General features: G+C 35.7%; 1 protein-coding gene across 1 annotated transcript; it reads left to right on the top strand.

The window, feature by feature from the left end:
* The first annotated feature begins 756 nt into the window (after positions 1-756).
* Positions 757-47990, top strand: LOC141431776 (uncharacterized). Its single transcript, XM_074092958.1, has 2 exons — positions 757-1963; positions 45930-47990. The coding sequence occupies exons 1-2, from the start codon at positions 1201-1203 to the stop codon at positions 47351-47353; spliced, it is 2187 nt and encodes a 728-aa protein (XP_073949059.1). The 5' UTR covers positions 757-1200; the 3' UTR covers positions 47354-47990.
* The last annotated feature ends 4262 nt before the right edge of the window (positions 47991-52252 follow it).

Genomic DNA, 52252 nt, shown 5'->3' with positions numbered 1-52252 from the left:
ACTTAATTTCTTTGCAGGTGTACGAAGGTTTCCTCTCGATGCTTTACTTCACCGTAAAGCTGATGGTAAATTTCATATGTTATTTCGCGAGTAAGTCCTCGGGGGTCCTAAATCAGAGGTGCGAGCCCGAGGTTGAAATCACGACCCTCTGCTTAAGATGTCATGGTTAAACCACTAACTACACTACCACGGCTTCACCACTAGCCTGCCACGTCTACAACCACAGGCGCAAATGTTATTTTCACGAAATTAATGTTCGCCTGAAAAATGAAGTTCTAGCATTATTTTTATTATAAGTACCTACCCTAACATCGAGTATAGTTATCATCAAATCCAATTTGACTGTCAGTTGAATCGCATTGTAGGTACCTATGCTTGATCCTGTTTTGTTTGCAAATGGCTGAACTTAACGTAGTATTAGTACCGTAACGTTAATTAATATTTTTGTACAAAAAACTACAAATAATACAATTTAATTAGTTAGACAGAACTTTAAGGAAAATACTGACGAAATTATTTGTATATTATATTGTACTTAGGCACTATTCCTGCTACTTCAGTAGGTACCATTATTGCTATATAAATTATCATAAAAGCACGGTATCAGTTCCATTTTAATCTTATTTATTTTGATTTGCTGCAGGTCGCTGCCGCTGACACCGTACAGCAGTAACAAAGTTGAATAAAATAAAATCGAAGCTAGAGCTGTGAGGCGAAACGCTGCGCCCGCGCCGCCTCCCGCGCCGCCGCCGCCGCGGTCGCACCGCATCGCATTCCGCCGCTGTCAGCCGCGCGAGACCCACGCGCCGGGTGTACGACTGCGCTTAGCGGACAAACAAACTCATAGTGACTTCTCAACAGTGCTGCAATCGTAATCACCTGTTCGCAATCTAATTTCGTAATAGAATAAATTATTGGCTTTTAAAGTTAAGACTTGTAGTTTTCTTCAGCGAGCAAGCAAGTGCATTGAGTAAGTGTGGAAAGGGCTGCATTCCAAACCGGTGTCGTTCTTTAACAGCCGAGGTTGGTATTACTCTGCATGTGTTATGTTACGGAGTTATTGAAGGACACGAAGCTTCGCTGACGATACTTGAATCAAACCTTTCCTGTGAACTGAAATCGTGTGAAATTTTAGCAAATGAGGTCTCCATTCAGAATGTAATACAATATTGCAAAAGTGAAGTCTACTCAAGAAGAAAAATGGCTGGTGGCGCACTTAGTGAAAACGAGCGCCATTGCCTAGAAACTGAAGCAAAAAGCGAACCTGAGCGCTTTCAAGATGTTGAAAAACAAGGAGAGTGTAAGCCTAATGGATTACGAGTCCGTTTCCTGGACGAAGAGGGTAAGACGGAGAGGACTGTCAGCGCGGACGAAACAGATGCTGTCGTCTCAAGAGTTAAAAAGATACACATTCTTAAAAACAGAAGTTCGAGTGAGACCAGTATCCTTCTAAGGAACCCTTCTCTTATGAAACGTCGCTCAAGTGCTGAACGACGGCTTAGCGATGGACAACCTGGGATTTTAAATAATAATTCGCTATCTGAAAATTTCAACGGCCGGACAAAGGCTACCAACAAAGAGAATGAAAAAATGTATAAGACTGAGCAGAGTGCAATTCAAACCAAAGATAGAAATGGCCAGACCTTTAAGAAAAACAGCAACGTCTACAGTGTAAACCAGGCGAAAACCTTGACTCCGGAGAGGAAAAAATCTTTGCCTCAGTTGATGCCCAAGTTGAAGGGTCATAAGTCACAGGATAGTTCGCAGGAGAAATCTACCCTACCTGCTGAGGTATCCCTCGCTGAAAGCAATTTGACGAAAGATTTTACGTCCCGCACGATCGATCGCATATCCAAAGGCATCGGGCGGCTGTTGCGCCGCACCAACAGCGTCCGCATCAGCGAGCCCGACCCGACCTACAAGGTGGCCTACCTCGGCAACGTCCTCACCGGCTGGGCTAGAGGTGAGCCTCGTTCTTGTTTCCTTTTTAGAACTACATATTACAATATTGATTACGATATCTTCGCTCAGCCACTTAATTTTATGTGGGAGGTAGAGCTTATAGTTTTTAGGAGGTCGGTTTGTTATATATAAAATAACGGCCTTGGTTTTAAAATGCTGAAGCGTTATTAACCTTTCCTTTGGCTTTGACAATGACTTTACCTCACCCTCTGGATCATTGTGGTCCGTATGTAAAACAGGTAAGAACATTTTAATTAAAATGCTTTACACTTCCAATGCTAGTTTATGGGAGATTTTAGATAAGCATGTTAGTTTTAGGTAGGTATCTACGGTTTTAAGTAAGATACTGTTTACCGTATCTATTATCATAAAAAGGATTTGAAAATCTTTAAGCAAATGATGGGGTGGGGTAAGTTAAGTATGATTAAGTCCCCTCCTTATTATTGATGAATGGATTTATCGACGAATTTCAAGGTGTCGATGTTCAATAAATTGGGATAAATATACCTACTTAAGTTTATGTCCGTATGTTTTTGGAATATTCTTGACTTACATGTTAACTAAGTACATTACCTAGGTATAAAGCAAAAACAGAGCGGCATTTATTGAGATTACTTACTTGAGCTCCAATTAACTACTTACACTTAAGAGTTGATTTAATTGCTCTTGATTATATTAGAAAAAACTCAGAAATATAATATAGGTACACTATTAGAAACTCAGATTTTTATGGTGTTGTAGGTATAAACTGAATTGCCTAACCTAACGTACCTTTCGTGATAATTGCACCTATCATTTGTCAATTTGTAATTTTTTGAAGATTAAATTACTTTTCATTCTATAACTATATAATAACTATATATAAAGGTAACTATGTTTGTTTACATTTGCCTAGAAGGTACCTACTGTAGGACTAATTACTCAATCATAGCTTCTGTGACAGACTGTACCTAGTAGGAGCTGGTATTGTGAGGTCCATTTGGCAACTCTGATATTTATTAGGCATTTTAATTTATTAGTTATAAATAAATACCTTTTGCCCACAACTCCGTCCGCGAAAAATTAGTTTATCGCTATCCCGTGGAAACAATGCAATTTTCCGGGTTTAAAACAATCCTTTGTCCTTCCCAGGGTCTCAAACTATCTCCTCCTTACCAAATTTCATTTTAATTGGTCCAGCAGTTTCAACTTGAAGAGGTAACAGACAGACAGACATATTTTCAAATTTATAATACCTACAAGTAAGGATTACTCCGTCTGCGTGGAATTCGTTTATAGCTATCCCGCGGGAACTGCAATTTTTCTGGATAAAAACTATCCTATATATTATGTTCTCGTATACCGAATTTCATCTCAATCGGTTCAGCAGTTTAGAGCTGAAGAAGTAACAAACAAACAGACTTATTAACTTTCGCATTTATAATATTAGTGCGATGGAGTTATGTAAAAAGACAATGATTTATAATTATAATTTATAGCTAAGAAACACACTGACGGCGGAGGCGGTGCTGCGCGGCGCGGCGCGGAGGCGGTACCGGTTGTAATATTTGAACGAACATCATATCCCGTGCGGTATTCTGTGTGGCCTCTTTTATGTTCGTTCGAATATTACAACCGGTACCGCCTCCGCGCCGCGCCGCACCTCTCCGCCTCCGTTGTCAGTGTGTTTCTAGCTTATAATACTTATGTATTGTACAGGTGGAATTTTGCGCACAATTGGCACAATTTATACCTGATTGAGCCTATCGCAAGCAAGACTGTAAAATCGAATGGACCTAACGATACTAATATCATCTAACGATATTCCGCCACCTGTGACCCTCATTGGTGTCAATTGTTCTGTGATACTTTTTTAGTTGTACCAATTTCATCTTCTCGCTTACTATATATACTTTTAATATTTAACTAAATGTGCCAGGATATAATCAAAAAATCCTTTAAAAAATCCGGCTATATAGTTTTAAAATTTGAAAAGTAAGTAAAGTTATTCCCGTATTTCGAAAACTAAGCATATATGCATATGTACAATTAGCTATTACCTGCGACTCCGTCCACGTAGAACTTATTTATCGCTATCCAGCGGGAACCATGCAATTTTCCTATCTTATGTCCTTCCCCGGCCGGGAGTCAAACTATCTGTATACCGAATTTCATCTACTTCAATCCGTTCAGCGATTTAGACGTGAAAAGGTAACAAACAAACAGAGTTACAAACTTTCGCATTTATAATATGTATTAGTGGGATTAGTGGGATAAACCAGAAATTGCGTCACAATTTCTTTATACGTGGCCAGTGTGCCCAGAATCAAAGTAAAATACGCGAGCGTGATATCCTCCTCTTTGGTCTACCTACTTATGATGTCGAGACATCGATTTAGAATTGTCATTGTTAAAAATTGCAAAAAGGCTGAAATATGAAAAAAAAAGGACATTATGTCCTAAATATTTTGTATTGGGGATTAATTTATCTACCGAAAAAATTATTCTCAGAACATACCTATATTGTTCACTCTCTTTGAGCTTTTTACACGGTTTCTGGTTTGTGTCTTGCCTATGTCATCGAGCAGCTATAGCGTTTAGTTTAAGGTTTGAATTAACGGTCAAATTGTAACACGTTTTATCGGTATTTCAAACACAAATGGACTAAAAATATCTACCTACATACGGTATTTATTATGTTCTTATTATAGAAGTTGTTACCACCATTTTAAATAGTTTCGTTGTTTCATTTCAAAACGTGTGCAAATGTTACCGTTAAGTTTCAAATGTTAAATTTGTTAAATTCTCGTAATAGCTTTTAACATCCACAGTTGTCTGTATAAAAATCCAGAAAAAAGGTGAATTATAAATATAAAACAAAACGCGCAATTTATAAAAATAAAAACCTATTTGACAGTTCGAAGATCAGTCAGGTCACCTATTAAGATTAGTATTTCGGTAGGTATTATCTACACACATTAGTAATTCAACATTTCACTCGAGATATTTTAGCAGCTCGGTATTAATATAATAAGGTCTGTTCTCAATTGATGTCGAGACTTAAGGTCAAGCGTGCGTCGTCTTTGCGAAGGTGAAAGTCTGTTCTCCTACCGTGAAGGAATCCTGATGAACTTTTATTTGTATTCTAGCAATATTCAGTTGGTATTATGTGCACAAGAAATAATAAGACAATATTATGTGCACAAGAAATAATAAGACAATTAAATATTTGTTCTACTCCACGACAACCGTCTATAGGTTATACAAATGAACTAAGTAGTAGGTACGTAGCGTAGGTAACTTATCAATTTATCATGTACGTACCTAGACGTACGATATCTGGATCAAGTGCCTACCAACAGGATAAGATCAACAAATATGTGGGAACTTTGATTTGCAATAAAATTACTTGTTAAACTGGTTGATCACGTTGAAAAGATTATCATTGTGGCAGATTAGTACCAATCATCAACTAGGCATAATATGACACTCTTATCTAGATTAAAATATGACATGGATTAAGTTCTTTCAGATAAGTAGTGTAAAGTGTGCAGAATTTCAAGATCAAGGATAAATCGGTGATTTAATAAAAGGTTTATGATTCATATATTTCACTATAATCTTCATCTTGATTTTCGAGCTTAATTGACAATATCCCTCTACCGTTCGCCTACTTCAGGATTGTTGATGCATTCCTCGTACACACGTGTTGGAAATCGCGAGTGCCGTGGATCTCGAGGTTATCTGTTGTCGGGTTTGCTCGTATTGGGGACCGCCACAATCGCGGACTCGGCGGACTAACCAGAGGGGATACTACGAAATTCGCAAGTCGAAGTTCGTATTCGTATCGCACCGTCCCTTTCACTCGCGTATTAAATGACATAAGCGTCAGCGGGACGGCAACATACGAAGTTCGAGTTTTGCACTTCGTGGTATAGGGCCAGCAGGGTACCGTCCCTCTCGCTCTCGTATTAAATAGTAAGCGTCAGTCCCTCTGACACTTACACTGATTAATACGAGAGCGAGAGGGACCGCACGACACTAACTTCGAGTTTTGAGTTTCGTAGTAGCCCTGCTGCAGTCCCCGTGATCGCCGGAGCGGAGAGCGGAAGCGCGCCCGCTGTACGAGATTGTTTCCCTCTCTATTTACTCCTTCCTCTCTCTCACTCGTTTTTTGTATCGCATTCCAAGCATCATTGTTCGGTGCGCTCCCACAGACACGCTTGGCGGCAGCTACAAGTGTACTAGGACCGACTGGTTTCCGATTTGCGCAAGATGCACACTTTATTACAAGCGATAAAAGTTCAATTCAAAATTTATTTTCCTCTGAGGAAATATTTCTTTTAAGCCTACTGGTTTCGTTTTCAGCTCTATTTAAAAACTTGTAAAAAATAAACTTCTTATTCGCTTCGGCGTACCTAATTAGGTAGGTAAGTACAGTACAGCACTTATTTCGTGCCAAATTATTTACGAACAAGATTGATTACTGGTTGATTTTAGTTTTGTTGCGATTAATTGAAGATAGTCTCGTAATCACTGATAAGCAATAGATTATAATACTAGTCTCCTAACGGCTAAAACCCAATATTTAGACGTAAAAATCTTTTTGAGCCCAAGATTCATCACACAGACAAAACCCAAACTCATACTCAGGTATATAGGTATTGATAGTTTGCACATCGGTGCAGTTCTAATCAACATAATTTATTAAAGAAAACCGGCCAAGTGCGTATTGGAACACGGTCGGTGTCAGTGCTGTAGATATAAGTTGCAATCAATCATTAACTAGTCAAGTCTGTTTTTTTTTTCAATTATACTATTACGGATTTCTATTAGAAACAACCATTTACATACATAGTTGAAAAGCGGGACACTTTGATGAAAAATTATTCTATTAAGGTTAGTATTTCGCAAAGGAATCCTTGGAGCGAAAAATAGTATTAACAAACTTGAAAATTTATGAAAGACAACGACACCCCACAACATTGGGCAGACGAAAAAAAGGACTTACTTTACCCGTAAAAATTGATGACGTGGTTATTTATTATATGAATTCTACGATAAATTTTGTACTTAGTATCTCGCTAAGTCACCGTCAGACAGACATGCAAAAATGGCGAAACTATGGAAGTTTCCTAATACAAATCACAGGAAGAGAGGGCCATTTAGACTACGGGACCCTAAAGTTGTAATTTTCGACAGTGTCTACTAGCGAGGTCAAGTAGGTAACCATCTTGCATACTTTTTGACCTAGAATTTTTGAATGACAAAACTGCCTGATCTGGCAGTATCGGTTTGATTGGAATTTTATCCCTATCCCGTAGGAATATCGGGCTAAAAAGTAGCCTATAAGTGTATGTTATTTCAGATATCCAGCCGTGTACATACCCTGTTTCGTCCAAATCCGGTCACCTGTATTAGCGTAAAAGACAGAGTAACAAACTCACACCAATACTCATATACTATCTCATTTATAATATTAATAGTAGGACAAGATAAACATGAAATCAGCACTACTTTAAATATCTCGTGACGGCCAACAGATCAAGCTTGATGCTTTTAGGGAAGGGAATACGAATGTGATAAACTAACTATTCAGATGTCTGCAGCAAGCCTGTCTTAGGATCTTAGCTCTAAATGCCAACGTATAATTTTTGTAAATATAAGAATTCACTTAAAATTATATCATAAGGAAGCTAGAAGGAGGTAAATAGAAGGGCCTAACTATCTAATGGAATCCTATAGCTTTTCCTTATAATTGCCGGTCCAATATTATTTGTAGAGATGGTAATTACCTCTCATAGTTATTATTTATTAGGCAAAGCTGGGACTTAAATGCGTCATTCCATATCAATATTATAAATGCGAAAGTGACTCTGTCTGTGTATCTGTCCGTTACCTTTTCATGCTTAAACCGATATCGATGAAGTTTTGATATGGAGATAGTTAGACAGGACACCCTAGGCAAAAGCTTGTTTGTTATTATAATAACGTCGATGTTTTTTATTGAATACGAGGCTGCGCTAGAGCTAGCTCGGATCGGATCGGTTGAACGTTTATGTTGTACTGCTGCGATAACCACGCGGCTAGCGGTTATCTGTACTGGGTACTCGGGTTGTTAACCCACATACATACTTGTCGCAGGCAGTTCTTGTGAACTACTAAATTTATCCATTCCAATTTAACATCCACTTTGAGCAAAATCGATGACGAGTATGACGAGAAGTAGAACGAGTTGGTAACTATTAAGCAGTAGTAAATTTTGCCTTTGATTAAATAGGGTAAACCATACAGTAATTGGCCACGTTACAGTAATTGCCCTCTTGAATTTTTTATATGAAACAACAATAATACATATAGTTTAATGATAAAAGCGACTAGATTATTATAATTAGCACGGTATTTGCTATGATTTATCACCACTTTTCTTTGTACATTTTTGATATAATTCAAGTCGGCAATTACTGTATGGTTTACCCTATATTCGACTAAATATTTTTACAACAACATCAATGGTTTGACTGAAGTAGCTGAGATTGGGTTAGGTAATACAAAGGAATTCAAAATGAAACTTTTGTTTAGGTAATTAAAAAATACTGACAATTAACGTTTTAGAATAATCGCGCAAATTATCAAGTTACTTGATGATTTTATTCATTACAATCATCACATTTTCAATGTAAGAGCCACCTTACATTATATAGAGACTGTTTGCGTTCGTGAATTGATGTGCATTAGGTGGGAATACGATTGCGGTCAGATACGGATTTCGCTTTCTACAATTATTATGATGCTTTTATTTCGACACTACTACGTCGATCTTGCTGTCAAAATAAAACGACATAGAAGTATTATATCTTCAAAATTAAAGAAATAATAGTTCTATTTTTTTAACCAATATTTTCCCCTGAATTATAGGAAATGTAAGAAATTGACCTTAATCAAAATTAATATTTACAAACATGGCCACCGGATGGCCAAGTGGTTAGAGAACCTTACTACGAAACTTGGGGTCCCGGGTTCGATTCCCGGCCGGGGCAGACATTTGTATGAATAATACGAATGTTTGTTCTCGGGTCTTGGATGTTTAATATGTATTTAAGTATGTGTTTATCTATATAAGTATTTTTATCCGTTGCCTAGTATCCATTGTACAAGCTATGTTTAGTGTGGGACAAGGTCAATTGGTATCAAGTGTCCCATGATATTTATTATTTATTATTATTATTGCAAATGTAAGCTTTCCAAATCTATCCAAACTGATATAATAGTGTTTTTTCTTGGTTTAGAGGGTAACCTACCGTACAGATTTCGAAAATCTTTCACCAATAGAAAGCTGCAGTATCCTAGATTTACAGAGTATACCATGTCTAGAGGGTTATAATTTACATAAGTTCAAAGTTCTTGCGTGACATGGATTAGGTTGCGGGAAATCTTTTATAATTTATTAATTACTAGCCCGCGACTTCTTCCGTGCAGGATTCGGTTTTCCCTATCCCGCGGGAAGTATGGAATTTTCCGGGATAAAAACTATCCTATGTCCTTCCCCGGGATGCAAACTATCTGTACTTATACCGAATTTCATCAAAATTGGTTCAGCGGTTTAGGCGTGATGAAGTAACAAACAAACAAACAGACTTACAAATTTTCGCATTTATTATATTAGTGGGATATTCAGAAAACCATATAGGTGTACTTTCATGAAAACACTGAGGCTTTGGAGGCGCGCGGTTTTTGCTCGCAACTCTGTAACACATTGAATCTTATAGATAAGTACGAGTATCCGCACTGGCGATCAAAAATTCGTAAAGTAATTGTATTTCGAGCACGGAATATAATTCGCGAGAATAAAAATCGCGCGGTGAAATATCCCAGTGCGGATTCTCCGTTTTTGCGTCATTTTTTTATTAATATGAGCATATTCCTGTCCCATTTTTTTTTCTCGAATACAAGTTTCTTTGTTACTTTTTAAGTCAAGGAATTGATTATATCTAGGTGAAAATTTAGGTAAATGGCCCGTTGTATATAGTAGAAACGTGTCCGTATGTATTTAGTTGTGGACATTCAATATTCAAAAAAATACTTCAGTTCAGTACCATGTCAATTCTGTGCACTTCATACAATGTCATTTACTTAAGTTTTTCATCTATACATTGCATGCGCCTTGTTTCGGTTAATGATAAAGCTTTCGCGATTGTATTAAAGATTTTTCCTCTCGTGTCCGTTATAGTTGGTTCCATACCTTGCTGACCAAGCTAGGAGATAAACTACGAGGGATTAAAACGGAAAAATCTTGTTTTTTTATTGATCTGTTTTTATTTAGCAAAGCAAACAGCGAATGTCATCCTAATCACGACACTGAATCGCGCTAGTGAAGAATGTGAATGTTTAAACTAAGCTTTTGCGAAATGTTATATATGTAGAGGTGTCAAAATTAAGGCGTTTGCGTGTACTGTCATTGTTATGTTCGGAGCAATAGTTGGTGATATATGTATTGTATAACATTCGAAAATGTATAACAAACACAACGACAAGTGTGATAACATGTTTTTAAATTGCATATCTTCATTAGAAACCATTACTCAAAAATAAAATCTTGCAACTAAAGACTTTAAAACAATACCCTGCGTGTTATAACTAAGTAATTTCTAAATCGTTATATAGAAAAAAACTTCTTCATGCGGGTAGATTTTTGCCATACAAACTACACAATAGTTGAGCATAAAAATAAAGGATCGTTTTGTGTGAAACTTTCCATTCAAGGTTGCCCATTTTTTTGCTTGTCTATATAGGAAAGTAAACTTTTATATGTTTAGGAAAAAAAATCGAGTTACCCTGCTGTACTTTTATTCAGACCGATTTTGTAAAGTCCCGATAACATAACGTGATGATATTGGCTGACGATGCAAGTAAATTATATTAATAATTACATATGATGTTTATAGCCGCTTATCTACACAAATCCGCACATAATTTCCGCACCTCTTTCAATATGCCTGCTATAAAGGGCTGCACCGGAATAGATGACAATGAAGTATAAATACTCTGGAAACTTAAAACCCCTACATCGTTATAAACTAAACTACATAGACACATGTAAAAGTTTTTTGGTGTTGACTAGCCGGACATTATAAAGTAAGACAATTGTTTTACATAAACAAACAGGAATAACAAACATGATGAAACATCCGGACGGGGATATTACCTACACGTATCTATTTGCTCGTACTCCTAACTGTAAATAAATAATTATATTAGTATTTGAACCACCCAGGAGCACTCGTTGTCAGTCAGTTCGTGCGTCTGTCACTGCGTAGTCTTTCGTCAATCAATAAGTAAACACTTGACATTTTCACAGAGTTGTGACCAAGTAAACAAAAATTTTAAAATAAAATTACTAATAGTGAATAAGATACTTAAAGGGTTACCATAAAACAATCATTTTTTTCAACGTTCTTATTAATATATACTCGTAATTATATTGGCATTTACCTTTACTGGACAAACTTAACGCGTACTACGATGGAACCTTTTCGCTGGAAATGTTATGTTCATATTCCATATCTGCCACAGACAATTGTGTTGATTGTGAAGATATTTTCATCCTGGTACTCGAGTCAGGTGCTTTGATTGTACGTGGGCATTTTTATCTAACTTTGTATCTTGAGTTTATCTCTCCGATTTTAACAAAATTTGGGAGGTATACTAAAAATCATAATCCGTGAGGACTAACTTGGCAAGTGAATGACAGTTAAAGGGCTATCAGGGTTAGACGAAATTAAATAGTAATGTGGTTTAATATCGATAATTGATGTCGATTTGACTAGGTATGTTTTATGGTTTGCTAAGTCGAAGCTTTTGTACAAATTCGAGAATATAATGATATTTTCAACAATGGTTGCACTGTCACTCAGTAAAAACCGCGATTTTTAAAATAAAATTTATGTAAGCTTATGGCCGGCCGCCGTATTGTATGTGTGATGCAATTTTTTATTTGGAATGATAACGTAACTTGCACGGTAAAATAAGCCATTTCTAGAGACAAATGGTTCCTTCAGTACATACTTATGATGTGTTTTAAAAACTGCGTCAACTTGGTAGTTATATGTAATTACTTGGTAGTACTTACCAGGTAGTTACTTGGTAGTTGCATTTTAAAATTTCATGTGGAATTTTGATTGGCAGAATTATCTAAACATTTCCTTGTCATGTCGGCCATAAATATCATTAGCATAATGTAGATATAGAGGGGATTGAATAAAAGCCAATCAAAACAAAATAGGTACTTAATAATTGTCGTTCGTTAGTATTAGCAATTTTGCACCCTTAAATTCATTCAAGACTATATTTTTTGTTTTTTTTTAATGTAGATTTTTTTGGACTCTAAGGTACCGACGAGATCTTATGATCTTATGATCAATTCTGACAACTTAAGGGTTAATTTATTATGATACCGATTATGCTACCGTTTGTAATGGGTAAATACCACTGGTGGCCAAAGCTGTAATATTTTTTAATATCGCTACAAACAGCACTACCCTGACTGTGGCAACACTTGTGCAAAATGATTTGTCAAAGTAGTCTCACGCATTATTGTTTCTAGTAAGTATAAGTCTATGACTCCCGAGTTCTAAAAACAGGGTCTCCAGATGTGTCCCCAAAATCTAGTATGGATGTGTCCATTATGTTACGATTTTTTTGAATAATTTTCGTAAAAAAATGGGCGCATCCATACAATATTTTGCGGACACATCTGGAGACCCTGTTTTTCCAGTTCGGAATCATGGACTGAGTCTACTTCTCAATTTTTTTTGAAATCGGAGAGATAAACTCAGGGTACAAAGGTAGATAGAAATGCCCACGTGCGATACAAACAATGTACAAAAAAAACAACAGCCATTATTATAAATTTAACATTTATTTTGATACATGCCCATTTACGTTTTATGTAAAGTTTCATATTCCAGTTTCTTTGGGTCTAGGTAGTTATGGATTCTCATTTCACAAGAGTTTTAACTTTAAGAAACTTGTCACCAAAATGTTATAGAGAAATCTGTGGCAGTAAATTTTAAATCGCATGTCACAATGCAGATTTCTCTTAGCGTAACCTAAGAAAACAATTATATTATTAAATTCTAACTAGGTACGTTGCTGTTTATAGTTAAGCAGGAAAACGCGACTCACTTGAGAGTGTAATCATATTTGTTATTCCTGTTTGTTTGTGCAAAACAATTGTATAATTAGGTTTATAAGTTATCGGCTAGTCAATGCCAAAAATTTTAACATGTCTAGTTATTAAAGATTTGGGAAAAGGAATTCTAGAATTAAGTTTGTAACTTGATTTTCACAAGTCGCAGGGAAAACTAGGTGATATATAAACCTCCTTACTAGTGCTGGCCTAAATTATTGTCGATGCCTCTTTTATGTCTACTGTCAAGTTGTCACATGTATCTTTCTCAATATCGTATGTCGGCTTCAAGCTAATTAAAACCAAATATCTATTGATTTGTATTTTTTTACTATGCTACACTAGGTACCTACATTTTACAAGTATAATATGACTTAAGTATTATGAGTTCATAATGTAAGATTTACTCTTTATAATGTACAAAGATCAAGCTGAGAAAATTATGCACCAAGATAAGAATAAATTACTATGTAATCTGTTTAGTTACATAAATAAACCCCTTAACCACTGACGGTACGTGGCAGCCGACAATTTATGGTAAGAAACTCTATAAACAATAATAGGTTTTAATCAATAGTTAGTTTCTCATCTAACTACCTAATAGGTACTTAACGATATACTTGACAGAAATAGAAATATATATGGACTAAACTACTTCTTAAATATACCTATAACAATACCTACTCCATTTGAGATTTGCATTTGGTACTTATACTAAAAACTGGAATTCAAGACCAAAAAATCTACGACAGATATGTCACTGTTAAATCTCTCAATGTCATTTCTGTCACTAACAAATAAACTTTTCAGGTTTCGCCAATCTTTTTTAACAGTGATCACAAAATTCTATATTGCTCTCGTGTCTGACATTTTTTAATGCGCTAGTTGTCTCCGCGTGGTTTCTGGAATAAGGTATTTGACCACTCCTGATTTAGATATGATTTAGAGATTTATTATGAAAATATAGATATACAGATAGTGTTTAGCGAAGAGAAAATTTAAATCGGTTGAAAATTGGATTTATAGTGATTTTTTGAAAAATCTATATACCTGTCTCTTTCTCAAACGCTTTTCTCTATGCAGCAATTATGGCGGTACTGGCGTGTGACGTCACATGCCAGTATGTCTTTCTCTGTCTAATCTTGAATTTCAAACCTTTATAAATTTGTTATTTGTAAAGGTAGCTTAAAAATTGTTTTTCTATTCGATAACAGGCATTATGTAGTTTTAATTTATAAAACATATACAAAATAGTCAAATACCGTATTTTGCTATCAAGTTGCAAAAACTGCAATCACCGTACAACGTGAAGAAGAATGTATTTATCTTTAATTTAACTGACATTGGCCTAAGCCTTAAGGCCGCCATTGAGGGGAATAATAATAACCTTTCTTATATGATTCCTTGTATACGAATTTGTTGCGCTGGCTTTAGAGACTTTGGGCCCGTGGTCATATCAAACAAAAAAGCTATGCAAGGAGTTGTCCACAAGGTTGGTCCATGCCACTGGTGATCTCAGGGCTGGCTCCTACTTTGCCCAACGGCTAAGTCTCGCGATCCAGCGTGGCAATGCTGCCAGTATCCTGGGATCCTTGCCGCGGGTCAACTGCGATAGTTTGTATTTTTAAATTAGTTTTTTTCTCGTACTTTTTTTATTAATATTTGTAACTTAATGTGTTAAATTTTTAGTTGCTATTTTTTAGTTTAGTTATGATGTATAAACTGTGCTAGTTTAGGTTAGGATAGTTTTTACTTCAATTGTACCTTTCAATGCTTAATTATATATCTGTAAAGTTTCCAATCCGTACTGGGCCGCAGCGTAACTTTTTTCACTGGCAGTTAACTTGTTAATTATTATAACTGATAGAAACCACATAGAAGTCCTTGCTTGTATTGTTATTAAATACCTAAGGATTTTTTGAAAAAATATATTTACTAACTTATTTCCAACTCTCAACTAACATTGAGACAATTTTATTCTAAGGAACATAAACAGGATAAGGTTGCGTTGTTCTACCACAGTGTAGTGCTGAATATTTATTTTATTCCGTTTTTTCGTATTTGTTGTTATGGCCGCAACAGAATACATTATCTATGAAAATTTCAACTGCCATGGTTTATGTTATGAGATACAGTACAGCCTAATGACAGACGGAAAACTGAGTCTTAGTAATAGGCCTCAGAATAAATTACAGGAAAGGAATTTGAAAAGGTTAAATAAAATATTTTTTAACAGTTTTAACCACCATATTTAGCCACCATAAACCCCATAAAGCGCGCTACACATTATTACTCTGCAGTTTTGTTGATTAGCTAAATGTATGTAAAAAGTTTAATCAAATATTAGTTTGATTTTATCTTAATTGTAAATAATTGCACCAAATGTTATGAATACCTGAAGAAATACAAGCACAATGCCAGTTTTTCAATCAAAAATTACGAAATAATTAAGTTTTATTCAGGCGTCTAGTATTTATGTAAAAGTACGTAAACAAAATTACTTCTTTAAATTATAGAATCAAAATTACTAATAAAAATAATATTCTATCGTGTGTTTTAAAAAAAGGAATGTACTATTGTATACACATTTTATTTCAGTGGCAACATTGTTGTAGATTTTTTGGACTTGAATTCCAGTTTTAAGTATAGGAGACTTTTGGAAAGTATACTACCTGTGTCACAGCGTTAATTTGACATTTCAGTTTGGAGAGTTATTTAATTGTAACATACAATATTTACTAAACAAAGTAGGTAAGTAATCGCAGCTACTCTGTATACACGGTATTGTGTATGGACAGACAAATCAATAAAAAAATAATTATGTAGTTTTATCTTCTTTACTTTCAATCATAATTAATCTCATGGTTGCATATAGATCAGTAATAATTGTTTTATCACTTCGTATGCGAATATTTACTTAAATACCTATTTTCTGCGATATATCGGCTGGTTATTGATTTCATCTCCCAGTGCAAAGCGTATTTCTGACTTCTAGCTAACTCATAAAATATGCAAGAATAATTTGAAAACTATGTTAATGAATCCTTCGGTTCGATTTTGACCGGTTTTGATCACGTGTAGGGGAGATTTGTTAAGTAGTTTCGATTAATATTTTCAGTAAAGGGCAATCAATAATAACGCGAAAGACAATCAAGTAAGAATTAGGAAGTAGATGTATTATTAAATATGAAACACTTTTAACTAAGAATTTAGTGCATAATACTTTATGTAAGCCCGTCTTAAGCAAGGCGACGTAATGCAGGCGGTGTTTGAGACGTTGGCAACTTGATGAGATAACTGCCAGTCATTTACACTTAATATGCTAGGGAATTAAGTACAAATAAGTCTCATACAGATGACCGCAGCAGCTAATTGCACTCTATAGTCGTACCTTTATTTTTAAATAGAGCATAATTCGTATTCTAAGGTACACAACACACTATACGAATAACATTTATGGTGTCTAAGACAGATTTTAAATTGAGCACAGAACTTGGAAGCTTGTTTATCTATATATATATAAAAGGCATTGTAGATAATAGGGATAGGAAGGAATCCCCAGCCCGCCATTTTATACCATCAATAACATCACTGTTGGGAATGAATTACCATAATACTTTAGTAATGCAATACAACATTGGACTATGAACATGGAACCTACTTTTCTCACCATGGAAGTTATTTCTCCTCAACAATAGTTGATACCCAATGCAGAAATACAAATATCCAGCATTCGCTTAATGGTAGATTACTGTGACCATGACGTCAGCTTTGAATAAATTATATGTACAAGACGTCTTTTATTTGTAGGAAGGAAAAAACAGGTTTTGAATCCACTATGCTTAATAAAACCTTGCTAATTCTGATGAAACTAAGAATGTTTCGTAAAAAACATTTTTTACGTTTAAAGTAAATGATAAAACTAAAACCCCTCGAGTATCCTCAGTGTGCTCGTTATTTCAATTCATTTCTAGAGTAGGTATAACAGCGGAAGAACAGTCCTTCCTAAACGTGGAAATGAAAACTAATAGGCAATAGTCTAAACTAAATATATACTTAGACTAAGCAAAAGTGAAAGTTTAAAATTATAAGGTAAATAAATACATACTTAATCTTAAGAAAAATATATGTAATACTCACAAGACTGACTAGGTACTCACTCAATATGAAGATGTAGCAGATTCAAAAATAAATTAGTTCTCATTTTTTTCCCGCCGAAACCTTAGATCCTTAACCTTCAGGCCCTTGGGTTAAAAGTGGAAAAATGTAGCTTTCTATTACTGAAAGATTTTTAAAACAGTTCTGTAGTTTTAGAGTTCACCCCCGCACACTTAAAGTTTATTTAAAGAGGTAAACTTTACGTTCAGTTACTATGGATAGTTCACCATCCATATCTTATTGTGGACTGTGGATTAGTTTGTAGATACTAATCCACACCACCCATCATCTAATAATACCTATAAGTAATTTTAGTAAAAAAAAACCATTAGGTACCTATAAGTGAAGGCATTCTCCTATTTTTCTTTACAAAGGAGTGAATGGTTTAACAAAAATAAATATGTAAAAAATATTGCCCTGTAACGAACTATATTCATTTAAAATAATTAGATATTTTTGTAGGATGTATTTATGCAAGTTCAGACATCTATTGAAATGGATAAAAAAAGCAATGATAAAAATATTAGCTAGGGCTTTTCAGTAGGTATGAACTACTGTTAGATACTTTTTTATATAAATAAGTTAATGTTTAATTATTTCCTAACGCCTAATCTTGGAGTATTTTACGATAAAAAATCACCACTAAACAGTAACATACTACGTCTTTTTTTAACACGCTTTTACTAGGTCGACCTGTATGTAACTAACAGGGGTCGGAGAAAAAGTGCCGATGACGTCAAACCACTTATATGATGATTGCGACGCATTCTTTTTGGCAATGATGGTCTTTCCGAAAGCGCTGGTAGTTTAAAAAATGACGTGTAAAAGTGCCCATTGCGGCCTATTTACTGAATAAATCATTTGAATTTGAATTTCAAATAGTATTTTTGATTTTCATAAACAATTATCCCTTATTATTTATCAACCTCTTTATTAAACGATATGAAATTTATTTTATTCACTGAATTCCATTGATTTATTTACGATTATTTTGTTACTTCATTATCATGAATGTTACTTTGTTACTACATGTCACACGGTAGTTTAAATAAAAACATCATCTTGTGTCCAAGATTACGTCATTTTTACGTCATCCACACTTTTTGTCCGACTCCTGGTAACTAACTATGTAGGCTCAAGTGTCCAACAATGAAACACATAAAATTCAAAATCTCATAAAACTTTTGTTTTGACAGATAGAAGTCTGAACTTTTTACAGTACTTAGGTAGTATTCTTTATAGTAGTATTCTTTAGGAATGTGTAGTAAGTAATAAAAAAAAAGTAAAAAATGGGAAATGTTAAACTGTGTCCACAGTGGTGTACAGAATGAAACATAACATATTTAACAATGAAACGTGAAAACTAATATAATCTGTTTCATAATTTTAAGACATATTCATGTAATACGTATTTATGTAAATACACAAATATAATCAAAACAGTTTTAATTATTTTAACTTTAATCAGCCTCATTAAATGTCCCATTCGTAAATGTTTCATTGTTGACAACCTAAGGTATTTTACATTAACCTCGAATTTTGTTGTTGATAATACAATAATATGGTACTGTCGAACTGATCTGATGATGGAGCCGGAAGATATGAACTGGAACTTCATGATGGAAAATCGTATCATAGCTGTTTTGGATTTTTAGAAAAATCTTGTAAAATATTTCGTTATCAAAGACCAAAAAGTATAAAATAAACTATAAATAAATAAGTAAGTATATCTTAATGAACTTAATGAAGGTAGTTACCGTTATGAAAAACAGTATTATGAGTTCAAATATTTTCTTATTAATACTATACCATTATTAATAAGAAAATTATGATATTTGCCTGTTATGAAGGATTTTTTTAAAAACAACTTTATGAGTTGAGTTATGTTCTTAGTACCTACCTAATGACATTATGAGTAAAAAATATGAACACTGTCTGTCATGAGTTCCGACGTTAGTAATAAAAGTTTATGAAAGTGATTTTTATGAACACAAATTCGTATATAGTAAAATAAAAAATAGGAATAATCATTTTATGCGAGTCAATATGAACCCCACAGTAATCCCGTACCAGATATATCTAATGTAATTGACCGTAAATCATAACAAAACTGCCATTTAGTCTTAATGTACCTAATAAAGGAAATTTCTAACTTACCTCTATATGAGTTCTAGATCCACGACAGTAGGTAAGCCTCATTAACTTATTATTTATTAATACACATTAAATTACTTAGATCTGGGTTTCGTCGCATAATTCTTTACTAGTTCCTATTTTTATACCACGGCTTTTTATCACGACCGTTTAGCATCATTTACTACAACCTCGTAAATGACGTGTGTTGCTTGCAAATTCCTTGTAACCCAACAATATTTGCTAATTATAACAATGGCGGCACAGCACAAGCATTTCCGTTTCAGACCTGAAGTTACGGTGGATCTTCATATTTATTATCCATTAAATATTTATAGTACCTAATCCTGCTAAGATTATAAACAAAAAACATTAAGCTACTTTGTGTCTCGATATTCCCACGGGACCGGGGTTTCCGGGTGTAAAATCTATCTTCTATTCTATACCTACATATAATAAATCTGTAAGTAGAAAAACGGTTACTCGTATTTATAAGCGCAATTGGACCCAAAATAATGATTTTTAGAATTGTTGTATGTTTGTTTGTTTGTTTTTGTGTGCGTTTGCTCGCACTAAGACGTGGTTTTCATTGATGTATTGTAGTTTTCTTGAATTAGAATTTCAAAGAGTACATTAGTTTCGGCATAATTACTATTACTTGAACGTTGGCATGCCTCTTACCAGGTGGACGGACGACACTGCGAGAGTTATAGGCAACCGGTGGATGCAAGTGGCGAGTTGTCGTTCATTGTGGCATTCTAAGGGGGAGGCCTTTGTTCAACACTGGACGAAGATGATGGATGATATTTACTGTTGTTTTGTTGAAACTTTGGTTAACTATATCTATAAACAGATAACCGTTGGAGGAGGAAAGAGTTCGAGGGGCGACTACGAACCGGAAGACAACACGTTGGCAACTTGGCAGGCCTCCCACCAGGTGGACTGACGGACGATATCAGTGATATAAGTGAGAATTGCGGGAAATTCCTATGGTTAAGCATATTCAATAGAGTTCAGCTTAGGTTGGAGGGTGTAAAGGGCGCCGCGCGCCTGGTTTTCTTGGCCCTCTCAAAAGAGATTGTCAGCGAATACAGGGCAAAACACAGAAAATCTCCATGAAGTAGAAGAGGTTAGCATCGATACTCCGATTTTGTGTTCAGGCGGTGCTTAATTCAGGCACCGTAAAGGACCTGAGTGTCATAGTCAGGACAGGGCTCTCTTATTGAAGTAGCATATCACAAGAGGTCATTCATCACAAAATATACGCGCACCTGTCTCCGTCCAGGCCGTCCAGTGCAGTCTCTTTTGAAAGAACTTAAATGGCTTGTTCGGCCACTCCAAATGCGTTATGTTTGACCTCGCTGGCAACTCGACACCCGACAGCTACTTGCCACAGTCTTAGATCGCTGAATTCTGGCCCTACCTTTTAAGTAGGCTGGTGCCAAGAGTGGGGTCTTCTGTCCGTTAGTGATGTTAAGTAACAATAAAGCCGTTGAAAAGCTACCAACCAGTCATGCAGTAGAAAAGCAAAATGGGATAAAAGTCGCAAAAAAGTCAAAATAAACTAATCGGGATATATCCACAATCACAGGTATTTTATTCGGTAACTATGAATAAGAATTGAACATTTTGATGGCAGGTACAAGGTTGTATCTTTTGTAAACTGCTGCTAAGTCAAAACAATAACTGACTGAAATAAGTCCGCGTGAACGAAGTTGCGGGCACACGGCACAGCACAGCTAGTACCATCTAGAGACATGCCATTTGCAAGATATTCTTCATATTTACAATGTAAATTTCTTTTATATTTATTTATTTTATTGTTGGCTTAAACTCATTTAATGATTTCGATGAATTTTGCTAATATTTGCTGTATTGTTTTTAGAATTCTGGGAAAATGAATAATTTCGAGTTTGCATTGATCGCATTTGAAAACGCTTTATTTGCCTAAAAACATTATTTCGCGTCTATAAAGGTCATAGCGAAGTCCGATAATCCACTGATAGCATGGAATGGGCGCCGATTAAGTGGTTAATGTAATGGTGGGCGTGCCCTCCCTCGCCGTTAGGGTAACGGGATCGAATTCCTGCTCCCAACCGGCTGCTTCCAGGCCAATACTAATTTATAGCTACGCCTAGCTCAGATCTGACTTTGTTTTTTGAAATGCATTAAAACATACTAATATTATAAATGTGAAAGTGTGTGTGTATTTGTGTGCTTGTCTGTCTTTCACGTCGAAACGGACAGACAGATCGACGTGATTTTTGGCATAGAGATAGTCTATAGGCCAGAGAGTGATATAGGCTACTTTTGATCCCGGAAAAATTCACAGTTCCCGAGGGAACAGCGCGCGATAACCGATTTCCACGCGGACGAAGTCGCAGGTAAAAGCTAGTTATAGGTATTATATAACCCTCAAGCATTTCACCCGTTATTATTTTTAAACTTTTGTGTACAGGCTCCAAGTAAGTATGAGACATTAATGTAATAAAAAAGCATATCGAAAAACTTATCGATAAAGTAATAAAAAAAGAAAGAGCCCAGAGAGCTATTTTTAAAATTTCACCGTTTCGACCCTTTCGATATCCCACTAACCTCATATATAAATCACGTGAAGTGTGCTATTCAGCTAGCTGAATGCTATACTAATATACAGCTATTTATTTTGAGCATTGTCTTATAACAGTACGCCGCAATCCCTTACGGCACTCATTGTACTGCCACAGAATATATAATAGTAAGTACTAACGTACAGAATGGCCACGCTCCGCCCCGCAGCGGTTCGAGTTACCCCACCCTTCAACCGCAGATTGCAGGAAAACCGCAGGAAAGAAGTCGGGTGCGCCACGCGCACGCGATGTATGTCGGCCGGCCGCACGGCACTAAGCTAGGGATCAATAATTTTGCGAAATGGTAACGGTACCCTCCCTATTCCCTTTTTCTAAATAAATAATGATTTCTGAAATTATCGCGATTAATACATTAAATAACTACCTACCGGATGATTCGTTGCTATGCCGAATGCTTAAATATGACAGACACATTTTAATTACATTTAAATAAATAGGTAAGATTAACTATTACATTGATTTGCACTATCTAAGCCATAAAGTACCTTTAAATGTCATTGGTAGCACTTATTAGGGTTTTGCCTTGGTTTTGCGATAGTCAGCCCTGTGTATCTTACGCACACATTGACGCGTGTACCTACAGATGTCGACGTGCCTATGTAGATTCCAGAATGCGTATTTTGTACGGCGAGCCGCCGTGTGGTACTGCTAAAACACAAAAATCTTGTCTGTCCTAATAAAAGAACACCAAAACGCGCATTTTCAAAAATTTGCTTTTTTTAGGTCCACTTCTTTACACGACACTTTCGTACGATGACACAGAAAAGTTACTAATAGTTATATAATGTTTGTTTTATATCACTACATTATGTCGTATTATTATCAGTAGTTTTATTATATGTATGCATAAAGAATACGAATTTAATCATAATGTAACTTATACTTTTAAAATAAGTTTATTATTAAGAAAACTGACAATATTAACATATTCATCCCAGCCTATATACGTCCCACTGCTGGGCACAAGCCTCCTCTCAGAACAAGAGGGCTCGGGCCATAGTTCCCACGCGGGCCCAGTGCGGATTGGGAACTTAGCACGCACCATTGAATCGCTTCGCAGGCTTCTGCAGGTTCCTCACGATGTTTTCCTTCACCGCAAAGCTCGATATAATAACTCGAGTTCGAGTTAATAATAATTCGTATATGAGAACTAGCCAAGTCAGACCTTAGGCATACCAACCATTGAACCTGGCACCCATTTAGATCTCACTTCTTTTGTCATTAAAGTCAACAATCAAGGCATATATCATAATATTTAACTTGGCTCTCATTTAGATCTCACTTCTTTTGTCATTAAAGGCTCTCATTTAGATCAATTAAAGTCAACAATCAAGGCATATATCATAATATTTAACTTGGCTCTCATTTAGATCTCACTTCTTTTGTCATTAAAGTCAACAATCAAGGCATATATCATAATATTTAACTTGGCTCTCATTTAGATCTCACTTCTTTTGTCATTAAAGTCAACAATCAAGGCATATATCATAATATTTAACTTGGCTCTCATTTAGATCTCACTTCTTTTGTCATTAAAGTCAACAATCAAGGCATATATCATAATATTTAACTTGGCTCTCATTTAGATCTCACTTCTTTTGTCATTAAAGTCAACAATCAAGGCATATATCATAATATTTAACTTGGCTCTCATTTAGATCTCACTTCTTTTGTCATTAAAGTCAACAATCAAGGCATATATCATAATATTTAACTTGGCTCTCATTTCACATTTATGTTTTTGATGAGATATCATTACTTTTTGTACAGAAATAAATTAATTTAAAAATTATCATAAAATGATTTTTTCCTTTGAAATCACCCAACTACCTCCTCTCCTATCAGGATGCCAAATTTGAACTTTCTAGGTCATCTCGAACTGAGTTAGAGTTTTGAGGTCAGTCAGTGATAAAAATGGCAATTTTTGGATGTTAATACCTAAATAACCGTTTAAGGTGTGTTTATGAAATTTGGAGTACATATGTATCTCACAAGTCTCAATAAATGAGCCTGAGCATGGTACAATAAAAAATTCAAAAATAATTGTTTTTAAAGTACCTCTCATAGACGTAAAGTGGGGGTGACTTTTTTTTCTCATCCAACCTTCTAGTGTGGGGTATCGTTGGATAGGTCTTTTGAGGGGGATGCTAAAATGATTTTTCGATACAGCGATTTGTTTGTAAAATATTCAACTTGAAAGTGCAAATTGTCATTAAAATCGAGCGTCTCCCCTTTTGAAAAAATTCAGGATGTTAGTAAGTATATCAAACTTACAAGAAAAACTATAACGGTTAAGTTTTCTTGAGAATTTAGTAGTTTAAGAGTAAATAGCAACCTAAGGTATAAAATATACCTAAACTTGGAATATTCCGTACAAATACGAAATCCTTAGAAATATATTACTTAATTTTTTTGTAATGGCTACGGAACCCTCGTTTGATTCGTCTTGACGAGTACTTTGGTAACCAGGGGCATAAAGTACAGTCAGCAAAACAAACTTTTATTAGAAGATTTTTAAGAAAATCTTTTAAGTACTGAACTGTTTACGGAACCCTTCATGTACGAGTCCGACTCGCACTTGACCATTTTTTTATTTATTTAAACATACTTATCTTCGTTCGTTCATATTTGCCACGAGACTATACTCAAAGACTAACAGAAAACCTTTGGTGTTAAGTTAACAAAGATGTAGCAAATTAATGATTTAAAACGGATAATGCCGGCAATTATTTACCTGTATTCGATTAAGCCAGATAACCTCGAAGTTAAAGTAAATGGAAAACAGAGGATACGCTATAAGGCGCCTTATTTCTAGTGGTTTTATTAGGCATCTATTGAGTCTAAAATGATGTGTAGCGCAATAATTCGTTCATTGCAATGTGCCCGGGTCGGCTGCCGATGCCGTGGCATGTGGAACGGCCGAGCAAGGCCGCCCACCCCGTCAGAGCGAGCCGGCCTGCTATGCCTGCCTACATAAACACAATTCATCCTTACTTGTCTTATAATATCTACTATTAACACTATTCTATTCTAACCTAATAGTTAGTTAATAGTTCACATCTAAAACAAAACCATAAACTACCCTCGTGAGCCCTCGCGTACTTTATAAAGGACCATGAATTTAGTGTTAATAGAGAATAACAGCCGAGTGTACTTGATAAAGTACAAATTATTAATTGAAAAAGAATTTTAAGAATTTTAAAATAATATCCATAATAACAAAGCTGGTGAACCACGTCTAGGCCTTAAGTACTTACTACGTTTATTAAAAAAAGTTAGGAGGCTGCGGCTACGCAGGCATTGTCACGATTACTTCCACTCTTACCCCCTTATTCATAAACGACAATCAAACCTATTTTAGTTAAAATGCCGCTAAAATTCGTTTGTCCTTATCTGTCTCTTCGACATTTGTATTTGTTAGAAAGGGACAAAGCATTTGTTAGTTAACATAGGCTTGTTAAGTTTTATGAATAAGGGGGTTAGTATCTACGAGTACTTCCAGATGCAACAAGCTGTCACCCAAAAATATATCACACCATTATTGGCAGCCAAGAGTCCCAACTAGGCTTCCTAGCCTGGTTAAACAGTGATTTCTGGCAGTTCATTGCATTATTTTAATCATTTAGACGCTTTCAACGTCAAGATTTTTGTGTGATGTTAATGAATAGTAAATCATATTTTTATAACCTGTAATAATACTTAATTGTTAATTAATTTTATTTGCAGGTTATATCAATTTGTCGGTTTTTATACTTTACGAACGTCAGTCTTTTAAGGGTTCCGTAAGCAAAGGATGAATACTAGATCATATTCTAAAAGAGGTAGCGGATAAAAATAAAATAACTTGAAAATTATGGCGACCCCAAACTACGAGTATATTTTTTAACCGTAATATTGGCAACTATACGGTATTATGGAACCCTTTGTCTCCAAGTTTGATTCAAAGGCAATACGTAAGCATTAATTGCATTTTTTTAAGGTCACACATCTGATTTGTCTCTAGATGTATGTAGTGATGAGTCTAAAACATTATTTGTCAAATGTACCGATTATTATTATCAAAGGTTGGTCAAATCTATTTCACTGCCGATATATTCCATATTTTTTAAACCAGCAGATTTACTAGCTACTATAATAATTAACATCAGAAACTTATTAATTATTCTATGAAACTACGACATAGTGCGCACTTGACAAACGATTTTTTCTTGACTTTTTATATTTAGAAACTAATTTGCAAAAAAATTATAAACCATTTCATAAAACTGTATTTTCAAGATTTTAATTTGTTTTATTGTATTTAGGTTACAAATTGGTTGATTTTAAATGTTTAGTTTGAAGTTACTGAAATTTAACATAAAAAGAATTAATAGTTTAAAAAACATCAGAAAAACACGCTTTTATAAATGCACGTAAAAACAAAAAATAAATTATGGATCGTTCAAGTTGTCTCTATTTCTGGGCTGAAGTGCTGAAACTATGTGCTAACACACTTAAAGACTTTCTTGTTAACAAATACTAATACTAACTTCCTGTTCCAGCGCCCCACGCTTTTACAATGAAATATTATAATTAAAAGCACATAGTTTACACTTCAGCCCAGAAATAGAGACAACTTGAACGATCCATAATTTATTTATTTATATATATTTTTTGTTTTTACGTGCATTTATAAAAGCATGTTTTTCTAGTGTTTATTTAAAATATTAGTTAATTATTTATATTATAAATATTAGTTAAAAAAATATGTTCGGTCCTTGGTAGGTAGGTAGTAGGGTCGCAGTTCTACCTAACACTCCTCCTCGCTTCGCTCGTCGTCGTACCTAACGGAACTCTTCCTTAAATACATTTATTCACACCACCAAAAATTTTCCTAACCCTTGCGCGTTAATTATGCAGATAAATGACACGATAGGTATTATTAAGAAATCATAATATGTTTTCATATCAAATAATATACAACAAAATTATGAATAAATTGCGTTATGAATTAGAATGTAGTATGAACGAAGTGTATGATTAGTGATCACTAATCATATTGTTTCGATCGTAAGTATTAAAAAAACTTTTTAACAAAAATGGAACCGACTTCAAAAACTATGAAAATATTTTTTTCCAAGTTTGAAGTCGGTGTCTCACTCAGCACAAGCCAGCAGGAGTGGAACTATAGTCGTCTACTTCACCTACATACTTTATTTTGGGCTTCAATCACTCCTGCTGGCTCGAGCTGATGATACTTTCTGAATGTAAAATATACTTGACATGGTGTTAAAAATGCCAAAATCGCTATTGGTGTTACTTTAAAAATTCGAGGGTTGCCCTCGATTTTTCTAAGACCCCATCATCAGATCCTAACTTAGTGACAATGGGACCACCTCGGAAGTATGTTCTTTAGAATAAAAAAGTTTTTTTTTAATTCGGCCCACAATTGCCGGAGTTATAGCGTAACAAACACACAAAAAAAACATACAGACGAATTAAGAACTTCCTCTTTTATTGAGGAAAAATAGTATGAAAAGATTTTCGGACTTCCGATAATAGTTCTTAAAAACTTATGTGAAAAAATGCGCACCGAGTTATTTTTAATGAGGGTAGACCGACCCCGGTCTACTCAACATTAACATTCACCCACAAATTCTACAGTCAACCTGTGATCATGATGAATGCAGCTGCGTCGAAATATCGGAGGCACAATAAAGGCTACATCTCGTAACAAATACGTTCAAAGTCTTAATAGTATATTTGACGTCTCAAATGTTAGTTTTCATAGGCCATTGTTGTACGAGTCTTAATAGTGCCTATTGTGCATTCATCGTTTAGTTTATGTTATTAATCATTTACCTAATGTAGAACGCGAGTAAAAATTTCAAAACAAATAATTAAAATAAACGCTGGTTATCTTATGACCGTCATAAATTTGTATAACCCGAAAATTAAGAAAACCTTTGTTATGCTATGATTCGTAGATGTGAGACCTAGACTACAGATTCCAATAACTTCAAGCTTTATTACTTGTGAGGTTGTTGTAACTGTTATGATATTATTGTTAATGTTAATAATGAATATTTATATACACCTTGTTCCATCTATATTGCGAAGTTGCTGTTTTTCTCTATTTTGGGTCCGAAATGGTCGCGTCAATTCAATGAGGGCTATCGTTTTTTGTCTTTCTAGATGGCGCCACTGTTGCGTGAGGTTTTTAAGTGTGGCATTCAAAGTCTGTTAATACGGGCGTGAAAAGAAAGCTTAGATTAAAATCATATTTAATAAGTACACCTTAAACCGTACCATAAAAATATCGAGCAACCACAGTGTTGCGTAGTCCCGTTTTATTCGGAAAAAAAGGGAGGACAAAAGTTTCCGAAAGATAAAACTGTCTGAAAACACAGACATTCATTGCCCCGTGACGCATAATTGCCATAATTAATTTTAGGCACAGTTTCAGGTAATGCAAAATATTCCCAAAATTATTCTAATTATAAATAAACCCGCGTAGCTCACCCAAAAACTATGAGATTTAACATTTTGGAGACCTCACGCTACACTATAGCTCCACTAGCGGCGAATTCATAAGCGATAGCCCTCATTGCCTTTAACCTTGACGGGCATCTTTATAAATGTATGCCTGTTGCCTAGGCGCTGAGCAAATCGAAGATATCCGAGATTGAAATACTGCCAAGAGCTCGCAAACATCTGGTTTGCGTGCACTTTTTGTAGCCGAACGAGTTTATCACACATCACACGTAGGCTGCGTTCGACATTTTAATCTTATGTGTAATATTTTGGCTTACTTGAGTATTAAAAAAAATGGAACAAGGTACCTATTCTATTTGTAGGTACTTAATTCGACCGTGACAATTAACAGTCGGATCTGCAATTATTGTGCCAAAGTCAAATATACTGTTTTATATTGACTTTGACATAATAACCCTAAAACGGCCAAATTGTAGATCTAATTCTGTTAAGGAGGGTTTGCACAGAGGCGGGATATCGCTAGATGGCGTTAGTATCGTGAGGTCCGTCTGACGTTTGACGTTTGCTTGAGATTGGCTCATTTAGTTATTTAACCAATCACGAGCAAACGTCAAACGGATTTAACGATACTAACGCCATCTAGCGAAATTTGGCCGCTGTGAAAACCCTCATTGTCACGGTCGATTTATACTTACCTACACTAGCACGCGCGCGACGCACCGACTGTCGTGTACGTATAACTTATTGTAAAACCATTTAAAGCTACTTCTGTGATTTAACCCACGTTATTCATTTATTTTCAGTATATAAGTAAGTACAATGCCAAAAAAGCCAGTAGGTATTCAATAAAAAAGTAACAGCTTGTCATGAATTTTTGACCGTGATAATAATTTTATCTACACCCATATAGTAAATCCTCCATTATGCGTTCAAAAACCATAGATAATGACCAGCATTACGACATTGAATTCTATTATCAATATAGCTGTATCGTAATGCATTAGAATACAGATATCTGTAATGAGATTTCATACATCATTACAGCACCGGGACGCGCCGCGACGCCCGCAGGAGCAGCCACCAGCAGGTCGTCGCGCGCGCAGCGGGCGCAACTCGTGGGGCAGACATATGTGCCTACCTAGTTCTTGTTAATGATTGTTATTCTCAATGGTTCTTGAACACATGATAGAGGATTTAATATATGGATGTAGATAAAATATTGTATGCAACTGTACGTAATTCGGCCTTAAAACACTCATGTGACCCTTTAACTCGGCTACGCCTCGTTTCATAAAACCACACTCGTGTTTTAAGGACCCCACTACGATACAGTTACATGAATAACTATAGTGTTTCAATCTGTTATTGCTGGACAATATAATGCATTCAATAATTTGTTAAAACAAGTCTGATTAACTGAGTTTGAAGCGCTAATTTTGTATCACGTTCAACATTCCCCCCTGTACAAATATCAGGGAAACTATAGCATTATACAATTAATTTCTTACAATATGTCCCAGGAAGCTATATGTAGTCGATCCGTGAGCTCTCGCAATCACGTGTTAGCTTTCAAAACTCATCAGGCGTTACTTTAAGGAAGTCCCAATGAACAACAACTTTTTTACCTTGCTCTAGGAGGGGCAGAGGAGGAGGAGGAGTAAAGGAGGTTAGGTTTGGTTAAGTAGTGGTAGGTTGTAGTTTATTTCAATCATTGTTAATTTTCTTTAACAAAAAAAAAATTACATTTAATTAGTAACCATTACATTCAGAGTACACAGTTTTATTTAATACTTGGAGATTGGTTTACCGTGAGCAAATAACATACATATTTATGACAGGTTGTATATGCTCTATAGATAAGTAATCCCCTCAATCGACTGGGCTTTTGGTGTCCTTTATTTTTTGTTTCAACATACGTATAGGCCTACTTGTAGACCTCCTTTCATATTAATATTTACCTACGTATTACGTTGTAGGATGTAGTGTAGACATTTTGTTTAAGTTTATGGAACAATATGCGCTTACACTGACGCAATAAGGTCGTAGTAAACTTTTGACTGATTCGAATAGATGCAAATTTTTGCTCTTAACTGTTCGTAAATTAAGATTATTATCATTTAATTTTATAGCTCATTAGCGACTTTTAAAAATAATGGAGTCTTTAGATTTTCCTTTTTTTCATACAAATTAAATACTGCAATCAATGTACACCATCCTTGAACACAACTGACGTCGCCTGTCACGCTACAAACATCAAGCATTTTGCTTTACATTACTTTATATTACTTCTTTGAATAAAGCCACTCGTACGTATGTACATATCAAAATCAAGTCTATTTTTATATGTATGTTGCTTCACAAATGTATGATTTCTATTTTCTTAGAATGCGAATATTCAAATCACTATCTACGAGTATTTTTTCCACCCTCTGTTTGAATACATCGTCCGCAAGTACTTTATACTTTATATCACAATCGTGAAGCACGCTGTGCTCGGAAGTAGGTCCCCCGGCATTAAGCACGCGTGACTTCCGCCAGTAGGCGAACGGACCAGTGTGACCAGTCAACTTGTGCTAGCAACAACCAACACACCGCTCTATCAATAACAATGTTCAAAGTATACCTTCCTAAACAACACGCCCACGCATTTCGTTAAATACAATAAACATAAAATGTCTACGCTTTGCTCATTAGTAAATTAAATAATGTTGCTCAATGATGTTAATTACAATGGAAATTGCCATTAGTAGCAATGTTTTAATTTGTGTTATGTAGGTTCGCAACAGGCTACTAGTTGTTTTTCTTGTATAATTACTTTTCTTCGAAGGAATTTTAAGCAGTATTAATTAATTCACAATCTTATTGCAAATTTACCTAAAACATTTAAGCACAAACTTTTATTTATACATTGTGCATTTGTGACTTTTCTCTATAGTTCCATCAATAACGGAGTTATGTTGTCCTCAAACTTCAGAATCAGCACTTGGCTCTCTACTTTTCTATGACATACTTTTATACAAAAAACTCGAAATTAAGTATTAAGTAATGATAAGTCATAAGTAATATCGTAACGAGTAAATGGAATAGCGTGTGAGAAGTTGGCCACGGTAGAAAGTCGCCGCGCACGCCCAACGAGGCCACGTGATCGGCGCGGGCGCTCGTGCCGCTCCACGGCACCCAGACTGTTACCAATTATACGGTAACATTACATAAAAATCGAAAATAAAAACCATCACGTTTATATGTTAGGCTCGTGCTGACACGGTGGTACAATTGCAGTCTTTAATATTACGTGATTTTAAATTCATAATTAGGTTGACTAACCGCTAAGCAAAGCCCTCGCTTGAACTGGTATCAGCGAATGCGTGTCTACTGAACAGCTTTAACGACTCTGACTATGAGGCTAGAGATCCCGGGTTCGTATTTTGGCAGTAGGTACTTGTAGGTATAGTAAATAGTATGTATACAAGGTTTGTTTATTTAAGTCTATGCCAATTGGAATTCATTTATTTATATACTGATCCACACTATAACGAAGAGCTCGTTATATTATAATAGTCAAAAATGAAAAAAAAAACACATGCATGAAGTTCCCTGTGGGTCAGTCAGTACGAAGCAAATACCAAGTGGCTAAAGCAATTGAAAAGCTGTGTAAAATCTTATGCGGCAAAATTACAAAAAAATTGGCGAGTCACTGACTTGTAATGTTCTAATAGGTACGAGTAAGTACCTTACCTTTTACACCGCTCACGTATCGTTTCTGCGCAGCAGTCACGGCTGGCATCATCGTCATTCACTGCGTACTATTATTTACCATTACTTTACATTAAAACGTGAATGAACTTTTTCATATAAGAAAATGTTCTACGTAAAGAAATTGGGAAGCTGTGGCAACTTATTGAAATTCCTGTGTGTTGAATAGTAGAATACTGCTGATTACTTTTACAATTGAAAGGTTTTTTTTTAACATATTAACTTGCTTTTATTTAACTTGCATGCAATGTACAAGATGCATCTTGTATGTACGGGTCAAATCTTGCAAATTAAAATTTGACCCATTTCCCGATTTCCGATAAAGCTAAAAATTTGCATTCATGTGTACATTGGATGACAAGTAATATTATTATGACATGGAGCTGATCTGATGATGGAGCTGGAAGGGGCCATAGGAACTCTGTAATCAAACGACGCAACCCTGGCTGCCTGTCGAGTTTAGGTTCATTTAATTTATCTTTTGATCCTAGATAGTATTCAAGGTCTGATGATGGAGTCAAAACAGAGCTCTGTACTAAAACAACCCAGCCATATAGAGTTTAGGTTCGTTTTGACGACCACTTGATCATAGATGGTATCCATAAGGTCTGATGATGGAGTCAGTATGTTTGGCGAGATAGGCGTCAATGGCTTGGTCTGCAATCTGTCTAGGAGAAGGAAAACTCCAAAACCACACTTGGAACTGTGTTTCGTCAGGCACAAGTAAGCTTCAAGCTGAAATAAGTGGCGCATATCTTCAAGCATCCAAGTCAAGGTGAGGCCGTGCTGAGGACTGAGTGGCATCAGGGTGTAAGATTGAACCTTAAAGTTGGTATTACATAAATTTGGAAAAAAAATACCCCAAGGGTGGGAAAAAAGTATAAAATAAAAACTTTTTAACAAAAAATTAAACCGCCAAAAAAAATAGCAAAAATAATAAACCTTTTTCTCGTTTTTCTCCTATTTAACCTTAATCTAGGTACAGTCACGTCTAAAAATATGTATACAAAAACAAGGTTGCATAAATATGTAGTCATACATTGTATCAAAAATATTTATCTATTACTGACACCAAAAAATTGTATTCATTAAACTTTTTCAGTATTATGTAATCACAAAATGCTTCAGAAAGTTGCATACTTAAATAAATTCCATTTAAATGTATCCACCTCGTAGGCAAAAATAAGTATACATGAATGGGTTCCATATACATATAACCACACCAATTTGGCAAATATTTGTATACGCCGTTTGATTCATAAATATGTAAACACGATTTGATATTTTGATTCGTTTTGAAGAATTACTGTTTTGTCTCTTTCGTAACCTGCATGCGGGCAGGGACATACATACTACGAATCCATACTCCATTAAAATAATATTATATACTGGTGACCCGTTCCGGCACAACACGGTTACGGTATACATAGACACCGTGAATCACGCTATTTATTTGTGAAAACCGCATCAAAATCCATTGCGTAGTTTGAAAGATCTAAGCGTACAGACAAAAAAAACGACTTTGTTTTATACTATGGAGTGATGAATTGAAAGTAACTCTGTCTGTTCCGGTATCACGTCGAAACCGACTGGTTTCGACTGTCAAGGGGCTGAACATAGGGTACTTAGTTTTTATCTCCAAAAGCAACCCTTAAGGGGAGAAAATGGGGGATGAACTGACTGGAGTGAGCTGGATGAAATTTGGTATGGATATATTTAATTTTTTATACACCATCAAGATCACCAAATACTTGGAAACGTCCAGAGTGGTCATTAATATCGACTAAGCCAAAGCGATCAAGTTGTTCGATGACCCGAAGAAGATCCACTGAAGCATCTATAATTTGCAATCTTTAATCATTGTAATTTTAATTATAGAAGACAGCTTCTGAATGAGGAAGAGGGAAGGGTGGGAGGGAGGCGGGCGTCCGGATCTCTCACTCATCGTACGAAACACAGTAGCAGGACTAGCCAGCTCCTGCTTCACGTCGATATTCTGTGAGAGTATGGTACTACCCCGGTCGAGCCCACCCATTCGTACTGCAAACCAAGAACTGGCTACAGTGCGGCTCTACCACTAACAATTAACAATATAATTAAAATAAAAACAAAAAATGCTTAGTGCACCTTTCTGAGAATGACCCTAAACTGAAATACTCAATATTTACAAGTCAATTCAATCTAAGGACTGTCAAGTGCGTCATAGAATAATCGTGAGATAGACGTATGCAGTGACAAGTCCGCACTGTTTTTGTGAATTGTCAAATCAGTTAAATATACAACTTACGATTCTATGCCAGTCAGACAAGGTTTGTTGTTGCAGTCTGGATACATATTTATGAATCAAACGGCGTATACAAATATTTGCCAAATTGGTGTGGTTATATGTATATGGAACCCATTCATGTATACTTATTTTTGCCTACGAAGTGGATACATTTAAATGGAATTTATTTAAGTATGCAACTTTCTGAAGCATTTTGTGATTACATAATACTGAAACAGTTTAATGAATACAATTTTTTGGTGTCAGTAATAGATACATATTTATGATGAAAATGTGTGGCTACATATTTTTCAATTTTTTTTGTGTATACATACTTTTAGACGTGACTGTACTAGTTTGAAGTCGGTGTCTCAGTACTTGCCATCAGGAGTGGACCTATAGTCGTCTACCTGATGGGCTTCTATCACTCCTGATGTCTCATTCTCATGTTCTTGTGGACCATTTCACGAAGCTACAAGTTACAATTTACAAGCGGTAGTTTCTTATAAACGTAAACTGTTAAACAAAGACTACCGCTTGTAAATTGTAACTTGTACTTTCGCGAAATAGGGCACTGGTGCCAAATGACACAAGCGACGCCAATATAACAATACAACATGTCCGCCACCATAACTTTGTTATACAGTACACGCGGCTCCTCTGCCGACCAACTCTGCGGAATCAAACTAATCCAACCATATGAATTTTTACCTTGTAAAATTAATTCTGATTGACCTTTTAAATCATTTAAACGGCCTTGTGGAATTCGCGGTTAATTAGTCGCAAGTGCTTATAACCGGAGCAGGGGGGGTCAAATGATTCATCTGCATTACAGGAACCGATACACGGGCTGGGCTGTGGTTGCCAACTTCTAGCAATTATTGATAAAAGCGACACGTTGTTTGCCACCATATGAATAGGTACGAGTTAACTAATGTTATATTATAAGAAACTCGGAAACTCGTTTTTTATACTTACCTAGCTCGTTGAGGTTACTAAACCCGTTTAGATTATAAGGATTTCGATTAATTTAAAAAGAACATTTTTAATCATTGCCTGTAATGGTATTTGTACCTATATGTTGGTGAGATAAATACGATAAATATTATTTTGAAAGATACGTGCTCGTGTTATGTTTATGTGTGTGTGTGTTTTATTCTCACGGGATCGGGAAGTATTTACTTACATAAGTAAAATCCCGAAATCTCATCTGCTAGTCTAGTCTGAAGGCTAGAGACAAATTTTTAGGGTTCCGTAGCTAAATGGAAAAAAACGGAACCCTTATGGATTCGTCATATCTGTCTGTCTGTCTGTCCGTCCGTATGTCACAGCCACTTTTTTCCGAAACTAACTACCTATACTAACTATACTGTTGAAACTTAGTACTTACTAAGATGTATTCTGTGAACCGCATTAAGATTTTCACATAAAAATAGAAAAAAAAACAATAAATTTTGGGGGTTCCCCATACTTAGAACCGAAACCAAAATTTTTTTTTTCATCGTACCCCATACGTGTGGGGTATCTATGGATAGTTCTTCAAAAATGATATTGTGGTTTCTAATATCATTTTTTTTCTAAACTTAATAGTTTGCGCGAGAGTCACTTCCAAAGTGGTAAAATGTGTGCCACCTCCCTCTGTAACTTCTAAAATAAGAGAATAATAAAACTAAAAAAAATATATGATGCACATTACCATGCAAACTTCCGCCGAAAATTGGTTTGAACGAGATCTAGTAAGTAGTTTTTTTGAATACGTCATAAATTGTAAAGTAAAGGAATCTTATATATTATATTACTTGTTGCTACGGAACCCACCATGGGCGAGTCCGACTCGCACTTGGCCGCTTTTTCTACAATTGTTCTCCACATAAACTAAATGAAGACAACGCTAAAAAAAACGTCTGAATTCCCATTGTGATTTAGTGAAATCCCTGAATTCCAACAGAACTGTCTGTGTCAGTTCCAATGGTTGACGCCCGGCTGGTATTTTTTGTAATCTTTCTTGCTAAATATTGTGTTTAAAGTTTGTTATTGTTTAAAAATTATCTGTAAACAAAAAGAAAGCCACCTTTAGCATAAAGCTCGCTACGAGTCGCGGCCACGATGCACAAACAGCTGTTTAATGAACCATTGTTCCCATGATAACCGATTATTTCATTGTTCAATGCGTAATTAGAAACTCGATATCACTTGGATGCTCGTTTGTTCCAATATGTACCAATTGTATCATTAAACGTACGAGTATATTGAATTCACCAGCAGAACTAAACCTAAACCTGCTTTTGAGCCATTCAATTCAATATTTTGTTCCAAGAAGTAAATAAACAGCAACTTCGGATTCCTTTCGTAACGTAAGCGGAAGTTTGCTGCTAAGTACTACTATCTGTCCACTGATAATTCCGTGTAGCGAATTATTTCTTAGGTGCAAAAAATTCTGAAAATATGAACGTCTGTTTTCACGCACACGCATGCCCAGTGTTGCTTGTAAAACCAAGGATGCAGTGCCTATAAACCCTAGCCAATTTTATAAAACTTGGTGTGTTTGCTACCTCATTGTCAGCAGTTACACTTCATTACTAGATAGGGCACGTACATAAATTATTTTATTTTCTGTATTTATATCTGTTTTTCCAATTTTCGGCTGACACGTGGGTTTAGCACGCTGTGCTATGTCGATCCGGGGTGTGATTCTCTAAACGAACCTTGTCGCTGTGCTCGACAGATACAGACTCGACCCTTTCAGTCCTAGTTATTGCCGATGTCAACCTAAACGTACGAGGTGCGATGAGATACCTGAATCTGTATACCGGGTGGGCCCTGTAACAGGAGCAATTTCAATTTACGGCATCCAATAGCCTAAATGACATCACCTGTCAAAATGACGTAACAAAATGACGGATTTCGCAATACATTGCTTGTCTAATTAAAGTTTAAACTATAATAAAAATCATAATATATACAAGTTATTTTCAAAGCTTGTAGAACTAAATTAGCTCAAGATGAAGAATAGAAGCTGTGGTTTATTTTTTGCTCCTGTTACAGAGCCCACCTTGTATGTGTATGTGTGTGTTGTATGTGCTTGTGTGTGTTGATCGAAAGAGTCAAGTTATAAATGTCTCCTGAGCGCAGCGGTGGGTGAGGTTCGTTTTGTTTTGAGTTTAAAGAATCCCCCTCAATAGCACCTGCGATGCGGATGGACACTTTTATACTCGCGGTAGACGAATGTGCTATGGCCTATGAGATGTTCTCAGATAGTCTTAAGACTCCGTAGCTTTTTTTTCTTTTTAACTCTGATTACATTTACAAATTATTATTAACTAACGGAACATATTACAGTGCATCCTGCTTTGGAACTGAAACGTCATTAATTTTCACCCTAGATAGAACTGTTCTTTTCCAAGGTCTCGGCAACCCTAAATGCGGTTGATTTGTGTTGCAAAGGAGCTCTACTTTTAATCTTATTACATCCCGTTCTATGGGCCGTAATTTGCAAGAAGTTGCACGCGAGGTGTGTAGGCCAACATTCACAGACGAGTGCATACCTAAACCAGTTAGGTATTTACATTTCCGCTGTCCTATTAAAATTTAGCAATGTTATAGCATATAGCGTATTTTTTAAATAACAGCGTAGTATACAAACGAGCTTACGAGTCACAGCAATCTCCGTTGCTCATGCACACTTGCGACTTCTTTCCGTAGGAGTCAATGGTGCACCTATTGTTGATAGTACGTATACAAACGAGTTTACGAGTCACAGCAACCTCCGTTGTTCATGCACACTTGCAACTTCTTTCCGTAGGAGTCAATGGTGCACCTATTGTTGATAGTACGTATACAAACGAGTTTACGAGTCACAGCAATCTCCGTTGCTCATGCACACTTGCAACTTCTTTCCGTAGGAGTCAATGGTGCACCTATTGTTGATAGTACGTATACAAACGAGTTTACGAGTCACAGCAATCTCCGTTGTTCATGCACACTTGCGACTTCTTTCCGTAGGAGTCACTGGTGCACCTATTGTTGATAGTACGTATAACATTATACCTTACAATCGTATTTTAGTTTATTTTAGTTATAATTGTGTCATTTAATTTTATTGGGTTATTTGTAATAAATTCCAAAACATACCTGTCACGGTATCACATTATTTTTACTGTTGTCTATTTAGTTTACATGTTATAACTTTTATGTATCTATTTATATAAAGTTTTAAATAAGACCAAAAACAGCAAATAAAGCGGAAGGCTCATTTCTACGCAATCATAAACGTTCGAGGGCCTAATCTGCCTTGTCATACGTATATGTATCTCAGTCCCACGTATGGTGTAGTCGGTGTCATTGACATTCCGTCACCGCCGCACACCACATGACTATAGTTCACTCCTACTCAATTGCTGGTAGTATAATATGATATAGTTCCAATGCTTATCCTAAGTAACTATTAGAATTAGTACAAGTTGGTTCAGTTGCCATCATTGTATTTTATGTGGTCAAAAATATCTGAACACGTACTCTTAATTACGCCACTAACAATACGGTTACGTTCAAGTGATGAGTGCCTAACTAGTATAACTTTTCTTCTGCTAATAACTGCTCTTGTCGGTAGAGCATCTTCCACTCATCCCTCTTATTAGCCATCCACTCGACTTCCTGATACGATGCTACACCGACTTTCTCTCTTATTTGATCGATGTAGCTGCGCCTAGGTCGACTTCTTCAACTCTTCCCTTTGATCTTAATTTAAATTATGCCACTTAATTTTTTACGTACTATCAATGAGCTGAATTGACTCGTAATTTGGTACATGTACATGTACATAAATAATAAGTTGTTAATTAATTAACTGTAAACTTCAAAGTAGGTCGCTCAAAATAGTGAGAAGAAACGATTACACTTTACTTTAAAACAGAATGTGTGTACTTTTTTAACCCATATTTTACTACGCCCAGCTACGCCCCATGTACAAGTTACGAACGCAACACAAGCCAATTAACTGTTTTAGCCAAGGCTCACTATTTAGATAATTTAGATTACTAATGTATGCGCAAAAAACTTTTCCCAAAGTATCACATCCCAAAATTTTTTACTCAAATTATCATTTGGCAGTTGGTTTCTGTGGTTGGTTCATGTGAGAAGTGTCATTTTGAACAAACTTTTTTTTGGAATATAATATGAGCCAAAAGAAAACATTTGCTTAATAAACGTTTGTCATAATAAAACTTGACAATGTAAAATTATGCCAAATGACAATTTGACTAAATGAATAAAATGCGAAATGTTATATGCTAAAGATTCGTTTGGGAAATGAAACTAATGCGATAAGTTTTTTTGGGAAGTGAAATTTGGCGAAAAATATTTTGCCGAAACGGCAGTACACCAGATAATTTAATAGGTACTGGTAGTTTTTCTGTCAGTTTGACTTTCTTCCAAATACGGCGAAGCGCATAATGAGTGCGTAGAGTTACATAGAAATCAAGTAGAATTACTGACTTAGCAATACAAACGAGTAAGTATAATAAACAAAGACTGGAGAGGTATCTGAGGTTTTCAGTATATTAAAACACCTGGTTGTAAATGAAATAATCAATTTCACATCATTTCACTCACATCTCGGTCTATATACAATACACATCTGCAGGGCACAGGCCTATGTTTAAAATAACGCAAAAGATGAATGCATCGCTGCTAGATACAACAGCGTGTAATCAAAATTAGAACTATTATTTTATCTCGATCTCCTGTCATGATCGTGCTAGCATAGGTACTAAAAGTATGCTACTTACTTTTACGTGCATACTTTTAGTATGCTAGCACTAGCATGATAGTAAGATAGCATGAAGTACTGTTTGACTGAAAATATATATCTCCGGAATGCGGCACTAACCAGATTTAGGGTAGGGTAAACTTCGATCCCTTCGCTAGCTCCCTACTCGCCCAGTGTGGTCAGTCAGTCGCGGCCTCTGCTGGCAGCTTTCACTAACGTCACTCAGAATTGATACTTGATAGTTCAACGACTTTGAGGTAGAGATTGTCTAGCGTTTCTATTAGGGATTTTAAATATAAACCAATACGATAATTTTATTGGCTTATCAAGGAAAATATCTATTTTTTTAATGAGAAGTCCTCATTTTAAATCCGTAAAATAATAACATTGCAATAATATGTTTAAAACTACATATTATATGGTATATTTATGTTTGCTCTGAGCAAAAATAACGGATAAATTTTCATACAACTTTGTATTTTTGTGCTTGTCAGTATAGTACGGGAGCCAAATTATCAGGTTTCGCAAAGTCACATAATTTAATCAGACGTTTTCATCTTTTATTTACTTTGAAAAATACTTTTTCTGATTATTTTTTATTTGACTAAAGTCGATTCAGACGATGCTCAGCGTTTTTCTATTGTTTTCTCAGTAATTTTACACGACCCTTGGACGTTGAAACAGGCACTAAACTCAGTTCCTGCTACATCGTCACTCCCACTCTTTTGAAACCCTGTATGTTCCCTTGACGCTTGAGTGACTTCAAAGAGTCTCACTGGACTCCCCTACTATAAAGCCTTTGTTACACAACCGTCCGTCTGAGTTGCGACGGCCGCGGCCGGTGTGTTGCGAGCATTACACGCGAGTGAGGTAACTCACCGATTACACAATACTTTGTGCACAGCACACCTAAATAAAGGCATCAAGCGGGTGACATATGCATTATAACTTGCACTTAATACCTATTATCTTTTATCACCTAAAATGCCCACGAACAAAAAAACAGTTATACCAAGATGTGCAAACTAAATTCATTCTAATAATACACTGCCAACGTTTTAGAAAAAATCAGGACATCCTTTTTTTTACTTAGACGTACATAAAGGATGAAGCTGTTCAAATGAAATAATTGCTTTCTTCATTATCGCGGTAGAAACTAATTATAAAATATTTTAAAGCCGTTGTGGTACTCGTATTTTGCATATTTCGGTCACTTCCGTTGCTGCAGAGGAAAAATATATTTTTTTTAACTACGCACTTTACTTACCCTAACTTATCCGTAAACTTAGACACTATTAGAGGGTATTAGGCCATAGGATTTAAGGAAAGAAAAATTAAATGTGAAAACGTGTTTGTACGTTACTTTTCTTAACCGACGAAGAAAAACGGGGGATGTTCTCAAGTCGACGCGTATTTTTTTTTCTTTATTTTATTTATTAACTTTTTATACAGTAGTCCGATTTTCATACTTCTTTTTAATTGCAAAGCGTATACCCCGAAAGTGGTCATATATAAATTTGGAAAAAAAACCAACCCTAAGGGTAGAAAAACAGGGGATGATTGATTGTTCATGTTCAGGCACTGGTTCTAATGTATGACCAGGCATAACTTTTACAGGGTATTCCGATATTGATAATTATTTTTTATAGGATAGGGTATAACCTCGAAGTTACTAGCATACAAATTTAATGCGCACTCTTATTCCCTGTTTCGGGTATATTTATTTTTTTCGCATTAAAAACCCAGGAACATTAGTGAGTTTTTCTTGGAACTACATAAATCATACCCTTTTGTAATAAAAATAAACATGTCAAAAAAAATATCGAATTGTAGTGGGGTGGATGCGAGATGCAATTAATAAAACGTGAAATCACTTGGAAAAAACTATAATTTACACAAGTAATACACTCGGTAGGTCTTTAGTAACAAAGCACAAAAATAACGTCTTACGATACGAGCATGTGGTACAATTCCTGACAGCAAGCAACGGACGGGAGCGGCAAGCGGACTGGCGGCGTGTTATGGCGCGGGCGCTGGGAACGAACCAATTGCCTACGAGCGAGAGCGACTGATTGACTTCCCGCGTGAGAGACTGAGATAGATGTCTGCGCGCGGCGCGCGGGAATTATTGGAACTAAACTGGCTAACAGAAATGAACGAGAGCGCGAAAGCGGCGAGTGAATATTTCGACCGTTTAAAAAATGAATTTAATGCAGCAGCGGGTTTACCGTTTAGCGGATACTCTGTGGAAGTAAACCCGCTGCTGCATTAAATTTATTTTTGTGCTTTGTTACTAAAGACCTACCGAGTGTATAGCCGCGTATCCATTAGAGCAGCCTCAGGCCGAGCACCGCGAGCCGAGCCATATTTTGTCGGTTTTTTGGCCGTGCTCAAAGGAGCCTCAGTCTGAGCCGTGCCTTTGGCAGCGTCTCCACTTGCGCGGCCTCGGAGCGAGGCAGCCGCTCGGCCCGAGGCTGCCTCTAGTGGATACGCGGCTTTTTACTTGTGTAAATTATAGTTTTTTCCAAGTGATTTAACGTTTTATTCATTGCATCTCGCATCCACCCCACTACAATTCGATATTTTTTTGACATGTTTATTTTTATTACAAAAGGGTATGATTTATGTAGTTCCAAGAAAAACTCACTAATGTTCCTGGGTTTTTAATGCGAAAAAAATAAATATACCCGAAACAGGGATTAAGAGTGCGCATTAAATTTGTATGCTAGTAACTTAGAGGTTATACCCTATCCTATAAAAAATAATTATCAATATCGGAATACCCTGTAAAAAGTTATGCCTGGTCATACATTAGAACCAGTGCCTGAACATGAACAATCAATCATCCCCTGTTTTTCTACCCTTAGGGTTGGATTTTTTTCCAAATTTATATATGACCACTTTCGGGGTATACGCTTTGCAATTAAAAAGAAGTATGAAAATCGGACTACTGTGTAATAAGTTAAATAAATAAAAAAATGAAAAAAAAAACGCGTCGACTTGGAGAACCTCCCCCGTTTTTCTTCGTCGGTTAAAAAAAAGTAACGTACAAACACGTTTTCACATTCCATTTTTCTTTCCTTAAATCCTATGGCCCAATACCCTCTAATAGTGTCTAAGTTTACGGATAAGTTAGGGTAAGTAAAGTGCGTAGTTATAAAATATTTTTCCTCTGCAGCAACGGAAGTGACCGAAATATGCAATATACGAGTACCACAACGGCTTCAAAATATTTTATAATTAGTTTCTACCGCGATAATGAAGAAGGCTATTATTTCATTTGAACAGCTTCATCCTTTATGTACGTCTAAGTAAAAAATAGGATGTCCTGAGTTTTTCTAACACGTTGGCAGTGTATTATTAGGACCAAACGGTACAATAAAAAAATCAAAAAATATTTTTTTTTGCGTACCATGGACGTAAAGTGGGGGTGATTTTTTTTCTCATTCAACCTTTTAGTATGGCATATCGTTGGATAGGTCTTTTAAAACCATTAGAGGGTTGCTCAGACGACTTTTCGATTCAGTGATTTGTTTGCTAAATATTCAACTTTAAAGTGCAAAATTGCATTAAAATTGAGAGTCCCCCTCTAAAATCTAAACCGGTGGAAAACTTTGAAGAAATTCAGGATGGTAGTAAGTATATCAAACTTACAAGGAAAACTGTAACGGTTTAGTTTTCTTGACACTTATTGGTAGCTTAAGAGTAAATAGTAGCCTAAGGTATAAAATATACCTAAACTTGGAATATTCCGTACAAAATACGAAATCCTTAGAAAAATATTACTTAATTTTTTCGTAATGGGTATGGATCCCTATTTCGGGCGTGTCCCACACGCTCTTGGCCGGTTTTATGTTCTGGTTATGAGTGCAGTAGTCGTATATGTTATATGCTTGATTCTAACACCAATTGATAGGATGTAATTTCACGGTTAACCGGTATTGACGCAACGAAGTACAATTTTACTGCAACTCTAAATTGGCAAACATTATTCAAATAAACCGCAGCTATTGGTCACAGTGGATCATAAAGCATGATGTTCTCAGTTTTGCCTTGTAAAATGTAAAGTCTACAAGTTACACAAAGTACAGCACAGTAATTTCACAGGCGTATTTTTAACTCAGGAATCTTGATTAAACAAATTCAAGACTAGTACACCACTTAAATCGCGCAATATTTTTTACGAACTTTTGTTTCATAACTTGGAGGTAAGTAAACATATTTTTAAGACTCAATATTTTAACGAGGACTGCCAGCCTTTCCATATACCTTAGTATTTTAATAAGGCTACTATGGTGCTGACACTGTTGTAGGCTCTTAATACTCTAGGTGTCAAAAATTTAAGCAAAAACAGAGTACAAGGCTCACGTTTTTTGAAACACTAGTTAGGTATGTTCTTGATGCATGTTCGTACAGGTTGAAAGTCTACAGTTTTGTTAATATTCTCTTCATTTTCTGGATGACATAGTTACTTACCTACTCAGTACCTACTAGTATTTATCTCGTAATTTTTTATGCTTTTTACGATTTCCCTTCATAACTCGCTTTGATAATGTTATATAACACCAACAAGATATAAATAAATTCGTTAAGTATTTAGCCAGCAAACAGCAATTAGCGTGAATTCGCATAAAAATGTCTCGTGACGTCATAATGAGCGAGTCGCTATTGTTCCAAACAAAAGGTTCACTTGTTAATTGAGCCGGCATGAAGTTGGTATCCGGATTTGTAAGATTATGTACATACGTAAATGCAAATAATATAAGATGAGAAATTACTTAAGTAAAGACTTAAGTACCTAATTAAAGTCTTTGTACAAAATTACTTTGTGTATAATTATGTATTTTATATACGGTAGGGTTATGTTTAATAAGGTCACTTGCTGGAAAAAATAAATCTATTTAGTCTTTATTAAGCTAAGCTTACATTACAACGATATTTAAAAAATCTATCGAGCTGCCTATTATTGTTGTAGTCGAGTCGCCACGAGTCTTATAAAATTGGGATTTAAAATTAAGCAATCTTTAGTGGTACACTACTTACATAAAATTAGTGATCTAGCTCTATAACATGTAAACACTAAAATTCTTTATTATGGTGTACAACATTTTGTTTGATGTACGATACAAGCATCGCACATTCCAAGCGTCAGCACAGCACTATTCATAATTCATTCATTTCTTTATTGCAGTATGCACATTAATTGTAATATCATTCAGTCTACGTTTATACGTGCTCCTAGCTAGTATATTTGTACCTTGGTTATCAATAAAATCATATACAGTTATCAGTGTTTCTATCAAGTATCAATTATCAGATCAATGTTGTTGTACGTATCCCGTACATTTGACTTATTTCACATTTGTTTCGGACTAGATGCGGCCCTTGGTCAAAGAGTGATCGCGAAAACAGAAAACTAGAAGCTTATAACTAGCCACGTATATTAGTCCTGAGCGCTTTGTATTGACTGAATGTATTGATGTGGGAGAAAAGTGAAATTAACTGAGAAAAATTACTGAGACTGATTTTGATGTTACTCGTACTTTACTTTTTATAGTTACCGTGTATTCCTTAGTAGTTTACTACTTATAAATATTCATAGAGCATTTTTTTTTTCAGGAGAAAGCTGCATTGAGAAGCCGTTGGCGACGTTGTGGCGGAATTATCAGCAGTCCTCGAAACCTGACGTTATCATGAAGCTATCAGTTTCCAATTCCGGACTGAAGGGCGTAACCAAAGAGCACGGCCTCACTGAATACTGGTCCCATCGAATCACTTATTGTGCCAGCCCTCCACACTACCCAAAATTGTTTTGTTGGGTATATCGCCATGAAGGAAAAAAATTAAAGCACGAATTACGTTGCCACGCCGTTCTCTGCACCAAAGAAGTTGTGTCAAAGAAGATTACTGAAGAACTAAAAATAAAAGTCAGACAAGCACTGCTTGAATTTAAGAAAGATCGCATTTCTAAACAGAATGCAAGATTAAGCCTGGCCAATAGTGTGTACGACAACCCAAGTATGCCCCGCAGGAAAATCCTTCTCAGTGTTGGAGCAATGAATTATCGACCACCTTTGGAGAGGTCGAAATCTGCTCCAAAGCTCGGGGCTATCGAAGAACTCTGCTCCGAAGAGGATGAAGAAGAAGCAGAAATGAACGCCAAGCAAAAAATGTGTAGTACCTGGGCGAGAAATTCTCTAACGGAAGGCTCTGTTGAGAATTTTTACTCTTCACCAATGCTTAAACGCCTCAAGTCACCGCGCAAGCTTTCGTGCCCTAGTGTCATAAACAGGGTACGTTCAAACTCCGAAAGTGAGCCTGTTTCTGATGAATTTATTGATCTCCTCATTCAAGAGAGTAACAAAAAAAGAGGAGAATCACCCAGCGATAACGAAGCTAGTCAAAGCGAAACAAAAAAGCTGGAATCCCGAATACACACCTTAGAATCGATCGCCGAATCAAGCGAATTGGCTGACAATACGACTTGCATGGGTGAAAGTAAAAAAAAACAATTATTATCTCAAAGTAACTTCCTCGTCACTGATAGCGACGATGGATCTGTTTCTTCGGGCTGCGAGACTGCAAGTACGGTCAACTCCGATGCGGAACCCTCCTCGCTTCCTTCACATTACGCTCCGGATGAAATCAAAGAACCAACAGAAACCGAGGAAAAGAAAATATCTGTAACGGAAAGAATACAAAATTTCGAAGGTATTGCAATCAGAGATTGTGAGGGGAACTCCTCAACCGTAGTCGATCCTCACGATGAAGTTAACCTTGTGCCTATTGGAGAAAAGAGCTCATTTCGTCGACGCTCCACGTACCCTCCACTGCGATTAGATTCAATGTTTAATGAATTCGAAGGAAAATTTAAGTCTCTCATTGATAATGCTACAGACGTTGACAGTTTAAACTCTAGCTCAGAAATAGAAGTTTTTAAAAACATTGGGGACAATGACAGTGCTTGCTCAGACGAATCAGGCTACTCTGAATTAGTCGAAAACGGCAAAGAAAGTGTCATCGGTAGCACAATTATGGTTTAAAATTTAGGATCAAATTAATGTATTTATTAGTTGTCTTTACCAATCGGTAAATGGGTTATATACTCATATTTTTCATATGGATAGGGATAGGCCACAGCAATGCACCTTTCTGTAGTGTAGATATAGTTCATGTGATTGAATATTGACTTTAGTATTTGGTGTCCAGAAATACACTAAGTATATTATAAAATTATTATGTGCGCTGCAAAGTGCACTAGGACTTTATCCAGTTATTGTAGTTTTTTAATTATAAATATAATGTATATATTGTATGTAGCTTTAGTCTTTAAATCTCAAATATTTGATTTAAATATAACTAAAGAGTTTATTTCTTTATCTCATAAGTAATTATTTCTTATATGTTTATTACTATGCTATGGATGACCAAAAATAGATATTTTATTGTAAATTAAATACTATTCCCGATAAATGCACCCACTACCAATAGGTACCTTGTCATTACAATACCACTCTTCAATTTTATACCTAATGAGTAGGTAGTACTTAGATTAACTCATTATTTAATTGGTGTTGTACTCTAAACTTAAACATTCCATGTTGATCAATGTACTTTTGGGTCATTCATTGTTACTGCAGTAGGTAACGCAATCAAAGAAAATAAAGATGTGAGTAGAGACATGAAATTTTACTTTTATCTTAATTTTATTATTACTTACCTAAATAAAATAGCGGGATATAAAACGACCAACGTTGACTTTCTTAAAGTGTAGCCCATGCTTCCTGTTATTTTCGAGTATACCTCTACTCGTATGTACTGATCTAGTAAGTAATGTTTTTTCATCGTATTTTGTCAGATGAGTTCGTATTTATCTTGCTGTTTTTATTAGCCTCAGTAAAGTTAAGTGCCGGTTGAGATAGCAAGGTGAATACGACCTTATCTAACAAAATACGACAGAAAAACATTATTAACTAGACTAGGTACTGTTACTAGATAATAAAAAATATTTTTTTCATACAACTTAATATCGAATCCGCTTTTATACCACTGTTTGTATAGACTAGCAAAGATCTGCAGTGTATCAATGAGATGATGCTAAAAAGCTGACCGTTCCCTACTCTCTTAAAATATACACATTCCCAGTTTTATGGACATTTAGCTTTAGAACATGCAGTTTCAAATAAACAGTGGCATTTTCTAACGCTTCTCCATTATATACATCTTCTATTTTCGCATCACGGATAATTTTGTACTAAACACTGGGTTTATTAACATTGCCAAGGTCAATAAGATCAAAAAGAGCATTTAGAAGAAAAATGACGTCAGTTAACGATAATTATACATTATACAACATTTTAAACAGTACACTTTCATTATAATGTGTTTTAATTATTATTTAATTACACTCTAGTGCGGCGGTTAATCTTATTGTACGAGTAAAATAACCGAAATCACACATGTTCAAAAAATTGAACCTATCAGAGGTTTCAGGTTAATTATGTAGATATTTATCGAAGGGGTCACAGCTCTGCCGCGGCCCCTCACGTACTTCGCGGCCAGTGCTCGTGCGTTGTGCGTATGAGTAGGTATGACTGCATCATGAATACGACGTCTAAATAAGTAGTGCCTGGAAAACAATGTATTGAAAAAAAAGACTTCAAATGCCAAGTTTCTTGCGGCGCATTCTTCTTGGCAATGATGGTCTTTCCGAAAGCGCTGGTAGTTTAAAAAAGTTTAGTTAAAAGATCAAAGCGAAATACACCAAAAAGTAAAAAAAAATACTTGAATTGATTGAACCACTAATAAGTAGTAGGTAAATAAAAAAAACACCATTAAACTACATATAGTATTACTAATAGAAATAATGCATTAAAACTTCATCAAAATTTGCGGATTAATAAAGGTAAGTATATCTTTTTTCTGTTTTTTTTCATGAATGTATAATAAATATAAATTCAGGGGCTGAAACTCGTTCAGGCATCGTACCTAATCTGCTTGTAACTACAAGACTCAACTTTAAAATGTTGGCGGCTGATTTACGCGATATGATATTGAAAATGCATCAACATTGTACAACTCAAACTAACGTAAAGGAACTATTAAAGTAGTTCATAGACCGCCGATTCTCGAGCTTCACACGCCTCACTATCACAGATATACGTAATACATGTAAGATATGACGGTACCCTTATTTATTTACATAAAAAACATTTGCTCTAGCCATCTGGAATATCAGTACGTAAACGATTTTAAATTGCTTTGTTACTAAATTAATATTCTATGTAGGTAGTTTGATTGTTACTATAAACACATGCTTCGTATGAACGACATGAGTCTCGAAACGTACGTAATACAGCTTGAAAAATATGATATGAAGTAAATGTCTGCGTAAGTATAAACATATAAGTATAAAGATTTTTTAACAAAAAAGTAAAACCGACTCCAAAAATTAAAAAATAACAAAAAATGGAACTGACTACAAAACCCTTGAAAATATTTTTCTAGGCATCTACTAACTCAGCACGAGCCAACAGGAGTGGAACAATGGTCGTCCACCTCACCTACATACTACTATTTCTTTCAATCCCTCCTGCTGGGTCGTACTTTTTAGTGATTCGTAGCCAAAGTACATCTCACAACGATACCATTAAGCCCAAACACGACTTAGTTACGTTGTTTTATAACAAGAGTTCCGTTGCCTACCTTCTGACTTCAGCATCAGATCAGTTCGAAAGAATCATTAACTTAATGCTTCTTCTTAGTCGCTTATCTTGGTATAATAATCATGGTCGTTTATAGACGAGCGATCATTATTTAGCTTTGACGAGTTCCATTGGTCATCTACGCTACGGTCATTTCATCAGGTCCAGGTTACCAAATGATACTTTCTGAATGTAAATGCTTATCTTAATGCTAAAAATCCCAAAATCGCTATAGATGTGCCTATAAAATTTGAGGTTTGCCCTCGATTCCCCCAGGGTCCCATCATCAGATCTTTACTTGGTGACAATGGGACCACTTCAGAAGAATACTCTTTCGAATAAAAAAATAATAAAAAAAATCGGTCCACAATTGACTGAGTAATCAGTGAATACATAAAAAAAGAACATTTATATCAGACCACATTCTTAATTTTCATTAAATTTTTAGGGTTCCTGAGCCAAAATGGCAAAAACGGAACCCTTTTCGCCATGTCTGTCTGTCTGTCTGTCCGTCCGTCCGCGGCTTTGCTCAGGGACTATCAATGCTAGAAAGCTGTCATTTTGCACGGATATAATATATGTAAACTATGCCGACAAAATGGTACAATAAAAAAAAATTAAAAAAAATTTTTTAGGGTACCAACCATAGACAATACAATACAATACAAAGACTCTTTATTGTACACCAGACATAGTAAACGATACAGAAAACAGATACACAAAGAAAAAAAATACAAGATGAGCAATAGGCGGCCTTATCGCTTAAGAGCGATCTCTTCCAGGCAACCTTTTTTACAGAAAGAAGGAAGGACTAGTTTACAACAGGTGGTGCATCAAAAGTAGATCAGATAATTTAAACGTTACAGAAAAACATCTACGAATACATACATAATTATATCGTACATATAACATACGTCCAAAATAAATATAGGCAGTGAGATAAACAGCATCAAATAAATAAATAAATTATCATAAAGCTACTAATTACAAGATGACAGATAGTGCTCCTTAAGCATAGATTTAAATAGTGACAAAGATTTTGCGCGTCGTAAGTCAATCGGTAAGGAGTTCCACAACCGAATAGCCTGGACAGTATAACAATATACATAGAATTTGGAGTTAGATAGAGGCACGGTAAGGAGAAAGTTCTTAGAGCATCGAATAGAAGTTACGTAGCTATATCGCTCTTTGAGGTAGCTAGGAGTTGCAGGGTTAAAGAGAATGCCGTAAAGAAGGTGGAGAATGTGAGAGTTACGGCGAAAGCGGATTGGGAGCCACTTGAGCTGTGATCGAAAACTAGAGACATGATCGAACTTACGTAGACCAAATATAAACCGAATGCATAGATTTTGAATTCGTTTAAGTTTGTTAAGCTGCTCTTCTAAGAGATCGGGATAACAAATGTCAGCATAGTCGAAAATAGGGTGCAGTAAAGTTTGAGCAAAAGCAAAAAAAGCAAAAGGGAGGACATTCTGAAGCCGTCTTAAAGATCCCACCGCAGCAAACACCTTTCTGCTCACCTCGCATACATGAGGAGACCATGAGAGAGTGCGGTTGAAAATAACACCCAGGCTCTTGACCTGATGAGCAAATGTTTTTAGATCCAAGTTTACAGACTCGATAACCAACGGAAGATCGCCAAGCACGCCCTGAGAATAGATTTATAGACGTAAAGTGGGGGTGATTCTTTTTTCTCATCCAACTCTATAGTGTGGGCTGTGGGGTATCGTTGGATAGGTCTTTTAAATTAAAACTATTAGCGGTTTGCTAGGACGATTTTTCGATTCAGTGATTTTTTTGCGAAACATTCTACTTTAAAGTGCAAATTTTCATTAAAATCGAGCGCCCTCTAAAATCTAAACCGGTGGATGGAAAAACTGAAAATTGACGCGTGTACAGACGTCGTCGTGCTTATGTAGATTCAAGAACGCGTATTTTGTACGTCGTGGCCGCCGTGTGGTTAACCTCCAGTTTACAAGTCAAGCACTAACGAACTATCGAAATTACCGATCTTTGTACGTGTACACAAAAAAAAACCAAAACACAAGCACAGGGCGGCCACGCCATACAAAATACGCGTTCTTGAATCTACATAGGCACGACGACGTCAGTACACGCGTCAATGTGTGCGTAACACACAGGGCTGACTATCGCAAAACCCTAGTACTATAGGGTATGTAGGTATGGCTTAGATGTGTAAATAAATGTAATCGTTAATCATATGTTTTTATTTAAACC

Source organism: Choristoneura fumiferana, chromosome Z (genome assembly GCF_025370935.1).
Source record: "Choristoneura fumiferana chromosome Z, NRCan_CFum_1, whole genome shotgun sequence".
Lineage (NCBI taxonomy): Eukaryota > Metazoa > Arthropoda > Insecta > Lepidoptera > Tortricidae > Choristoneura > Choristoneura fumiferana.
The sequence above is the reverse complement of the archived record's forward strand: the minus strand, read 5'-3'. Positions and strand labels throughout refer to the sequence as shown.

Bases quoted from the DNA above. Each gene is read 5' to 3' on its own strand.
- LOC141431776 (XM_074092958.1), top strand. From the start codon at position 1,201: ATGGCTGGTGGCGCACTTAGTGAAAACGAGCGCCATTGCCTAGAAACT. The intron at 1,964-45,929 runs GTGAGCCTCGTT...TTTTTTTTTCAG, and splicing joins CCTCACCGGCTGGGCTAGAG to GAGAAAGCTGCATTGAGAAG.